The sequence below is a fragment of the Aegilops tauschii genome, chromosome 5 (genome assembly GCF_002575655.3).
Source record: "Aegilops tauschii subsp. strangulata cultivar AL8/78 chromosome 5, Aet v6.0, whole genome shotgun sequence".
Taxonomy (NCBI): Eukaryota; Viridiplantae; Streptophyta; class Magnoliopsida; order Poales; family Poaceae; genus Aegilops; species Aegilops tauschii.
Window position 1 is genome coordinate 133,073,597 of NC_053039.3, and position 71,628 is coordinate 133,145,224.

Genomic DNA, 71,628 nt, shown 5'->3' on the forward strand with positions numbered 1-71,628 from the left:
AACGCCTAGCGGTCGCGTAGTGATGATTACTCCCTGGTTCAGTGCGGCATGCTTTACAGCTTAGAACCGGGGCTCCAAAAGCGTTTTGAGCAGCACGGAGCATATGATATGTTCCAAGAGCTGAAAATGGTTTTCCAAGCTCATGCCTGGGTCGAGAGATATGAAGTCTCCGACAAATTCTACAGTTGTAAGATGGAGGAAAACAGTTCTGTCAGTGAGCATATACTCACTATGTCTGGGTTACACAACCATTTGTCTCAGTTGGGAGTTTATCTCCCAGATGACTCGGTCATTGACAGGATCCTCCAGTCACTCCCACCTAGCTACAAGAGCTTTGTGATGAACTACAATATGCAGGGGATGGAGAAGTCCATTCCTGAGTTATATTCAATGCTGAAATCAACGGAGGTGGAGATCAAAAAGGAACATCAAGTGTTGATGGTGAATACGACCACTAGTTTTAAGAAGGGCAAGGGTAAAAAGAACTTCAAGAAGAACGGCAAGGGAGTTGCCGCGCTTGGTAAATCAGTTGTCGGGAAGAAGCCAAAGAATGGACCCAAGCCCGAGACTCAGTGCTTTTATTGCAAGGGAAATGGTCACTGGAAGCGGAACTGCCCCAAGTACTTAGCGGATAAGAAGGCCGGCAATACCAAAGGTATATATGATATACATGTTATTGATGTGTACCTTACCAGCACTCGTAGTAGCTCCTGGGTATTTGATACTGGTGCAGTTGCTCATATTTGTAACTCAAAACAGGAGTTGCGGAATAAGCGGAGACTGGCGAAGGACGAGGTGACGATGCGCGTCCGGAATGGTTCCAAGGTCGATGTGATCACCGTCGGCACGCTACCTCTACATTTACCTATGGGATTAGTTTTAAACCTCAATAATTGTTATTTAGTGCCAGCTTTGAGCATGAACATTGTATCTGGATCTCGTTTAATGCGAGATGGCTACTCATTTAAATCCGAGAATAATGGTTGTTCTATTTATATGAGAGATATGTTTGGGAACCACTAGGGATCAGACTACTGATCCCTAGCTTCCTATCAGACCAGTCCTGGGTCGTTGGATTACTTTTCTCTCGAGCGTCTGATGGCGAAGTAAATGTGCACTGGGTTAGCGATTGTTATACTATTCCTTAAATCACGGTAGGCTACCAAATTGATGCACCTACCAGATGCATGCACCGACGTGATGGAAGCATCTCTTAACTGCTTCCGTGAGTCCTGGAGTATCCTGAAAATAATTCTGGTTAATTAAGATTACTTTCAACAACTAAAATCTACTAGAAGTATATTTTTCTAAGGTGCATTTTTAAGCTGATGCAACATGGTTGTTCCATGGAAGCATTCCTTTCACCGATGGATGCATACCCATCAAATAACATCTAGTACACTTTTTTCTGATTGATTTAATGCGCTGGCGAAAATAGTTGTTGTGCCATGGAAACAGTCCTTTTGATCGATGGAAGCATTGTACTTTGTAGTGAGGCGAAAACATATTGTTCAACAGAATCATTTGACCTATGAATATTTTTAGGAGCTTCGGAGTTCGGACCCAAATGTTTGGTGTAAAGGAAGATGATCTTTTCTGTCTAATGGAAACTTTGCTTCGCAAAGAAATCACGCGGATGCACAGCAAGAATCATCAAACAGTGAAAGAAATTAATCCAATATGAACAAAAATTTACAGCTCTGTTTTGCAACAAGACTAAAGACTATTACAACACTATTTTCCAGTTCATTGTAGACTGCGTAGCGGCGGGCGCTTGACAATTGATCATAATCCATGCATGACATGAGCTCTACATCGTTCACTGTACCGCCTGCAACTTAGGGCAGTGCCTGGTTGATCTCGGCTTGTACGCACTCAGCATATTAGACAAAGAAGCACACCTGGAACCTGGTACAGCAAAAATTATGTACGATTGAAGCATTAAGTGAAAGAACGAAGCACACACTAGTATATGATAATGAGTGAAGCAAAATGTTTGTACAATAGAAGTGGCAGAGACTTACAATTGTTAGATGAACAGATCCTGGGACAACATATAAGACACCTCGGAAGCATAAAAAGTTGTCTGCTAACATGATTAGATGCATAAGGGTGTGCTTCGTGAATAAATTAAGATATACTCAATGTTAGACAATATATAATATGGACATAGGCTGTTGTTAATATAATCATAAACATGGATAAAAATGAGCTATTTTCAGTTAGAACACTAAATTTGCAAGCCTAATGTGGAGTATTGACACAAGCTATCTAGACTGACGAAGCACACATCTACAATGTTTAGGAAGCATGGATATTTGAACGCATCAAATTCATGCTATCGCAACATAAAACAAGAATACGAAAAAGTAGAAGCAGGGAAGAAGCATATGTATGATGCATATATGTGAAGCATGGATATTTGGAACCATCATATTCATAATCTCAACATAGCTTGTAAATAACGGAAGCACAAAATTTTATAATTGAGAATTACCAATGCTACCACCTATATGTGAGAGCACAATTTTCAGATCTAGACAAGAAATTTTATCAAAAGTAGTTGTTGTCTGGGACTTTTGGTAAGGCCAAACACAAATCAGTGGGCAAATACAAGATATCAAGATAGATCAGATTGAGTAGAATATGGTACATTCTTAGCCGGTGTCAGCAATGCAATTCAAAATAAAAGCAACAATTGGCTGCATTCTGCAGATTTGCAGTTCATAGTTGAAAATAAACAGGAGGAAAAGAAATCTAGCGTAGTTGAGGACGCGAGGAAGGCGTGCACCGTGCACCATGAAGTTATTGATGCCGATAAGGAAAGGTTAGACGAGCTGCAACAGCAGCCTCTCCTTCGGCTGGTTCTCCTCCAGGATTGTCTACTTCTCCTCTCTGCCACGGAGTTCTCCTCAGCGGCAGGGCGGATGAGGCACCAAGGCTGAGATGCAGAGTAAAGGTGGAGCATAGCATGCTGGTGGTGTAGATCGACGGGACGGCTCGATGGAGGGACGGCGGCGCACAAGCACCGGTGGGTCGCTGTGTTCGATAGACCAGCGAAGAAAGGATGGTTACGGAAGTAGGGGAATTTGGGATACATGGGCACTAAACAAATCTGGTGCGTGATTAAAGGGTTGTTTGAACGGGCCGTAGAGGAGGCCCTCAGCCCTGCGATGCATCAAGAATCGACGGCATGGGAGACGTCCGACGAAGTGAAGCGGTCAGCCGTATGGTAGGAAGCGTTTCCCGATATGTTTTATGGTCATGCCCCGCTGGTCAATGGTTTATTCTTATTGAATCTCGAACGTGATGTTACACATACTCATAGTGTGAATACCAAAAGATGTAAGGTTAATAATGATAGTCCCACATACTTGTGGCACTGCCGCCTTGGTCACATTGGTGTCAAACGCATGAAGAAGCTCCATGCAGATGGACTTTTGGAGTCTCTTGATTATGAATCATTTGACACATGCGAACCATGCCTCATGGGCAAGATAACCAAGACTCTGTTCTCCGGAACAATGGAGCGAGCAACCAACTTATTGGAAATCATACATACTGATGTGTGCGGTCCAATGAGTGTTGAGGCTCGCGGTGGCTATCGTGATGTTCTCACTCTCACTGATGACTTAAGTAGATATGGGTATGTCTACTTGATCAAACACAAGTCTGAGACCTTTGAAAAGTTCAAGGAATTTCAGAGTGAGGTGGAGAATCAACGTGACAGGAAAATAAAGTTCTTACGATCAGATCATGGAGGAGAATATTTGAGTCACGAGTTTGGTACGCACTTAAGGAAATGTGGAATCGTTTCACAACTCACGCCGCCTAGAACACCTCAGCGTAACGGTGTGTCCGAACGTCGTAATCGCACTCTATTGGATATGGTGCGATCTATGATGTCTCTTACCGATTTACCGCTATCATTTTGGGGTTATGCTTTAGAGACAGCTACATTCACTTTAAATAGGGCACCGTCTAAATCCATTGAGACGACACCGTATGAATTATGGTCTGGGAAGAAACCTAAGCTGTCGTTTCTAAAAGTTTGTGGATGCGACGCTTATGTCAAGAAACTTCAACCTGAAAAGCTCGAACCCAAGTCAGAAAAATGCGTCTTCATAGGATACCCTAAGGAAACCATTGGGTATACCTTCTACCTCAGATCTGAAGGCAAGATCTTTGTTGCTAAGAACGGATCCTTTCTGGAGAAAGAGTTTCTCTCAAAAGAAGTAAGTGCAAGAAAAGTAGAACTTGATGAAGTACTGCCTCTTGAACCAGAAAGTAGCGCAGCTCAGGAAAATGTTTCTGTGGTGCCTGCACCGACTAGAGAGGAAGTTAATGATGATGATCAAGGAACTTCAGATCAAGTTGCTACTGAACTTCGTAGGTCCACAAGGACACGTTCCACACCAGAATGGTATGGCAACCCTGTCCTGGAAATAATGTTGTTGGACAACGGTGAACCTTCGAACTATGAAGAAGCGATGGCGGGCCTAGATTCCAACAAATGGCTTGAAGCCATGAAATTCGAGATAGGATCCATGTATGAAAACAAAGTATGGACTTTGACAGACTTGCCCGATAATCGGCGAGCCATAGAAAATAAGTGGATCTTTAAAAAGAAGACATACGCGGATGGTAATGTGACCATCTATAAGGCTCGACTTGTCGCTAAGGGTTATCGACAAGTTCAAGGGGTTGACTACAATGACATCTTCTCACCCGTAGCGAAGCTGAAGTCCGTCTGAATCATGTTAGCGATTGCCACATTCTATGATTATGAAATATGGCAAATGGACATCAAAACGGCATTCCTTAATGGTTTCCTTAAGGAAGAATTGTATATGATGCAGCCGGAAGGTTTTGTTGATCCTAAGAATGCTGACAAGGTATGCAAGCTCCAGCGCTCAATCTATGGGCTGGTGCAAGCATCTCGGAGTTGGAACATTTGCTTTGATGAGATGATCAAGGCGTTTGGGTTTACACGGACTTATGGAGAAGCATGCGTTTTCAAGAATGTGAGTGGGAGCTCTGTAGCATTTCTCATATTATATGTGGATGACATACTATTGATGGGAAATGATATATAACTTTTGGAAAGCATAAAGGCCTACTTGAATAAGTGTTTTTCAATGAAGGACCTTGGAGAAGCTGCTTACATATTAGGCATCAAGATCTATAGAGATAGATCGAGACGCCTCATTGGTCTTTCACAAAGCACATACCTTGACAAGATATTGAAGAAGTTCAATATGGATCAGTCCAAGAAGGGGTTCTTGCCTGTATTGCAAGGTGTGAGATTGAGCATGGCTCAATGCCTGACCACGTCAGAAGATAGATAAAAGATGAGTGTCATCCCCTATGCCTCGGCCATAGGGTCTATTATGTATGCCATGCTGTGTACCAGACCTGATGTGAACCTTGCCGTAAGTTTGGTAGGAAGGTACCAAAGTAATCCCGGCATGGAACACTGGACAACGGTCAAGAATATCCTGAAGTACCCGAAAAGGACTAAGGATATGTTTCTCGTTTATGGAGGTGATGAAGAGCTCGTCGTAAAGGGTTACGTCGATGCTAGCTTGGACACAGATCTGGATGACTCCAAGTCACAAACCGGATACATGTATATTTTGAATGGTGGGGCAGTCAGCTGGTGCAGTTGCAAGCAAAGCATCGTGGCGGGATCTACATCTGAAGCGGAGTACATGGCAGCCTCGGAGGCAGCACATGAAGCAATCTGGATGAAGGAGTTCATTACCGACCTAGGAGTTATTCCCAATGTGTCGGGCCTGATGACTCTCTTCTGTGACAACACTGGAGCTATTGCCCTTGCCAGGGAGCCCAGGTTTCACAAGAAGACCAGGCATATCAAGCATCGCTTCAACTCCATTTGTGAAAATGTTCAAGATGGAGACATAGATATTTGTAAAGTGCATACAGACCTGAATGTCGCAGATCCGTTGACTAAACCTCTTCCACGAGCAAAACATGATCAACACCAGAACTCTATGGGTGTTCGATTCATCACAATGTAACTAGATTATTGACTCTAGTGCAAGTGGGAGACTGTTGGAAATATGCCCTAGAGGCAATAATAAAATGGTTATTATTATATTTCCTTGTTCATGATAATTGTCTATTGTTCATGCTATAATTGTGTTATCAGGAAATCGTAATACATGTGTGAATACATAGACCACAACATGTCCCTAGTGAGCCTCTAGTTGCCTAGCTTGTTGATCAATAGATGGTTACGGTTTCCTGACCATGGACATTGGATGTCGTTGATAACGGGATCACATCATTAGGAGAATGATGTGATGGACAAGATCCAATCCTAAGCATAGCACAAGATCGTATAGTTCTTCTGCTAAAGCTTTTGTAATGTCAAGTATCATTTCCTTAGACCATCAGATCGTGCAACTCCCGGATACCGTAGGAATGCTTTTGGTGTACCAAACGTCACAACGTAACTGGGTGGCTATAAAGGTACACTACAGGTATCTCCAAAAGTGTCTATTGGGTTGGCACGAATCGAGACTAGGATTTGTCACTCCGTACGACGGAGAGGTATCTCTGGGCCCACTCAGTAATGCATCATCATAATGAGCTCAATGTGACTAAGCAGTTAGTCATGGGATCATGCATTACGGAACGAGTAAAGTGACTTGCCGGTAACGAGATTGAATGAGGTATTGGGATACCGACGATCGAATCTTGGGCAAGTAACATACCGATTGACAAAGGGAATTGTATACAGGATTGTTTGAATCCCCGACATCGTTGTTCATCCGAGGAGATCATCGTGGAACATGTGGGAACCAACATGAGTATCGAGATCCCGCTGTTGGTTATTGGCCGGAGAGATGTCTCAGTCATGTCTGCATGATTCCCGAACCCGTAGGGTCTACACACTTAAGGTTTGGTGACGCTAGAGTTGTTATGGGAATTAGTATGTGGTTACCGAATGTTGTTTGGAGTCCCGGATGAGATCCCGGACATCACGAGGAGTTCCGGAACGGTCCGGAGATAAAGATTGTTGGAAATATGCCCTAGAGGCAATAATAAAATGGTTATTATTATATTTCCTTGTTCATGATAATTGTCTATTGTTCATGCTATAATTGTGTTATTCCGAAATCGTAATACATGTGTGAACACATAGACCACAACATGTCCCTAGTGAGCCTCTAGTTGACTAGCTCGTTGATCAACAGATAGTCATGGTTTCCTGACTATGGACATTGGATGTCATTGATAACGGGATCACATCGTCAGGAGAATGATGTGATGTACAAGACCCAATCCTAAGCATAGCACAAAAGATCGTGTAGTTCGTTTGCTAGAGCTTTTCCAATGTCAAGTATCATTTCCTTAGACCATGAGATTGTGCAACTCCCGGATACCGTAGGAGTGCTTTGGGTGTACCAAACATCACAACGTAACTGGGTGACTATAAAGGTGCACTACGAGTATCTCCGAAAGTGTCTGTTGGGTTGGCACGGATCGAGACTGGGATTTGTCACTCCGTATGACGGAGAGGTATCTCTGGGCCCACTCGGTAATGCATTATCATAATGAGCTCAATGTGACTAAGGAGTTAGCCACGGGATCATGCATTACGGTACGAGTAAAGTGACTTGCCTGTAACGAGATTGAACAAGGTATTGGGATACCGACGATCGAATCTCGGGCAAGTAACGTACCGATTGACAAAGGGAATTGTATACGGGATTGATTGAATCCTCGACATCGTGGTTCATCCGATGAGATCATCGTGGAACATGTGGGAGCCAACATGGGTATCCAGATCCCGCTGTTGGTTATTGACCGGAGAGTCGTCTCGGTCATGTCTGCATGTCTCCCGAACCCGTAGGGTCTACACACTTAAGGTTCGGTGACGCTAGGGTTGTAGAGATATTAGTATGCGGAAACCCGAAAGTTGTTCGGAGTCCCGGATGAGATCCCGGACGTCACGAGGAGTTCCGGAATGGTCCGGAGGTGAAGAATTATATATAGGAAGTCCAGTTTCGGCCACCGGGAAAGTTTCGGGGGTTATCGGTATTGTACCGGGACCACCGGAAGGGTCTCGGGGGTCCACCGGGTGGGGCCACCTATCCCGGAGGGCCCCATGGGCTGAAGTGGGGAGGGGAACCAGCCACTGGTGGGCTGGTGCGCCTAGGGTTGGAAACCCTGGGGGTGGGGGGCGCCCCACTTGGCTAGGGGGGCAAGCCACCCCCCTTGGCCGCCGCCCCCCCCCCTCAGATGGGATCTCCAGGGGGCCGGCGCCCCCCCAGGACCCCTATAAATAGTGGGAGGGAGGGAGGGCAACAGTACCCTAGCCCCTGGCGCCTCCCTCTCCCTCCCGTGACACCTCTCTCCCGCTTGCGCTTGGCGAAGCCCTGCCGGGATCCCTGCTACTTCCACCACCACGCCGTCGTGCTGCTGGATCTCCATCAACCTCTCCTTCCCCCTTGCTGGATCAAGAAGGTGGAGATGTCGCTGCTCCGTACGTGTGTTGAACGCGGAGGTGCCGTCCGTTCGGCGCTCGGTCATCGGTGATTTGGATCACGACGAGTACGACTCCATCAACCCCGTTCACTCGAACGCTTCCGCTCGCGATCTACAAGGGTATGTAGATGCACTCCTTCCTTCTCGTTGCTAGTAAACTCCATAGATGGATCTTGGTGATGCGTAGAAAATTTTAAAATTCTGCTACGATCCCCAACAGTGGCATCATGAGCCAGGCGCGTAGTTACTATGCACGAGTAGAACACAAAGCAGTTGTGGGCATAGATGTTGTCAATTTTTCTTGCCACTACTAGTCTTATCTTGTTTCGGCGGTATTGTGGGATGAAGCGGCCCGGACCGACCTTACACGTACGCTTACGTGAAACAGGTTCCACCGACTGACATGCACTAGTTGCAAGGTGGCTAGCGGGTGTCTGTCTCTCCCACTTTAGTCGGAACAGATTCGATGAAAAGGGTCCTTATGAAGGGTAAATAGAAATTGGCATATCACATTGTGGTTTTACGTAGTTAAGAAACGTTCTTGCTAGAAACCTATAGAAGCCACGTAAAAACTTGCAACAACAATTAGAGGACGTCTAACTTGTTTTTGCAGCATATGCCTTGTGATGTGATATGGCCAAAAGGATGTGATGAATGAGATATATGTGATGTATGAGATTGATCATGTTCTTGTAATAGGAATCACGACTTGCATGTCGATGAGTATGACAACCGGCAGGAGCCATAGGAGTTGTCTTTATTTTTTGTATGACCTGCGTGTCATTGAATAACGCCATGTAAATTACTCTACTTTATTGCTAAACACGTTAGCCATAGAGGTAGAAGTAATCGTTGGCGTGACAACTTCATGAAGACACAATGATGGAGATCATGGTGTCATGCCGGTGACGAAGATGATCATGGCGCCCCGAAGATGGAGATCAAAGGAGCAAAATGATATTGGCCATATCATGTCACTATTTGATTGCATGTGATGTTTATCATGTTTTACATCTTATTTGCTTAGAACGACAGTAGTAAGTAAGATGATCCCTTATAATAATTTCAAGAAAGTGTTCCCCCTAACTGTGCACCGTTGCGAAGGTTCGTTGTTTCGAAGCACCACGTGATGATCGGGTGTGATAGATTCTAACGTTCGCATACAACGGGTGTTAACGAGCCTAGCATGTACAGACATGGCCTCGGAACACACGCAATACACTTAGGTTGACTTGACGAGCCTAGCATGTACAGACATGGCCTCGGAACACGGAAGACCGAAAGGTCGAGCATGAGTCGTATAGAAGATACGATCAACATGGAGATGTTCACTGATCTTGACTAGTCCATCTCACGTGATGATCGGACATGGCCTAGTTAACTCGGATCATGTTTCACTTAGATGACTGGAGGGATGTCTATCTGAGTGGGAGTTCATTGAATAATTTGACTAGATGAAGTTAATTATCATGAACTTAGTCTAAAATCTTTACAATATGTCTTGTAGATCAAATGGCCCATGTTGCCCTCAACTTCAACGCGTTCCTAGAGAAAACCAAGCTGAAAGATGATGGCAGCAACTATACGGACTGGGTCCGGAACCTGAGGATCATCCTCATAGCAGCCAAGGATTATGTCCTAGAAGCACCGCTAGGTGAAGCACCCATCCCAGAGAACCAAGACGTTATGAACGCTTGGCAATCACGTGCTGATGATTACTCCCTCGTTCAGTGCGGCATGATTTACAGCTTAGAACCGGGGCTCCAAAAGCGTTTTGAGAAACATGGAGCATATGAGATGTTCGAAGAGCTGAAAATGGTTTTCCAAGCTCATGCCCGGGTCGAGAGATATGAAGTCTCCGACAAGTTCTTCAGTTGTAAAATGGAGGAAAATAGTTCTGTCAGTGAGCACATACTCAAAATGTCTGGGTTACACAACCGCTTGTCTCAGCTGGGAGTTAATCTCTCGGATGACGCGGTCATTGACAGAATCCTTCAGTCGCTTCCACCAAGCTACAAGAGCTTTGTGATGAACTTCAATATGCAGGGGATGGAAAAGACCATTCCTGAGGTATATTCAATGCTGAAATCAGCAGAGGTGGAGATCAAAAAGGAACATCAAGTGTTGATGGTGAATAAAACCACTAAGTTCAAGAAAGGCAAGGGTAAGAAGAACTTCAAGAAGGACGGCAAGGGAGTTGCCGCGCCCGGTAAGCCAGTTACCGGGAAGAAGTCAAAGAATGGACCCAAGCCTGAGACTGAGTGCTTTTATTGCAAGGGAAGTGGTCACTGGAAGCGGAACTGCCCCAAATACTTAGCGGACAAGAGGGCCGACAACACCAAAGGTATATGTGATATACATGTAATTGATGTGTACCTTACCAGTACTCGTAGTAGCTCCTGGGTATTTGATACCGGTGCGGTTGCTCATATTTTTAACTCAAAACAGGAGCTGCGGAATAAGCGGAGACTGGCGAAGGACGAGGTGACGATGCGCGTCGGGAATGGTTCCAAGGTCGATGTGATCGCCGTCGGCACGCTACCTCTACATTTACCTACGGGATTAGTTTTAAACCTCAATAATTGTTATTTAGTGCCAGCTTTGAGCATGAACATTGTATCAGGATCTCGTTTAATTCGAGATGGCTACTCATTTAAATTCGAGAATAATGGTTGTTCTATTTATATGAGAGATATGTTTTATGGTCATGCCCCGCTGGTCAATGGTTTATTCTTAATGAATCTCGAACGTGATGTTACACATATTCATAGTGTGAATACCAAAAGATGTAAAGTTGATAACGATAGTCCCACATACTTGTGGCACTGCCGCCTTGGTCACATTGGTGTCAAACACATGAAGAAGCTCCATGCAGATGGACTTTTGGAGTCTCTTGATTACGAATCATTTGACACGTGCGAACCATGCCTCATGGGTAAGATGACCAAGACTCCGTTCTCCGGAACAATGGAGCGAGCAACCAACTTATTGGAAATCATACATACTGATGTGTGCGGTCCAATGAGCGTTGAGGCTCGCGGTGGCTATCGTTATGTTCTCACTCTCACTGATGACTTAAGTAGATATGGGTATGTCTACCTAATGAAACACAAGTCTGAGACCTTTGAAAAGTTCAAGGAATTTTAGAGTGAGGTTGAGAATCAACGTGACAGGAAAATAAAGTTCCTACGATCAGATCGTGGAGGGGAATATTTAAGTCATGAATTTGGCACACACTTAAGGAAATGTGGAATAGTTTCACAACTCACGCCGCCTGGAACACCTCAGCGAAATGGTGTGTCCGAACGTCGTAATCGCACTCTATTGGATATGGTGCGATCTATGATGTCTCTTACCGATCTACCGCTCTCATTTTGGGGCTATGCTTTAGAGACTGCCGCATTCACTTTAAATAGGGCTCCGTCGAAATCCGTTGAGACGACACCGTATGAATTATGGTTTGGAAAGAAACCTAAGCCATCATTTCTAAAAGTTTGGGGATGCGATGCTTATGTCAAGAAACTTCTACCTGAAAAGCTCGAACCCAACTCGGAGAAATGCGTCTTCATAGGATACCCCAAGGAAACCATTGGGTATACCTTCTACCTCAGATCCGAAGGCAAGATCTTTGTCGCCAAGAACGGGTCCTTTCTGGAGAAAGAGTTTCTCTCGAAAGAAGTGAGTGGGAGGAAAGTGGAACTTGATGAGGTGATAGTCACCCCTTCCAAACCGGAAAGTAGCGCAGCGCGAGAAGATGTTCCTGTGGTGACTACACCGACTGGGGAGGAAGTTAATGATGATGATCATGAAGCTTCGTATCAAGTTACTGCTGAACTTCGTAGGTCCACAAGGACACGTTCCGCACCAGAGTGGTACGGCAACCCTGTCCTGGAAATCATGTTGTTAGACAACGGTGAACCTTCGAACTATGAAGAAGCGATGGCGGGCCTGGATTCCGACAAATGGCTAGAAGCCATGAAATCCGAGATAGGATCCATGTATGAAAACGAAGTGTGGACTTTGACAGACTTGCCCGATGATCGGCGAGCGATAGAAAACAAATGGATCTTTAAGAAGAAGACGGACGCGGAAGGTAATGTTACCATCTATAAAGCTCGACTTGTCGCTAAGGGTTATCGACAAGTTCAAGGGATTGACTACGGTGAGACTTTCTCACCCGTAGCGAAGCTGAAGTCCGTGCGAATCATGTTAGCAATTGCCGCATACTATGATTATGAGATATGGCAGATGGACGTCAAAACGGCATTCCTTAATGGCTTTCTTAAGGAAGAATTGTATATGATGCAGCCGGAAGGTTTTGTCGATCCTAAGAATGCTAACAAGGTATGCAAGCTCCAGCGCTCCATCTGTGGGCTGGTGCAAGCATCTCGGAGTTGGAACATTCGATTTGATGAGATGATCAAAGCGTTTGGGTTTACACAGACTTATGGAGAAGCCTGTGTTTACAAGAAAGTGAGTGGGAGCTCTGTAGCATTTCTCTTATTATATGTGGATGACATACTATTGATGGGAAATGATATAGAATTCTTGGAAAGTATAAAGGCCTATTTGAATAAGTGTTTTTCAAATGAAGGACCTTGGAGAAGCTGCATATATATTAGGCATCAAGATCTATAGACATAGATCAAGACGCCTCATTGGTCTTTCACAGAGTACGTACCTTGACAAGATATTGAAGAAGTTCAATATGGATCAGTCCAAGAAGGGGTTCTTGCCTGTATTGCAAGGTTTGCAATTGAGCACGGCTCAATGCCCGACCACGGCAGAAGATAGAGAAAAGATGAGTGTCATCCCCTATGCCTCGGCCATAGGGTCTATTATGTATGCCATGCTGTGTACCAGACCTCATGTAAACCTTGTCGTAAGTTTGGTAGGAAGGTACCAAAGTAATCCCAGCATGGAACACTGGACAGCGGTCAAGAATATCCTGAAGTACCTAAAAAGGACTAAGGATATGTTTCTCGTTTATGGAGGTCACGAAGAGCTCGTCGTAAAGGGTTACGTCGACGCTAGCTTCGACACAGATCTGGATGACTCGAAGTCACAAACCGGATACGTGTATATTTTGAATGGAAGGGCAGTAAGCTGGTGCAGTTGCAAGCAAAGCGTCGTGGTGGGATCTACATGTGAAGCGGAGTACATGGCGGCCTCAGAGGCAGCGCAAGAAGCAATCTAGATGAAGGAGTTCATTACTGACCTAGGGGTGATTCCCAATGCGTCGAGCCCGATGACTCTCTTCTGTGACAACACTGGAGCTATTGCCCTTGCCAAGGAGCCCAGGTTTCATAGGAAGACCAGGCATATCAAGCGTCGCTTCAACTCCATTCGTGAAAGTGTTCAGAATGGATACATAGATATTTGTAAAGTACATACGAACCTGAATGTAGCAGATCCGTTGACTAAACCTCTCCCTAGAGCAAAACATGATCAACACCAGAACTCTATGGGTGTTCGATTCATCACAATGTAACTAGATTATTGACTCTAGTGCAAGTGGGAGACTGTTGGAAATATGCCCTAGAGGCAATAATAAAATGGTTATTATTATATTTCCTTGTTCATGATAATTGTCTATTGTTCATGCTATAATTGTGTTATTCGGAAATCGTAATACATGTGTGAACACATAGACCACAACATGTCCCTAGTGAGCCTCTAGTTGACTAGCTCGTTGATCAACAGATAGTCATGGTTTCCTGACTATGGACATTGGATGTCATTGATAACGGGATCACATCATTAGGAGAATGATGTGATGGACAAGACCCAATCCTAAGCATAGCACAAAAGATCGTGTAGTTCGTTTGCTAGAGCTTTTCCAATGTCAAGTATCATTTCCTTAGACCATGAGATCGTGCAACTCCCGGATACCGTAGGAGTGCTTTGGGTGTACCAAACGTCACAACGTAACTGGGTGACTATAAAGGTGCACTACGGGTATCTCTGAAAGTGTCTGTTGGGTTGGCACGGATCGAGACTGGGATTTGTCACTCCGTATGACGGAGAGGTATCTCTGGGCCCACTCGGTAATGCATCATCATAATGAGCTCAATGTGACTAAGGAGTTAGCCACGGGATCATGCATTACGGTACGAGTAAAGTGACTTGCCGGTAACGAGATTGAACAAGGTATTGGGATACCGACGATCGAATCTCGGGCAAGTAACGTACCGATTGACAAAGGGAATTGTATACGGGATTGATTGAATCCTCGACATCGTGGTTCATCTGATGAGATCATCGTGGAACATGTGAGAGCCAACATGGGTATCGAGATCCCGCTGTTGGTTATTGACCGGAGAGTCGTCTCGGTCATGTCTGCATGTCTCCCGAACCCGTAGGGTCTACACACTTAAGGTTCGGTGACGCTAGGGTTGTAGAGATATTAGTATGCGGAAACCCGAAAGTTGTTCGGAGTCCCGGATGAGATCCCGGACGTCATGAGGAGTTCCGGAATGGTCTGGAGGTGAAGAATTATATATTGGAAGTCCAGTTTCGGCCACCGGGAAAGTTTCGGGGGTTATCGGTATTGTACCGGGACCACCGGAAGGGTCCCGGGGGTCCACCGGGTGGGGCCACCTATCCCGGAGGGCCCCATGGGCTGAGGTGGGGAGGGGAACCAGCCACTGGTGGGCTGGTGCGCTCCCCATGGGCCTCCCCTGCGCCTTGGGTTGGAAACCCTGGGGGTGGGGGGGGGGCGCCCCACTTGGCTTGGGGGGCAAGCCACCCCCCTTGGCCGCCGCCCCCCCCTCAGATGGGATCTCAAGGGGCCGGCGCCCCCCCAGGACCCCTATAAATAGTGGGGGGGAGGGCAGCAGTACCCTAGCCCCTGGCGCCTCCCTCTCCCTCCCGTGACACCTCTCTCTCCCGCTTGCGCTTGGCGAAGCCCTGCCGGGATCCCCGCTACTTCCACCACCACGCCGTCGTGCTGCTGGATATCCATCAACCTCTGCTTCCCCCTTGCTGGATCAAGAAGGAGGAGACGTCGCTGCTCGGTACGTGTGTTGAACGCGGAGGTGCCGTCCGTTCGGCGCTCGGTCATCGGTGATTTGGATCACGACGAGTACGACTCCATCAACCCCGTTCACTTGAACGCTTCCGCTCGCGATCTACAAGGGTATGTAGATGCACTCCTTCCTTCTCGTTGCTAGTAAACTCCATAGATGGATCTTGGTGATGCGTAGAAAATTTTAAAATTCTGCTACGATCCCCAACAAAGATTTATATATGGGAAGTCCTTATTCGGTCGCCGGAAGTGTTCGGGGGTTTATCGGTATTGTACCGGGACCACCGAAAGGGTTCCGGGGGTCCACCGGGAGGGTCCACCTGCCCCGGAGGGCCCAATGGGCTGAATATGGAGGGGAACCAGCCCCTAGGTGGGCTGGCGCCAAACCCCCCTAGGGCCCATGCGCTTAGGGTTGGGGGAAACCCTAAAGGGGGCGCCCCCCTTGGCTTGGGGGGCAAGCCTCCCCCCTTGGTCGCCGCCCCCCTCTAGATCCATCTGGAGGGGGCCGACCCCCCTCTCCCTTGCCCCTATAAATAGAGGGGAGGTGGGAGGGGTGCCGCACCCTTCCCCTGGCGCAGCCCTCTCCCTCCCCAACACCTCCTCCTCCTCCGTAGTGCTTGGCGAAGCCCTGCCGGAGAACTGCAAGTTCCACCACCACGCCGTCGTGCTGCCGGAGCTCTCCCTCAACTTCTCCTCTCCCCTTGCTAGATCAAGAAGGAGGAGACGTCCCCGGGCTGTACGTGTGTTGAACGCGGAGGCGCCATCCTTTCGGCGTTAGATCGGATCTTCCGCGATTTGAATCGCCGCGAGTACGACTCCCTCATCCGCGTTCTAGTAACGCTTCCGCATCGCGATCTTCAAGGGTACGGAGATACACTCCCCTCTCTCTCGTTGCTAGTTTCTCCATAGATTGATCTTGGTGATGCGTAAATTTTTTTAATTTCTGCAACGATCCCCAACAATATGCATGACGTAGATGTTCGTTTAATTCTTATAGTTCATCTGACTCAAAATCATCTAGTTTTTATAAGCAAGCTAATTTATTTTAAGATTCATGGAATTGTGCGTTGTAAAGCATAAAGTAAAAACAAATAATGGCAAATCATGTAGAAAAACATTTGGGCAATTATGATACGGAAGATTCTATAAGAAAGAAGAAGTGCTTGTGTTTTGAGGTTTGTGCATTATGCTTAAGTTCAACCATGGAGTCTTCTAGATTGTACATGTGGCAAAATCTGGTGGAATGTAGATGATATCCAATGACCAGTAGTGCTCGAATTTGCCATCTCTGCATCGTCGGGTTGGTTTCATCCAACGAGCATCTTTCAAAGTTAAAAGTATTTGCACACTATATAAAAAATATATAATATAATATATAGGGGTATAGATATAGATATGTGATGCGAAAGCCACCCATCATCTCCAATTAGAATAGTGTGTCCATGCACGAATGCAATGTGGCCAAACAATGTCTGCCATTGGTATCTCAAATTGAAATCAGTCTGACCTTGTTCAATGTGTATATAGTATAGCATGCTCGTTTCCAAACCACACCACACATATCTCAGTTATATTCATGCATGCATGGGTTTCAAACATCATGATCTCTTATTCAAATATTTGAATTCAACTTTACATTGATTATGACCTCACCTAGTCTTTTACATCCACACAGTCGTCTTCTCTTTATAATTGTACCACTAACTTTCTCTCGTGCATGCATGCACACACACCACCACTCAGCATTATCCATCGCACACATGCAATCTTTTTCTTCAGGTCGGTCTCCCATGCATGCACACACACACACCTCCCCCTCTTCATCATATCGGGCATTCTTTATCTCTCACGTGCATGTGCAACGATCGATGTTCCTCTATGTGTGTGTATATATAGCTAGGTCTCTCCCAGTTTTCCACACAAACCGATCAATCTATATATCTAGTGAGGTCTCACCCTCTTTCCCACGTACACATCGATCAACCTATACCTCTGTACATAGGATTACATAGCTGATACACCCACATTACTTATATATCCAACGCCCCCATCTCATCGTCCATGCCTTCCGCTTCATCTCTCAGACGCGCACACAGTGGCGAAGACAGGGGGCAGCAAGGGCCCTGCCCCCTAACATCACTGTATACCGAGGCTAATATGAATGTGATCAGTAGATCAATTGCTGGTAAAATGGTTTAAGTTGATGAATTGGCCCTCCTCGTAAAAGATTAGCAATGCTTGGCCCCCTAGCTCGTTTATTTTTCATGGCTCCACCACTGCGTGCAACAGCGCACGTTCTCACCCCCTCTCTTTAAATATCGATCTCGCACTTGTGCACCGACTTCTATTTGTGTTGAGTTTATGTCTCATCAACTAGTGCCACTACTATTATATTCTAATCACACTTCTTCAATATCTTTGCCAATATCTTTGCACGAGAATTGAGGACTGCAAGCTGAGCTAATACTTTGCATGCGCGTAACTACCCAGCATTTCCTCCATAGCAAATTCGGGGGCAAAATAGTCTAGTAATTTTTACCTCTTCGAGTTAGAGACATACATATACGATCTCGATGTAGATCATCATGTACTTTGTACCCCATATGAATACAATCAAGCAGGACATGGGGTTTTACCTCTTCGAGGGGGCGCGAACCTAGGTAAACATCGTGTCCCTCTTTTGTCCTAACACCATCAAGCTACGTCCACAGCTTGGGATCCCCTACCCAAGATCCGTCATTCGCACCAAGGCACAGAGCTTTCGCTTGCCAGCTCACCCGTGCCACTACGAGGTCACCAGGACAAGCTCAGCGAGGATTGACCCCCCCGATCCGGATCAGAGCGTAACCACTGCGAAGACAAAGAAGACACCTGACCCACCCGCCTCCACCCGTCCCATCGCCCACACGGCCAAGACAGACAATCACCACCGCTGTAGTGTTCCCCACTAGAGAGCCAAAACATGCAAACCGCCACCCCGGCATCCATGTCCAAGCCATAACCACCCGCCCACATCACGGTGCACCCACCCCGGTAGGAGGAGTAAAAGGCATCTCCTTTTACTCCTAGCTCAACATCAACCATGAAGTCTGGATTGACACCTCCATGGTAGGAGGCATGGACACCTATGCCTCCAGCCAGTCCCGGTGGACCGAGGGAGACACAACTCCGTGACTACCAATGGTCGCCGCTGAGCACGCTCACACGACGCCATGTCCATGGTCTTCGACGCCAATCTGCCTGATGGACTCGCGATGTCCTGACCACCACCATCAACCACTGTACCCACGAGAAGAGGGACCTCGTCACCCGCGGGCACCACCCAAACTAGGCCCACCATCATCTACTCGGAGCGGAGATCTGGCCCATCCCGGGCCCAAGTCCTGGCCATCTTCGCCGAATGAGCACCCCGCACCCCCGGCCCGGACCTGGAAGAAGAGAGGCACCACCAGCACCCTGCTGCCAACCGCCGCCGCCCAAGCCGTAGCGACTGACCCGCCGATCGACGTAGCCACCCCCGCGACGGCCAAACCAGACCGGGGCAAGGGGAGATCCCTGCCACGACATAGCCATCCGCCCACCGGAGTCGCGAGGAGCATCCAAGGCCAGCCAGATTCATTGACGACTTCGAGCAGCTCCCTTGCACCGCGCCTGCAGCACCTGGCCAGGTCCCTCGATAGATCAGGGCCACCACTACGCGCCTGCAGCATACCCCCTCCGCCAATAGCCATGATCGCCTGGAGGCAGGGCCACGACCATCGGCCCATGCCTACCCGACCTGCGCCGCTCAACACACCAGACCAACAGGGCCGCCGTTATCTAGACCAACGCTTGCCCGCCGAGCACGCACCTTTGGAATCCGCGCAGCCCTACCATCTGCCCACGCTGCCGGTACGCCCGTCTGACTTGCTGCCGCCGCACCCTCGACACGGTGCCGCCCCGCGCTGCGCACACTATCGGGAGGGGAGAAATGCCCCCCCCCCCCCCCCCCCCCCCCGTCGCCGCCTACACTGACTGGGCTTTGCCCGACGACGTTGAAGGGGACGGAAGGCGAGGAGGGGGAGGGAAGCGACAAAAGCTAGGGTTCACACCCTGCGCACACTATCGGGCGAGACGAGTTTTCGATCAACTCAGATTCGTGTCCTAGCTATTCTAGCCGGGCAATTTTTTTACGACACTTAAGTTGGTGCCAATGAAACGAGAAGTACATTGTGAATGTTTTCGTTCCATGTAGCATCTATGAACGTGGCGTTTTTATTCTTTTTCTTTTTTGGCAGTAGCGTTTTTCTAACCCGAACACATTTTTCTCAGCAGTAAAAAAACACACATTTGTTTTCGCCACTCAAAAAAAAGATAAAAGACACGTCATCACCTGGACCGTTGCAATTCCCGTCCCGAGTACCCTAGTTGGAAATTTCCCTGTCCGTCCCCAATTCGAGACGGAAATCTCCCGTTCCGCTCCCGATTCGAGACGGACGCGCCGCCGCCGACCTCCTCCTGCCCACCCCGCTCCCGCTCCGGATCCAGCCCCAAGCCCCCAGCCCACCAGCTCCACTTTCCTTCTATATCCGCCGCCACGCCACGCCACGCACGCCACCTCGGCTCCGGCTGCCGCAACCAGCCCACCAGCTCCACTTTCCTTCTATATCCGCCGGCAAGGACAAGCCTCCGGCTGCCGCAACCGCCTCTGCCCCGGCTATAAAGGCGCGCCCTTTGGCCGGCCCGCTCCTCCTCTCTTCGCCCAGGCCATGCCCCTCGCCTCGATTCGTCCTCGACTCCTGCCTCTCCTCCTCCCGCGTCTGGTTTCATCTTGCTCCTCCTCGCTCGACTCGTCCGTTTAGACTAGAATTGCTCGTCCTCGATTCGTCTGTGTTGAAGCGCGTCTGATTTGATTGATTTTGCTCGTCCTCGGTTCATCCGTTTAGATAGAAAATCGCGTCTGGTTTCATTTTGCTCGTCCTCGCCGTCACCCGTTTAGCATCGCTTCCGAGTTGATTTTGCTCGTCCTCGCCGTCGCCAGTTTAGAGTCGCGTGTGATTTGATTTTGCTCGTCCTCGCCGCCGCCCGTTTAGCATCGCTTCCGAGCTGATTTTGCTCGTCGTCGCCGTCGTCAGTTTAGAGTTGCGTGTGATTTGATTCTGCTCGTCCTCGCCGCCGCCCGTTTAGAATCGCTTCCGAGTTGATTTTGCAGGTCCTCGCCGTCGTCAGTTTAGAGTTGCGTGTGATTTGATTCTGCTCGTCCTCCTCCTCGTCCGTTTAGATCAGAAATCGCGTCTGTTTTGAGTTTTCTTTGTCCTCGCCGTCGTCAATATAGATAGAATCGCGTCTTGATTTGATTTTGCTCGTTCTCGTCCAGTCCGTTTGGAATCGCGTCTGATTTGATTCTCCTCGATCCCCTGTGTTGCTGCTGGGTTCTTTACACTGATGCTCTCGCGTGTTCTTCGTGCCGTCTCATCGGGGGTATCCGTGGAGGAAGCGAGCGGTCGGTCCGTCGGTCGGTTTGGGTTGTCTGGTTTGCGAACTAACAAGTCTGTTTGAGAAACTTCTGCGTGCGCTTCTGTTATCTGAGAGACGCTCACGTTCCTGCGTTTCATGTTCGCGTCGGGCCCTTGTTCGCGTCTGCTTTTGAAATTGGAATTGCTGTTTATCATGCTCGTTCAGATCGGTTCCTCTGTTCCGTTACCTGCGCTGTTCGTCGGTTACTTTCATATCTCAAACGCATGCGCCCTTTGATACTGCTTGATGGATGTTCAGATCTCAAATGTTGCGTTGTTCAGATCGGTTATTTTGATTGAAATTGGGTTGTTGGCCCTCTGTCGTTTCTTATTCTACTTGATGGATGTTCAGGGTGTTACTATGTTGTTTTCAATTGCTTACTCTTGTCATGCTTTGCTCATGTTCCCATATATGGTGATGTGTATTCAGGGGTGCAAACCATTTAGGCAGAAAGTTTTACAAGAGTGCAAACCATGTGGCCTTCTTTTCTTCCTCATGTTGCTATTTCCATTTAACTGCTCATCATACGAGTACTAGATGTCGAGGTGCTGCTAGTTAGTCCCCCTTAGACTTTGTTCTAGATAAAAGAGCATAACTCCAGAATTTATTTATCTGTAAAAGCTTGTTCATCACATGTTTTTTTGTCAATGCTGCTAACTTTATAGCTTTCTGAGATTACTTCGGTCTTGCATGTATTAGCTTTCTGTTTGTGCCCCTATCTAAGTCTGTTTCTTGTGTGCAAGCGCTCCATTCTGTGTGTGTCACTGTTGTGTGGCTTGATGGTGAATATGTGTGGTTTGACTCTGTGTGTGTGTGGCTTGATGGTGAATATGTGTGGCTTGACTCTGTGTGTGTGTGTGGCTTGATTGTGTGTGTGGCTTGACTGTGTGTGGCTTGATGGTGAATTTGTGTGTGGCTTGACTGTGTGTGTGACCCTGTGAATATTACATTTGCTTGATGGTGTGGCTTGACTGTGTGTGTGTGACCCTGTGAATATTACATTTGCTTGATGGTGTGGCTTGACTGTGTGTGGCTTGATGGTGAATTTGTGTGTCGCTTGACTGTGTGTGTGTGACCCTGTGAATATTGCATTTGCTTGATGGTGTGGCTTGTATGCTTTGTTGAATGATTGGTTGTATAACTTGTGTTTTATATTGTTGTGGCATGATTGATTGCTGTTTGTTGAATGCGAACTCGTATCTTGACGAATAATCATGTATGCTAACTTGGTATTGGTAGTTCCTGATCACCTATTACTTGTTTAGTGTAGACTGACTATTCTTTTTTCTGAACTTTTTTGTGATTATGTCTTCACATTGCACTGCTCGATCCATATCGACATGCCCACGCTGTCTGGTGAGGATAAAGATGTAAGGAACTCCTCCCAAGAATCTCTCTTGCTCTTTGTATTAACTTGACGACTAGGCTTTACATATTAAAAAAATATTTTTTCGTGAAACTGGAGCTCCTTGCTGTAACCCATTATATGACTTTATGAGCATGCACCACTTTCAGGTTATGAGAAAGATAGGGTGCCCCAACCAAGATTGACTTCCTCTCTCTTTCTTATACAAGGCATGCAGAAGATGTGTGGCAAGTAACTCATTATGTCAGATATTTAGAGTGTACTACTTCACAGTGCCATCTTTCCCAACAGATTGATTTTTTTTATATTGATATTGGGTTGAATAGTATCACATGTTTGTTTGCATTTCATACTTTGGAAAAATGTTCCTAATGTTGATAGAGTATTTTTTCCTGCAATAGGCATGGGAGTTCCTCTCAAAGTTAGGTGATCTTAGCCAAACTCTGATTTTTGCCAAAATTGAGAATGTGGAGGTAATTTCAAGATATTCCTTCAACATTCCTGAGCAACTTGGATTTGTTTACCACCTATTGACTCCTTATTCCTTGCAGGGCTTGAACCATTTTGATGAGATCCTGGAAGAAGCAGATGGTATAATTCTGTCAAGAGGAAACTTTGGAATTGATCTTCAACCTGAAAAGGTTGGTTATCTCAACCTTTGCAATGCATTATCTCTTAACGTGTCGTCCTAGTTGTATCTAAATGATGTTGCATTGTGGAGAAAATTGAAGAGTAGGAAAACAGGGAGTGCAAGAAAACGAGCTAAGAGCCGTATCTATATAAACATACAGCTCCACTCTCGTTCTTTCTTAATTATTACAGTGCCACATCAGCATTTTGACTATGCCATCTTTCTAAGAGAAGCATTGTGAGTGCCCTTGGCAGTTGTGAAGGCATTTTGCTTGATTAACATGTATTTTCCCCATTTGCATGAAGCTTAGTGATGATTTTATGTGCTTTACTTAGATTTGCTCTTTTTTTAAACAAAAATCAAGGATCTGTATTGAGCACTACTTTGTTCGTTCTTTAGGTGTTCTTATTTCAGAAGTCTGCTCTGCACAAGTGCAACATGGCTGGAAAGCCCTGCTGTTGTTACTCATGTTGTGGACTGTATGACGGACAACCTAAGGCCTGCTCGCGCGGAGGCAACTGATGTGGCAAAAATGCGGTGCTGGACGGTTAGTTTTTGCCTCTTGCTGACATCTTATACTTTGGTGATCCTGTAAGTTTTTGCCTCTTGCAGAATCCGATGAAAGTTCTGATTCCAAAAGCTCTGACTCTGAGGTATTCATTTACCTACCAATTTCAAAGTGGAAGCTTCATCATTTAATAGCATTTTTAATTATCTTTTTGCCTGATTTCACCATGTTTCACTTCGTTTTCAGAAGCCAGCTACCGAAGTGAAGAATCCTGCGGGTTGCTACTGCACAAAAGAAAAACCAGGAATTGGACGGCTCTAGCAGTGATTCTGATCGGCTATCAGGAGGCCGACTGCAGGCCGACTGAGCCCAGTCGGCCCACAGCAGGCCGATCGGCTATCAGGAGGCCGACTGTAGGCCGGGTAGCCACGCGGCGGCCGTTGGTTGGTCGTGCCACGTCGCGAGGGGGGAGGCAGCGGCCTGTCGGCGTGGTGCGCCCCTGTCGGCGTCCCGCCCACCGATCGGCCACCTGGTGGCCGACAGGGTGCGGCCGACCTGACGCGCGTTGGCCAGCCCGCCCTTATCCTCTCCTTCTCTCTTTCCTGCATTATTTCTTCTCCCTGCCCGCCCATATCCTCTCCTTCCTCCATTATTCTTCTCCCGTGGCTCATTCTGCTGTGTTCTTCCTCCTCTCTCTACAGAAAAATGGCACACATTTGTACACCTAAATGAGCTACATTTTCGCGATTTTGGCACCGTGAATGGGTTCAACTCATTTAGGGCAGCGAAAAGAGGTGTCGATCTACTGACGGGGTAGCTCGTGGTGGTCGTGGTGAGCATTTTGGTGGAGGTGGTGGTGGTGAAGTTGGGGCAGTGTTCGTCGTTGGGGCAGTTGGGGTGGTGAGGTGGTGGTGGTGGTGGAGGTGGTGGAGGTGGTGGTGGTGGAGGTCGTTCGTCGTTCTTCGTCGTTCTTCGTTCGTAGTTCTTCGTTCTTCGTTCGCACGCACGCTTCAAGGGTATATTTCAACCCTCATTTTATTTTTCGTAGGTGCTCCGGGATTATATGTAAATATTGTTATTTGCCGCGGTAGTATACGTAAATATTTGTGTGCGATTATTGTTTTTTGGCCCGGTAGTATACGGAAATATTGTTATTTGCCCCGGTAGTATACGTAAATATTATTCGTTCGCACGCATGCTTCGTTCGATGTGAAAATAAATTTGTGTGCGATTATTCGTAATATAGTTGTAGGTGTGTGAATTGTATTAGTTGTTAGTGTGATAATAAGTTGTTGCTTAATACTTGACACGTACACAGGTGCGGGATAAGAAGTTGGAAACATGAATAAAAAGTTGGAAAGAAGAGACAAGTTTTTTTTGAAGAGTTGGGGTCGGCATGTGCATAGCAAAACGAATAATATTACATGTTAAAAAAGATGTTAAAAAATAGAGTTGGAAACATAATAAAAATTTAAAAAACGATGTTAAAAAATAGAGTTTGAAGAGTTGGGGTCGGCATGTGCATAGCAAAACGAATAATATTACATGTTAAAAAACGATGTTAAAAAACGAATAAGAAGTTTTTTTTTGAAGAGTTGGAAACATAATAAAAATTTAATAAGCAAGCAAAAAATAGGAAAAGTAGAACTACATGTTAAAAAACGTTTCAGTCCGTACCCGATGCGAATATGAAGCGGATTACCCGCTAACCTTTATTATGCGTATTTTCTAAAGTTTAACCCATAACAAGCAATGCCACACTTTTTTTTAAACGCCCACACTTTTTTTGAAGCGGATTGCGGCAAGTTTAGGTCTTGATACTGAAACACACACCGTCGGTGTTCATGCATTGTGGACACGGTCAAGTTCAAAAATTTACTTTTATTTGAGGCCAATAGAGGGAGACTCCGATTGGGTGCGGTGGTTACAAGGTTGTGAATGAAGGGGATGCAATCCTGTTGCTTTAGTGCTTCCCGTCGTGAAGGAGGTCACTGCACATGAAGGGGAGGGTGGCTACGAAGGACAGAGCAGTCATGTAGAAGGAGGAAATGCTTATGGTTACGACCAAGGACAGAGCAGTCAGGTAGAAGGAGGAAATGCTTATGGTTATGAACCAGGGCAGAGTAGTCAGGTAGAAGGAGCAAATGCCGATGGTGATTACAATGGCGAGGTGGACGCTGACGAGGTAGATGGGCACATGCAGAACCAGATGGAAGAAGAAGACACCGATGTTGAAAGGGGTCATGCCGATGATTCTGACGAGTCAGATGAAGAAGAAAATGCAGAGGAGGTCCCGAATCCTGCATGGTGGAATCATGACTTATCATCTGCAATGACCGTGAATGATGGACATGATTCAGCCTGGCAATATCACCAGAACAATATTGCGACGGGTGCTATGTATCCGAACAAGCAAGCCTTGAAGGATGCAATAATTAATTGGGCAATGTCCACGCAAAGGGTTTTCAAAGCTGAGGTGTCCAGTCAGAAATTCCTCACAATGGTATGCAAGAATGCAGATTGTCCCGCAAGGGTGCACGGCTTTCTCCCTAAGTATGGCACAAGTTGGGTGATAAGTGACTTAGTTAATCACACTTGTCTTATTCCCTGCATCCCTCAAGATCATGCCAACCTTTCATCCACGCTTATTGCTCGACTGTTTTACGATGAGATAGTGCAAGGCAAAGCTATGGAATGTCGGGATTGTGGTTGCTGAATGGGGACATTGATAAGGGTCATCGTGGTGCGATATGGTATGAGCGCAAGCTTGAGCCTCTCGTCACTCGCACTCCTAAGGAAAACTGGAAGATACACTCAGGATGGTTTCAGCGGTACGTGCTTTATTAATTTGCACACTGCCATGCATATTAATGGTTGAAATGGGAGACAGTAACTGAAAAGTTCTCTGATGAAGGTTGAAATGGGCCGGCCTTTTACCTTTCGCGCGTCTGGTTGAGTCTATCCCGGGTGAGAAATGCGTCGCCATCGATGGGTCTTTGCTGAGCTGCTTAGTGGACCGTTGGAGGCCAGAGACCCACACGTTTCACTTCAGATGGGGAGAGATGGCTCCTACTCTGGAGGATGTGTCACTTTTGCTCGGACTACCGTTGGCAGGTCATGCCGTAGGACCGTTGGACGCACCGGCTGGTTGGGAGCGAGCTCTTACAGAACGTTTTCACGGTGTTTTTCCGGATGCTCCCGATCCGGTATGGGAGCATCACGGACCTAAGTATGAGTGGTTGCTAAATTTCCGGGTAATTTCCCCTATCTATTCTCTTCAAGTTATCGCGCATAAAGTTGTACAGAAAATAATTGCAGCTTACTAAAACTTTCTCTTCGCTTAATGCAGATCCAGAACTTCCGGGCGCCCTTGACTGCGGAACAGATCACTCGGAGCCTCGAGGCCTACTTACTGTGGCTTTTCGGCAAGGTGATGTTCACGGAGAACCATGTCACCACTATTAGCGCCCTCTACATCCCTATGGCACTCGAGATAGCGAGCGCTCAGACGGCGGATCAGATCAGACAGAGGAGTTGGGGTTCGGCGGTGTTAGCGGCTACATACCGAGGTATGTGCAACGGTTGCCAGCTTACATCGAGAAAGCCAGCCCTTCTTGGATGCCCTCTATTCCTACAGCTGTGGTCGTGGGAGAGGTTCTCTATAGGGCGACCAGATGTACGGGTTCATGAGCTTATAGACGCCATGTTTGATGTTGAGGGCATCGACATGCCTACTTTCGGTCTGTGTTGGACTCGTCGCAAGGTATGCACCGTGTTATAGTTTAATGCAACTTTTTCTGCACAAGAGATCGATCGATGCGAGCGGCTACTAACTTTTATTCTCTGCAGAGACGCTTTGCTAGTGATCAGACCAGGAAGGCGTACACAGCATTGAACGAGCAGTTCGATGCGTACACCGGGGTCATCTGGCAGCCCTACACGGAAGCAGCCATACAAGCGAGATACCCTGCTGGTATGTCTGTGCTATGCACAAGGGATCGAGATTACTGGATGACAAAATCGAAGATCATCTTCGATGTCTTCGTCGAGGAGATGGCACAACAGAGGGTTATGAGGCAATTTGGTCTTCTGCAGTTGGAGCTACCTCCCCCTATAGAGAACCCGGTGCCAGCACACATCCACAGGTATTAACCAGTTTTTCAACGTTGCATTTTCTTTCATAGTACTTCATTCGAAGCTTTAGGTAATTGTTGAACACACCACAATTTTAGGACGACAAGGAAGGGCATGAACAGGACAACTGCTGACTGGCTAGTTAGACTAGAGCCGTATGTTATAGAATGGGAGACAGCAAACACAAATCTATGGCACGAGAATCACAATTTCGATCTTGATGAATTCAATCTCTATTTGCGGCGCTACATGACCGGTACACGACAGACATTATTAATCGTCATGGAAATTTGCAGGCTACCTTGACACGCGAACTGTACGACGACGTGACCACCTTTGGACGATCACTATCGTCTGGACCTCTTCTTCAACATCGTCCAGTGGTACAGCCCTTCTTGGAAAGAATTCAGAATAAGATACGGACTGTGTACGAGGCTATCACGTGCACCCGGAGAACCGATGTTGTTCAGCACGAGCAGGAGCAGCCGCGTCACTCCATGCAACGACATCAACCACGTCCACGCCTAGCACAGCAGCCGACAACCAGGCCATCCCGTCCTGACCAACCTGGCAGTTCTACGTGGCACCCGCAGCACTATGGTCCCACGTCGAGCTTCATGTTTTCTCCACAGCCACAGCAACACGGTCCCTCGTCGAGCTTCGTGTTTTCTCCACAGCCACAGCAGCACGGTCCCTCGTCCAGTTTCGTGTTTCAGCCAGAGCAGACGTCACACCCAGCAGGTATGTGTCTTCATATTTATTGTTTTCAATATTAATTGACGCGACCTCATTCTTCATGATGAACCGTTCCATCGCGTAGGGGCCTATGGATATCAGGCGTCTATGTCGGCATCACATGATACGTGGGGGAGTGATCAACATCTCGAGGACAACATACAGGCTCAGATGTCGCAGCACACCCAGTGGATGAACATGTTTTCGACTCCTCCATCAGGCCCCACACAGGATACACAGCATGACCAGGGAGAATCTGAGATTCCTCCTCGTCACGTTAGGGCACCCGACAGGTTGGGATGGTCCCCGATTCTAGATCCGCCTCCCCGCCAGGCCAGACGTCGTCACTGACGCTTCTATGTATCTGTATCAGTAGAGACATTACCATCTATTTTTGTGTAAGACTTATGTCTATTCTATGTATGAGACAAATGACTATGTACTTATGTACGAGACATATGCCTACTCTATTTTAGTACTCTGTTATCGGAACTACAAGATCATATGTAGATAGAACATAATATTCATACAACGAGACATTGCAAGCAAATAGATAGAACTACATCTAAATTAAATGGTACGTAACTGAACTCACAACATACAGCATAAAAACTACATGAAGTCATCATCGTCATATGTTCGCGCCAACTTTTTCCCGCCATATGTTCGCGCCAACTTTTTCCCGCCACCCGTTTCCCGCCATATCGCAGCCGTTCTTTCCCGCCATTTTCTCCTCTCTACCTATAAAACCCCCTTTAGACGGAGCTGCATAAGCATTGCAGTGTGCTGGTGGTAAATTGGAGCACTGTGGTGGAGGTGAAGCTGTTGTTCGTCGTTCTTCGTTCGAGCCGGAGCACCGGCAGTTTGATGGCCGCCGTTCGTCCTTCATCCTTCGCACGCACGCTTCAAGGGTATATTTAAGCCCACATTTTATTTTTCGTACGTGCTCCGGTAGTTTTTGTTAATATATTTAGATGTCAACTAATTAATCTGTCAATATTTGTAGTTGCTACGGCAAATATTCGTAATATAATTGTAGGAGGGTGAATTGTATTAGTTGCTCCGTTAATATTCTGTAATATATAGCTTCGTAATATATAGTCATGTCTAATATTTGTTAGTGGGGATATTAAGGGGTAGGGTACGTACTCAATGCGATTTGTGTGTTGCAGATGGCTGAGAGTACTCAGTGGGTGCTTAGCCCTATTGTTCATGTCCAAGGCTTGTCTCCAAGTGTTGTGCAAGTTAGTGAAGTGGACTTCACTTTTGATTGGTTGAAGACTAAATTCATGTTGAAGCAAGGGTTGAAGGAAGACGATTTTGTGTACTACGTCAGCAGGAAGCATTCAGATGGCCCTGGGGAAAGAAAATTGATTGACATAACTGATGATGGCAAGATTCAAGAAATGCTGAGCGAATGGGAATGGAAAAGGGTTGTTCAGTTGCATTGCTACAGGAAACCGAGTTATATGTGATGCATTTGTCATTCGAGATCCGCCTCCCCGGCAGGCCAGACGTCGTCATTGCCGCTCCTATGTATCAGTAGAGACATTACCATCTATTTCTGTGTGAGAACTTATGTCTATTCTATGTATGAGACAAATGACTATGTACTTATGTACGAGACATATGCCTACTCTACAAGATCATATTTAGATAGAACATAATATTCATACAACGAGACATTACAAACAACTAGATAGAACTACATCCAAATTAAATGGCACGTAACTGAACTCACAACATACAGCATAAAAACTACATGAAGTCATCATCGTCATCCTCGATCGATGCAGAACTCTTGCCCTTCGACGATGAAGAACGCTTGCCCTTCGACGATGCAGAAACCTTGCCCTTCGATGATGAAGAACTCTTGCCCTTCGACGATGCAGAAACCTTGCCCTACGATGATGAAGAACTCTTGCCCTTCGACGATGCAGAACCCGAAAGCGGCGGCATGAAGATATCATCTTCGTCCTCGCTCTCCTCAGTCCATAAACATGGATTATTTGCTGCAATCCTTCTGAAAGTTTCACTCTTCGGCACCACTACCTTCTTCCACCTGTCATGCAACCTAAGAAGTTCTTTACGTACCTCCTCATAGGTCCTTTCAGGCCATCCAGAACTACGTAATTGGTGAGCCAACTCATTCATTATGGTGTCACTACCGGTGAGTTCGTCCCATGGAACTATCCTATTATCCATCCTGAAATCGGTAGCTAGCCTCAAAAGAGTCCTGCTCATCCCAGGGTGAAAACTACGATCGAAAGGATAATGGGACATCTCAACTACACTACACTGCAATGCTTATCCAGCTCCGTCTGAAGGGGGTTTTATAGATAGAGACGAGAAAATGGCGGGAAAGAACGACTGCGGTATGGCGGGAAATGGGAGGAGGGAAACGGGTGGCGGGAAACGGGTGGCGGGAAATTGTTTGGCGGGAAATGGGAGGCGGCAAATGGATGGCGGGAAATGGGTGGCGGGAAATGGGTGGCGGGAAAAGCGCAGTTTGGAAATGTCGATAACTTTCAAAACAAATGTTCATCACAATGGAAAAAGGTTCCCGCCTTTCAAAAAATGCATGCAATTTTTTTGGAAAATATGATAAGAAATGGTTCGTGCCACTAAATGAATGTACGTCACCTTTGCTGGAAATATTCTCGTGTTTCCAAAAAATATCCATGACATTCTACAAAATGGTACTCCCTTCATCCCATAATATAAGATGATATTACAATCAATATACTCACATATCACGTGGGTTAACAAATGTTTAGATGGATCATGACATTTTAAGAAAATATTCGCGTGTTTCTAAAAAAAGTTTGTGAAAATTTCAGAAAAGCATTTAAAAAAATGTTGTGTGGTTTCAAAAAATGGTATTTCCATTAAAAATGTATTTGAAGAAATGTTACCATGTATTCATAACGTGTTAAAATATATACTTAAAAAATATTCGCGTGTATTATTAAAAATAGGCATGCACCAGTCGGCCCACAGCAGGCCAACTGAGCATAGTCGGCCCACTACAGGCCTATCGGTGTACTGCAGGCCGACTGGGCCCTGTCGGCCAATGCAGGCCGACAGCCCAATCGGCCAGCAGCAAACTGATGGGCCTCCAGTCGGCCTGCTGTGGGCCGATTGGGCTCTGTCGGCCTGCAGTAGGCCGATGGTGTATTATTTTTGAAAAATCTTTTTTTTGCGTATTATTTCTATAATTTAAAAAAAATGTATTATTTAAAAAAAATTGGCAGATTCTGACTCAGATTCAGATTCTGAAGAAGTAAGTTCTCTGTTGTACTTGTTTACTCTTGGTAACTTCTTGTGTGATATTTGTATTTCTTAAACATTGTTTTGTTTCTAGCAAATCTTTTGTCTATGCCATCTTTCTAATGCGGTTCCTTTCTATGTCCAGGATACCACTGCTAAAACAGTTTCTGTAAAGAAAGAAGAATCTAGTGGTAGCTCAGATAATGACTCGGATTCCGATTCTGATAAAGTAAGAGTTCTGTTACTTGCTTACTCCTGGTCACTTTTTTGTTGTGCAATATTTAAAATTCCTTCCAATGTTTTGCAGCTAGCAACATCTACTATTCCTGCTAAGAGGCTTCTGACAACAGAGAAAAAGAGTGAACATGTACGCATTATTTTTAAAATTTTATTTTCTTGAAAGCATCGTCTTCTGTGATATTTGTTGTACATTAATTGATCTTTTTGTAATTCAATATTTGCAGTCCAAGGATGATTCTGATGAGAGTGATGAAGAGCCTGCACTAAAGAAGCCTAAGGAATTTTTGGTGTTTGCTTTTTCATCTGAAAATTTTGGTCTCAAGGTTGCCAAGAAAGAAAGCAGTGGTGATGATGACAATTCTGAAGAGAGCTCCAGCAGTGATGATGAAAACGATCAATCGGTGTCAATGTGAAAGTCCGAGCAGAACGAAGTATGGTTTGAGTATATTTGTGCTGTTGTAATTTTTCCACTTATGTTTGATGGTAATCAGCCTCTAACTAGCTTCCTAATTTCAGGAACGAAGATCTGAATCACCCTCACCCCTCTAGAGAAATCAGTTTACTCATTCAAGTTCTGGAAATTCTTTATAGCTTTCTGAGTTTACTCCGGTCTTGCATGTGTTAGCTTTCTATTTGTGCCCCTTTCTTTGTCTGTTTCTTGTGTGCAAGCGCTCCATTATGTGTGTGTGACTGTGTGTGGCTTGACTCTGTGTGTCTGGCTTGACTCTCTCTGTGTGTGTGGCTTGACTGTATGTGTGTGTGGCTTGACTGTATGTTTGTGTGCTTGACTCTCTCTGTGTGTGTTTGTGTGACTCTGTGTGAATATTGCATTTGCTTGATGGTGTGGTTTGTATGCTTTGTTGAATGATTGATTGTGTATAACTAGTGTTTTATATTGTTAGGGCCTAACACTGCCTTTGCCGGTCCCTAGCCTGGATGTGAAAATGTGGAGGGAGCTGCAGTTACCTCTTTTGTATTGTTTGCATTACGAGTGTCGATAGAAATTACACAGTCTAGGTTACTGTCCTAATCGAATAGTGAATCTTCACATAATTTGTTTGCATGTGATTCCTTTCTGAAGTTGTACGAGGTCAGTGTTTTTCTTATACGGTACCAAAGGGAAGCGACTGTGTGTGGCTTGACTCTGTGTGTGTGTGTGTGGCTTGACTGTGTGTGTGTGACTGTGTGTGGCTTGATTGTTTGTGTGCTTGACTCTGTGTGTGTGTTTGTGTGACTGTGTGTGAATGTTGCATTTGCTTGATGGTGTGGTTTGTATGCTTTGTTGAATGATTGGTTGTGTATAACTTGTTTTATATTGTTGGGGCCTAACACTGCCTTTGCCGGTCCCAAGCCCGGATGTGAAAATGTGGAGGGAGCTGCAGTTACCTCCTTTGTATTGTTTGCATTACGCGTGTCGATAGAAATTATACAGTCTAGGTTACTGTCCTAATCGATAGTGAATCTTCACATAATTTGTTTGCATGTGATTTCCTTTCTGAAGTTGTACGAGGTCAGTGTTTTTTTTATACGATACCACATGGAAGCGAGTAACTAAGAATCTAGGCCTATAAGGGTTTGATTTTTCTCCCTTTCCGATTTTTTTTACGGTGCCTTGTCAGCATGACGTGTATGGTGCTTTGGTTTTACTTCTGTGCGTGATTTTTTTAGGTGGAGAGGTCTGCACGTACGACATGTTTTGGATTTGTTTTGGAGTCCACCGCTTTGACCGTCTTCTGATGCTTTGACTGTTTCCATCGTAGGTGACGTGTGCTTTCTGGTTTTGACTGTTTCTCCTTGTTTGCCATGTATCATGTTTGTATATCAGTTTGTTTGGGCCGATTTTTCTGGGCTCTTCTTGTGGTACGGGTGTGTTCCTTTCTTTTTTCTTCTGCTGCCTATAAAGTCCTTCTGGCATTAGATCTTCTGGTCGATCTGTTCCAACTCACTCTGAATATATTCCTGATGCTACTTCTGGCGGTGGATCTTCTGGTCGATCTGTTCTAAGTGCCGCTCAATATGTTCCTGGTATGTCTTTTGACCGCCCTGATTCAGTTTTAACCAATAATAAATAATCCAATAGCACGTTACACAATTGATACCATTCGACTTGTATACAGAAGTACTTCTTTGTTACTGTAGTTATGATTGTTAACTTGTAACCATCAGCAAAATATTGCACAAGAAATATAGATTCGACGTTTAAACTTGGACAGCCAATCTTTGTCCTACTTTTGATACCTTAAGCTCACAGCATCTCTGGAATCGCCAAAATTTCCTCATGTGGACATTTTTTTGTCTATATGTTGAGCAACCACATTGTCTGTTGTGCCCCATGATAAGCTACTTTGTTGGACCCTACTAGAGAAATAAGTGCCCATTGTACTTGTATGCATGAGTGCATTTTCCTGGCATGGGTTCTTGATGTGCACCCTTCTCCAAATTGCCTTGGTTATATGCAATGCTGGTAATCCATAATATGACTCTTTCTATTTCAGGACCTAGGGAGCTCACTGGTGCTGTTGATTTAATAAGTCAGTACAAATTGCAGCCGCACCATGATTTCTTTTGCAAGAGGCCTTTGCCACTTGCAATCTCAGATACACATTACCTTCACAATGTTGTGGGGGACACTGAAATTCGGAAAGGAGAAGGAATGAAGCTAGGTCAACTCGTTCAGAATGCATACTTAAGGGATAAGCCTGCTTATATTCAGCCCTTTGATATGGAAACACTGGGGCAAGCATTTCAGCTTCGAGAAACTGCTCCAGTAGATTTACCCTCTGTAAGATCATTTTTGCCATCCCACTTGCTTTATGCTGTTATTGCATTTTCCTATCACACACTTAACAATTAAACCAATCGACAGGCGGAAAAAGGCATACCTACTATTTCGGGCAAACCGAAAAGTGAGTCCAAGGACAAAGAGAAAAAACATAAAAAGCACAAAGACAAAGATAAAGACAGGGAGCATAAGAAGCACAAACATCGACATAAGGATCGGTCTAAAGACAAAGACAAGGACAAGGATAAGAAAAAGGATAAGCATCATGAGAAGGTTGCTGTATTTTCTTTATGTTTAAAACTAAAGTATCTCCAAGTCTTACTCATCACTTAGCCATACTTTATATGTCCGCAAATTTTTCAGAAGAGGAAGCATGAGGGGACAGAGGACTCGGCAGACGTGCATAAGCACAAAAAAAGCAAGGTGATATACAATTATTATTTGCTTCCTGGTACAACAAATTTCCTTGCAGCACATTTTGTTGGTCTGTTAACATGACTTATCTATGACAGCATAAGAGTTCCAAAACCGATGAGATGGGTAATGGAATTAGTTAGCTACAGTTTTCTTCTTACTTCTATTGTCAATCAGTGTCATATTCTGTTAGAAGGAGGCTCAAAAGGTTTCCGTCACCAGACCCTCTGCAGATCAATTGGTACGTGCTTCTGAACTTCTATTTGCTGTTGGGTAGATGCATAAATGCTTTTCTTAATTCTGTCTTTCGGTGAAACATGAATTGAAATGTTTCAGATTTAAGCTGCATAGTGAGCTTGTGTTTTTAGGTCAACCTAAGAGTTTTATTTTATTGTTTGGAGCCTAATGATGAATATTTTAACATTTGGCGAATTATTTATTAGCCATTCAAGTAAGATCTGCCTTTTGCCTGACTTTGCCAATATTAGTCTGATTTGATTTCGTCTGCATCTGTACAATATGTGATGTTAGGCACGGTTGCCCGGACATTACTTTATGTCCACCATCAGTTTTGGACCTGGGCCAGTTTCATTTCGTCAGTCTCACTTGACTTGAGAAGTTGAGAAGTACAGTTAGATATTTCCTTTGATTGGCATCTCTAGTGGTATTAATATATCAGTCATGATGGGCCTGCTGACTTTCTTTACTTTATATGTCATGATCTGGTTAGGTCTGACTTACATCCTATACATTCATAATGTAGTCACTAGTCGTTTACTGTTTTCAGTTTACGTTGCACTTTGACCATAAGATACGGCGATTAATTGGAGCACAATGACTTAAAAAAAACCACTCGCAGTTTACTCAGTGATGTTTCTTTCGAAATCATCGTATGCCATTTGCAACTCTTTAATGATCTGCACCCTGTATAACCTTCGCAATTATTGCTTGATTTATTTTTTCTGTTGTGTGTGCTTTTGCGCTGTGTTCATATTATTGTATGGTTTTCTGTTGTTAGTTTTGGATCCTACTGAAGCGCGCCGGCGTCGGCATGAGATTCGACATGGGAAGCGTTCTATTTATTAACCACGGTCCATTGGCTGGAGTCAAGGAAATTCTCAAGCATAAAACGGCATCTTCTTACTCGGCGTGCTTTTAAAGGAGAAGTTGGTATTGAATTTATGGATCTGTATAGCTACCTGATCACGGTATATGAAATTGAGCCTCTTGAATGCTGCAGACAAAATTGTCCAATACTTGTGGCGTGAAGGGGACAAACGTTACCTCTTCCCAGATTGTATAAGGCCTGCTGATTCAGAACCACCTCCACATTACTTGTTTACAAGTGGTGCCAAGGTATAAATGATTTGCAGGACATATGGGACACTAGCGATGGGCTTCTTCTTATGGTCTAATTATTAGTGTAGTGCATATTACACTATTAATCTGCCCTATTGTGATTCACTTGCATGCAAAAATCTGCCCCTGAATTATTTCAGTACGAATAGTACCATGTCCAAGTTAACGGGTTTAAAGCTAAGTACTAGTATTGTGGCGGACTTTAAATGCATAATAATTTTTGGACAACTTTTGTAAATCAAAGTGAACTAATTTAATCATGATAGAAAGGTTGGGCTGTTAGATTGAGTGGAGGTTAGTGCCTGGTGGCTTTGAGAAACTAAATAATTTACCAACTTCCGTCTATTTTTTAATGTTTATATAGTAATTTCTGAAGAACAGTGATTTCATAATGGTGAGAGAAATGGCATGGCTATGTGTCAATTTTTTCCAGATTTGTCAATGAAGCAACCTGGATATCATTTACTTGAGACTTGAGTGCTTGTCATACTGTATTATTGTACTGGCAAATCTCCTAGTTCCTGTAATCATTTTTCCCGAGCAGTGTCTTTTTTCATCTGTACACATGTTCACTTCTTTCGGATCTGATGGAAACATAGGATGCTAGTTACTGAAAAGTTAATCCTTTTTGTTCCTGTTCATGTTCGACTTGGATATTAACATGGCCCTCATTTCAAATCGATTTACTAGACTTGAATCATTTGCAGGATGAAGTCGAAGCGGCATGGATGGCAGCAATCAACAAGGAAATTAAACGTGTGTTGACAGAAGTTCTTTATGTGGTTAACACCCATAGTTCACATCGATATGTGACCAACACCCAAAGGGTTTACTAGAGTCAGTAATCTAGTTCACATCGCTATGTGATTAACACCCAAAGAGTACTAAGGTGGGATCATGTTTTGTTTGTGAGATAATTTTAGTCAACGGGTCTGTCACATTCAGATCCGTAAGTATTTTGCAAATTTCTATGTCTACAATGCTCCGCACGGAGCTACTCTAACTAATAGCTCCCACTTTCAACATGTATCCAAATTGAGACTTAGAGTCATCTGGATCAGTGTCAAAACTTGCATCGACGTAACCCTTTACGATGAACCTTTTGTCACCTCCATAATCGAGAAACATATCCTTATTCCACTAAGGATAATTTTGACCGTTGTCCAGTGATCTACTCCTAGATCACTATTGTACTCCCTTGCCAAACTCAGTGGTAGGGTATACAATAGATCTGGTACGCAGCATGGCATACTTTATAGAACCTATGGCTGAGGCATAGGAAATGACTTTCATTCTCTTTCTATCTTCTGCCGTGGTCGGGCTTTGAGTCTTACTCAATTTCACACCTTGTAACATAGGCAAGAACTCTTTCTTTGACTATTCCATTTTGAACTATTTCAAAATCTTGTCAAGGTATGTACTCATTGAAAAAATTTATCAAGCGTCTTGATCTATCTCTATAGATTTTGATGCTCAATATGTAAGCAGCTTCATCGAGGTCTTTCTTTGAAAAACTCCTTTCAAATACTCCTTTATGCTTTCCAGAAAATTCTACATTATTTTCGATCAAAAGTATGTCATTCACATATACTTATCAGAAATGCTATAGTGCTCCCACTCACTTTCTTGTAAATACAGGCTTCACCGCAAGTCTGTATAAAACTATATGCTTTGATCAACTCATCAAAGCGTATATTTCAACTACGAGATGCTTGCACGAGTCCATAGATGGATCGCTGGAGCTTGCACACTTTGTTAGCATCCTTTGGATCGATAAAACCTTCAGGTTGCATCATATACAACTCTTCTTCCAGAAATCCATTCAGGAATACAGTCTTTACATCCATTTGCCAAATTTCATAACCATAAAATGCAGCAATTGCTAACATGATTCGGACGGACTTAAGCATCGCTACGGGTGAGAAAGTCTCATCGTAGTTAACTCCTTGAACTTTGTCAAAAACCTTTTTCGACAAGTCTAACTTTGTAGATAGTAACACTACTATCAGCGTCCGTCTTCCTCTTGAAGATCCATTTATTTTCTATGGCTTGCCGATCATCGAGCAAGTCAACCAAAGTCCACACTTTGTTCTCATATATGGATCCCATCTCAGATTTCATGGCCTCAAGCCATTTCGCGGAATCTGGGCTTATCATCGCTTCCTCATAGTTCGTAGGTTTGTCATGGCCATGTAACATGACCTCCAGAACAAGATTACCGTACCACTCTGGTGCGGATCTTACTCTGGTTGACCTACGAGGTTCAGTAGTAACTTGATCTGAAGTTACATGATCATCATCTTTAGCTTCCTCACTAATTGGTGTAGGAGTCACAGGAACATATTTCTGTGATGAACTACTTTCCAATAAGGGAGCAGGTACAGTTACCTCATCAAGTTCTACTTTCCTCCCACTCACTTCTTTCGAGAGAAACTCCTTCTCTAGAAAGGATCCATTCTTAGCAACGAATGTCTTGCCTTCGGATCTGTGATAGAAGGTGTACCCAACAGTCTCCTTTGGGTATCCTATGAAGATACATTTCTCCGATTTGGGTTTGAGCTTATCAGGTTGAAGCTTTTTCACATAAGCATCGCAGCCCCAAACTTTAAGAAACAACAACTTTGGTTTCTTGCCAAACCACAGTTCATAATGTGTCGTCTCAACGGATTTAGATGGTGCCCTATTTAACGTGAATGCAGCTGTCTCTAATGCATAGCCCCAAAATGATAGTGGTAGACCGGTAAGTAACATCATAGATTGCACTATATCCAATAAAGTACGGTTATGACGTTCGGACACACCATTATGCTGTGGTGTTCCAGGTGGCATGAGTTTGTGAAACTATTCTACATTGTTTTAATTGAAGGCCAAACTCGTAACTCAAATATTTGTCTCTACGATCAGATCGTAGAAACTTTATTTTCTTGTTACGATGATTCTCTACTTCACTCTGAAATTCTTTGAACTTTTCAAATGTTTCAGACTTATGTTTCATCAAGTAGATATACCCATATCTGCTCAAATCATCTGTGAAGGTCAGAAAATAACGATACCCGCCGCGAGCCTCAACACTCATCGGATCGCATACATCAGTATGTATTATTTCCAATAAGTCAGTTGCTCGCTCCATTGTTCCGGAGAACGGGGTCTTTAGTCATCTTGCCCATAAGGCATGGTTCGCAAGCATCAACTGATTCATAATCAAGTGATTTCAAAATTCCATCAGCATGGAGTTTCTTCATGCGCTTTACACCAATATGACCTAAACGGCAGTGCCACAAATAAGTTGCACTATCATTATTAACTTTGCATCTTTTGGCTTCAATATTATGAATATGTGTATCACTACGATTGAGATCCAACAAACCATTTTTATTGGGTGTATGACCATAGAAGGTTTTATTCATGTAATCAGAACAACAATTATTCTCTAATTTAAATGAATAACCATATTACAATAAATATGATCAAATCATATTCATGCTCAACGCAAACACCAAATAACATTTATTTAGGTTCAACACTAATCCCGAAAGTATAGGAAGTGTGCGATGATGATCATATCAATCTTGGAACAGCTTCCAACACACATCGTCACTTCACCCTTAACTAGTTTCTGTACATTCTGCAACTCCCGCTCCGAGTTACTACTCTTAGCAACTGAACTAGTATCAAATACCGCGGGGTTGCTATAAACACTAGTAAAGTACACATCAATAACATGTATATCAAATATACCTTTGTTCACTTTGCCATCCTTCTTATCCGCCAAATACTTGGGGCAGTTCCGCTTCCAGTGACTAGTCCCTTTGCGGTAGAAGCACTTAGTCTCAGGCTTAGGTCCAGACTTGGGCTTCTTCACTTGAGCAGCAACTTGCTTGCCGTTTTTCTTGAAGTTCCCCTTCTTCCCTTTGCCCTTTTCTTGAAACTAGTGGTCTTGTTAACCATCAACACTTGATGCTTTTCTTGATTTCTACCTTCGTCGATTTTAGCATCACGAAGAGCTTGGGAATCGTTTCCGTTATCCCTTGCATATTATAGTTCATCACGAAGTTCTAGCAACTTGGTGATAGTGACTAGAGAACTCTGTCAATCACTATCTTATCTGGAAGATTAACTCCCACTTGATTTAAGTGATTGTAGTACTCTGACAATCTGAGCACATGCTTACTGGTTGAGCTATTCTCGTCCATCTTGTAGGCAAAGTATTGTCAGAGGTCTCATACCTCTCGACACGGGTATGAGTATGAAATACCAATTTCAACTCTTGGAACATCTTATATGCTCTGTGGCGTTCAAAACATTTTTGAAGTCCCGGTTCTAAGCCGTAAAGCATGGTGCACTAAACTATCAAGTAGTTATCATACCGAGCTTTTGTGAAAACGTTCAACACGTCTGCATCTGCTCCTGCAATAGTTCTGTCACCTAGCGGTGCATCAAGGACATAATTCTTCTGTGCAGCAATGAGGATAATCCTCAGATTACGGATCCAATCTGCATCATTGCTACTAATATCTTTCAACTTAGTTTTCTCTAGGAACATATCAAAAATAAAACAGGGGAGCTAAACACGAGCTATTGATCTACAACATAGATATGCTAATACTACCAGGACTAAGTTCATGATAAATTAAAGTTCAATTAATCATATTACTTAAGAACTCCCACTTAGATAGACATCCCTCTAATCATCTAAGTGATCACGTGATCCAAATCAACTAAACCATGTCCGATCATCACGTGAGATGGAGTAGTTTTCAATGGTGAACACCACTATGTTGATCATATCTACTATATGATTCACGCTCGACCTTTTGGTCTCAGTGTTCCGAGGCCATATCTGCATATGCTAGGCTCGTCAAGTTTAACCCGAGTATTTCGCGTGTGCAAAACTGGCTTGCACCCGTTGTAGATGAACATAGAGCTTATCGCACCCGATCATCACGTGGTGTCTCGGCACGACGAACTTTGGCAACGGTGCATACTCAGGGAGAACACTTTTATCTTGAAATTTAGTGAGAGATCATCTTATAATGCTACCGTCAATCAAAGCAAAATAAGATGCATAAAAGATAAACATCACATGCAATCAATATAAGTGATATGATATGGCCATCATCATCTTGTGCTTGTGATCTCCATCTCCGAAGCACCGTCATGATCACCATCGTCACCGGCGCGATGCCTTGATCTCCATGGTAGCATCGTTGTCGTCTCGCCAACTATTGCTTCTACAACTATCGCTACCGCTTAGTGATAAAGTAAAGCATTACAGGGCGATTGCATTGCATACAATAAAGCGACAACCATATGGCTCCTGCCAGTTGCCGATAACTCGGTTACAAAACATGATCATCTCATACAATAAAATATAGCATCATGTCTTGACCATATCACATCACAACATGCCCTGCAAAAACAAGTTAGACGTCCTCTACTTTGTTGTTGCAAGTTTTACGTGGCTGCTACGGGCTGAGCAAGAACCGTTCTTACCTATGCATCGAAACCACAACGATAGTTCGTCAAGTTAGTGATGTTTTAATCTTCTCAAGGACCGGGCGTAGCCACACTCGGTTCAACTAAAGTTGGAGAAACTGACACCCGCCAGCCACCTGTGTGCAAAGCACGTCGGTAGAACCAGTCTCGCGTAAGTGTACGCGTAATGTCGGTCCGGGCCGCTTCATCCAACAATACCGCCGAACCAAAGTGTGACATGCTGGTAAGCAGTATGACTTGTATCGCCCACAACTCACTTGTGTTCTACTCGTGCATATAACATCTACGCATAAAACCTGGCTCTGATACCACTGTTGGGGAACGTAGTAATTTCAAAAAATTTCCTACGCGCACACACAGGATCAAGGTGATGCATAGCAACGAGAGGGGAGAGTGTTGTCCACGTACCCTCGTAGACCGAAAGCGAAAGCGTTAGCACAACGCGGTTGATGTAGTCGTACGTCTTCACGATCCGTCCGATCAAGTACCGAACGTACGACACCTCCGAGTTCTGCACATGTTCAACTCGATGACGTCCCTCGAACTCCGATCTAGCTGAGCTTTGAGGGAGAGTTCCGTCAGCACGACGGCGTGGTGACGATGATGATGTTCTACCGACGCAGGGCTTTGCCTAAGCACCGCTACGATATTATCGAGGTGGATTATGGTGGAGGGGGGCACCGCACATGGCTAAGAGATCCAAGAGATCAATTGTTGTGTCTATGGGGTGCCCCCTCCTCCGTACATAAAGGGGGGGGGAGGAGAGGGCCGGCCAAGGGGAGGAGGCGCGCCCAAGGGGGGAGTCCTACTCCCACTGGGAGTAGGACTCCTCCTTTTCCTATTTGGAGAGGGAGAGGGAAGGAGGAGGAAGGAGGGAGGAAGGAAAGGGGGGACCGGCCCCCCTCCCAATTCGGATTGGGCTTGGGGGGGGGCGCCCCCTCCCTTGCTCCTTTCCCCTCCTTTCCACTAAAGCCCATTAAGGCCCATATACCTCCCGAGGGGTTCTGATAACCTCCCGGTGCTTCGGTATTATCCCGATGTCACCCAGAACCATTCCGGTGTCCAAATATAGCCGTCCAATATATCGATCTTCATGTCTCGACCATTTCGACACTCCTCGTCATGTCCGTGATCACATCCGGGACTCCGAACTACCTTCAGTACATCAAAACACATAAACTCATAATATAGCCGTCATCGAACTTTAAGCGTGCGGACCCTATGGGTTCGAGAACTATGTAGACATGACCGAGACACGTCTCCGGTCAATAACCAATAGCGGAACCTGGATGCTCATATTGGCTCCCACATATTCTACGAAGATCTTTATCGGTCAAACCGCATAACAACATACGTTGTTCCCTTTGTCATCGGTATGTTACTTGCCCGAGATTCGATCATTGGTATCTCAATACCTAGTTCAATCTCGTTACCGGCAAGTCTCTTTACTCGTTCCGTAATACATCATCCTGCAACTAACTCATTAGTTGCAATGCTTGCAAGGCTTTATAGTGATGTGCATTACTGAGTGGGCCCAGAGATACCTCTCCGACAATCGGAGTGACAAATCCTAATCTCGAAATACGCCAACCCAACAAGTACCTTCGGAGACACCTGTAGAGCACCTTTATAATCACCACTGTTCAAGAAATCTTCCGATTCACCGATTAATCTTTCGATTTATCGCTAATCGGGGGTTGACCGATAAGATTATGCCTTATCTTTGCCGTTTATCTTTTGGACCGATTTATCGCTCTGACAAGCGATTTATCGGGAATCTACCGATAAATCAGACCTATTCATAGCACTATGTTTGCAAAAACTATGTTTATTTATGTTTTGTGGACCTTGTTACGGAATATGTACTATTGTCCTATTTTTTTGCCATTATACGAGGATTCAAAGGCTAGAAATCAAGGTGTTGAATATAGCGTATTTTAGTGTTGGGAACCTGAGATTTGCAAAAAAATATCTTATTAATAGTAGACCGATAAAATCGATTAATCGGCCGATTTCCGATTAATCTCCAATCCCTAGCTGACCGAGACGATAACGGTAAGCGATATCCTCAACATTGATAATCACCCAGTTACGTTGTGACGTTTGGTAGCACACAAAGTGTTCCTCCGATATACAGGAGTTGCATAATCTCATAGTCATAGGAACATGTATAAATCATGAAGAAAGCAATAGCAACATACTAAACGATCAAGTGCTAAGCTAACGGAATGGGTTAAGTCAATCACATCATTCTCCTAATGATGTGATCCTGTTAATCAAATGACAACTCATGTCTATGGTTAGGAAACTTAACCATCTTTGATTAACGAGCTAGTCAATTAGAGGCATACTAGTGACACTATGTTTGTCTATGTATTCACACATGTATTATGTTTCCGGTTAATACAATTCTAGCATGAATAATAAACATTTATCATGAAATAAGGAAATAAATAATAACTTTATTATTGCCTCTAGGGCATATTTCCTTCAGGTGAGTAATTATGCTTTAGTAAGAATATTGGTGTTAAGGTTTATGATTCCCTATGCAATCACGAAAGTCAATAGTCATGCAATGAAATTACATCCTACTTGCGGTGCATTATTCGGTGTTAGTTATTCTTAATGCTCGCTTATGTGAATTTTCGTTTCTTGGTTGGTTTCTTCTTAATCTTTTTGCTAGCCTCCACTTGTACTAAGTAGAAATACTACTTGTGCATCCAAAATCTTTAAAACCAGTTTTGCCATATGAGTCCACCATACCTACCTATATGTGGTATTTCCGTGCCGTTCTAACAAATTTGTATGTGCCAACTCTAATTTTCAAAATTAATTTCCTTTTTGTGTGCCCATACCGCTCATGAAGTGGCAGGGGTGGCCAATATTTGCCATGCTAGATGTGTTATTCTCATGATAAGTGTTTATTCAATTGTCATTGCATGAGAGTACGACGGTAATATGGATGCACAAGTCCCGAAATGAAAAAATGAACTTACTTTATGCTGTCAAATAATAAATTCCTTGGAAAGTGTTGGTATGGATGGTACCCGTGGATACGGCTAGCCGTGGAGTGTGAAAGAATGGTGGAAAAAGGAATAAACTTTATTTTATGTTTGGGGATCGCCTATGATATATCTAGCATGGAAAGTGTTGGGAATTACTCGGTCGTTTTCGTTGATGGTAAAAGCATGCCTCTCAAAATATTTTTATCTCTCAATTTAAGCTTTGAGCTCTGGCACCTCTACAAATCCCTACTTCCCTCTGTGAAGGGCCTATCTATTTACTTTATGCAAATTTTATCTTTAAAGCACCAACTTAGGGGCACTATGATCGTACTTGAGCATTGGATGTAGCTAATATTCGAGTGTGTTTCATGAATGGATCAATGATTGAGCATGATGGGCTAGGGATAACTTTCTTTAGTGTTGATATTTTGAAAGACATGGTTGCTTGTTGATATGCTTGAGTATTGAAATCTTCATGTCAAAACTATACTATTGCTTTGAACCATCTAAAAGTCCAAATGTCCATGCCATAAAAGAAAATAATATGTGATGAACATGTTAGGCAGCATTCCACATCAAAAGTTCTATTTTTATTATTTACCTACTCGAGGACGAGCAAGAATTAAGCTTGGGGATGCTGATACGTCTCCAACGTATCTATAATTTTTTATTGTTCCATGCTGTTATATTATCATTCTTGGATGTTTTACAATCATTTTATATCATTTTTGGGACTAACCTATTGACATAGTGCCCAGCACCAGTTGCTGTTTTTTTGCTTGTTTTTTACTTCGAAGAATATTAGTGCCAAACGGAGTCCAAATGCAGCGAATTTTTTAGAGATTTTTTTGGACTAGAAGACACCTTGGAGGCCAAGAAAGCACCTGGGGGAGGCCCGTGGGGACCACAACCCACCAGGGCGCGCCCAGGAGCCCAGGCGCGCCCTGATGGGTTGTGAGGCCCACGGAGGTCTCCTGCACCGCCTCTTCACTCTATAAATCCTCAGAAATTCCAGAAACCCTAGGGTAGTAGACGAAACACAATTCTAGACGCCGCAAGTTTCAGAACCACGAGATCCAATCTACACCATCACGGAGGGGTTCATCATCCTCATTGGTGCCTCTTCGATGATGCGTGAGTAGTCCACCATAGACCTACGGGTCCGTAGGCAGTAGCTAGATGGCTTCCTCTCTCTTTTTTGATTCTGAATACAATGGTTTCTTGGAGATCTATTCGATGTAATGACTTTTTGCGGTGTGTTTGTTGGGATCCGATGAAGATCGAGTTTATGATCAGTTTCTATCCATTAATATTATTAGAGTTTTCTTTTGATCTCTTATATGCATGATTACTTATAGCCTCGTATTTCTTCTTCGAATCTTCGGTTTAGTTAGGCCAACTAGATCTTTTTTCTTGCCATGGGAAGAGGTGCTTTGTGATGGGTTTGATCTTGCGGTGTTCTTTCCCAGTGATAGAAGGGGCAGCAAGACATGCATGTATCGTTGCTATTAAGGATAACAAGATGGGGGCTATTCCTACATGAATAGATCTTGTCTACATCATGTCACCATTCTTATTGCATTACTCCGTTTCTCCATGAACTTGATACACTAGATGCATGTTGGATAGCGGTCGATGTGTGGAGTAATAGTAGTAGATCCAGAATCGTTTCGGTCTACTAATCTTGGACGTGATGCCTATATAATGATTATTGCCTTGGATATCGTCACGATTATTTGATCTGCTATCAATTGCCCAACAGTAATTTGTTTACCCACCGTGTGCTATTTTCTTGAGAGAAGCCACTAGTGAAATCTACGCCGTCGGGTCTATTTTCCCATCATATACTTTCAGATCTATTTCGCTATTTGCATTTTTATTTATTTGCATCTTTTATTTTTAGATCTATATTATCAAAAACCCAAAAATACCTTGCTGAATTTTATTTGCCGTTATTCTATTTGCATCTACCAATCTTTTACCCGAGAGGGATTGACAACCCCTCTTACGCGTCGGATTGCAAGTATTTGTTTTTTGTGTGCAGGTACCGTTTACATAGCCTGGCTTGGTCCTCCTATTGGATTGATACCTTGGTTTCATAACTGAGGGAAATACCTACCGTAGCTGTGCTGCATCATCCCTTCATCATTGGGGAAACACCGACATAGTTTCTAGCGACATCAGGCACTGGGTTAATAGGTTAGTCCCAAAAATGATATAAAATAGCGTATAAATGCATATAAAGCTTCCAAGATTGATAATATAATAGCATGGAACAATAAAAAATTATAGATACGTCGGAGACGTATCAACATGCACTGTAGCACATGATTTTTGGAAGCAGGCGGTTCAACAATTTTCGAACAAATCTCTACCTTATATCCCTATATATATTATTTTTAATATTAAAGGGAGGTTTGTTTCTTAGTTCTCCAATACAGGCTACAAATCTTGATGGTCGACTTTCTTTTCTTCAATTCATGATGCCATACCGCTAGTTTTCTCATCTTTTATTAAGCCTCTGTCCTCGATGATAGCCTCAAATCCAAGGGAAGGGGAAGGACGTGGTGCTTGGTTTTAGGGACATGCAGATCGTCATCATCGGCACAAGCAACATCATTGTGGTCGTTTGTGGGATAGCACCTCGCGGACCTTGACGCCCGCCTTCTCCCAAGGACAACCTCTTGGTCGACAACAGGCCGAGAGCACACCCACGATGGTCGATCAGGGCTAGCATAGCAGCAATGATGGACTGCGCCAGGAGATCACCAAGGTCGACCTCCATCCATTGGAGCCTGGGGGGCTAGGTTGGGGGTAGCCTGTGAATCGGCGTTCACGTTCATGGTGGGACATAGCTTCGTCATTCCCATCGCCGAGCGCAGGGACACCTTCTGCCATGGATCAAGCAACCCGGACATGTTGTCGAGTTAGATGCCCCTATCGCGACTATGTTGTTGGGCTAAGTCTCTCCACATGAAGGTGTGTTGGTAGCACAACATCAACCCATAAGTTCAACATGCGTGAAGTTGATCTTTGTTGTATATAATAGTCGTGAGTGCTTCATAGTGAAGTGAAGGAAGAAAAAAACTAGCCACTCCACCAGCTGGTGGTGTCTACCATTGTGAGAGTGAGAGAGAGAGAGAGCACAACAAGAATATAACCTCTGAGAGAGAGGAAGACGGAGGGAGGTTCTGTCCGGATTTGCTGCACCTCACTAGACAATGTTGAATCTGGTAATGGGAGGCTCAAACGTGTTTGGATTGACACCAAACTTGATGAGCTCGTTCCTTAATTTGAATACTTCCATCTGGTTAGCTGGTTTGAGTATTCGGTTAGTGGAGCATCTGATTTGAGAGTGATTCTTTTAGTTCGGGTCTTGAGTTCCTGGTGTGTTAATTTTTATTTCCAATTTCATCTCTATGCTCTTTGGTGTCACAGTTCAATGACATCATAAGCACAGGTTTTGGCTCCAGCCCAACGGTGACGCTCATGGTCACGTCGCTTCTGGACAACACGCTGGAGCCCCTGGCCAACAAGTACGACAGAGGGCTCCTAAGGTTCACTCCATTTTTGCGCCGCCGTAAAGGGTACTCGAGCCATAGGAACAAGGAGTTCTACAACTACCCGATCTGGGTCCATGACTTGGTTCCAAACCGATTTCTCTGATTCTTGAGGGGGTACTGTTAATTATCTGTGTTGTTGTGCAATGTAAATATCCTTTGTTTCTTGTTAGCAATTTACCCCCCTGTGGCCCATAACGATTGGTGTGGTCACATATTTCAGCTTAGTTGGATATGGTACAATGAGTCAAGGATGTTAGGACTTCCGCCGTTGCCATAGTCGGCCGTTTGGGCCAACATGTTGGTTACATGGTTGACATAGAGTTTTATTGTCCGAGTGTATGTTGTCTGTCTCTGGGAAAAATGAATGCAGAAGGATAGTACCTCAATTATGAATTACCGAGGCAGTGATGCGTCGATGAAATTTTCAGTGCATGCGTTGGACATGAAATCTTTGCAAGTAAACTGACCTGATTTTCTTCTGCATTTTGTCGAAAGATGCTCAAAAGCAAAGCCAGGGATGGTAGTTGGTAGGTGTACGTACTTGCAGCCCTAGTAATTGCATGGATTCACATGGTCTTCTTGCGATATCTTTTCGTCCATAAAGGAGCAGCCCAAGGAGCAGAAGCACTTGAAGAGACTACTGATGACAGGAAAAAGATGCATTTGTTTTCATTCGTAGAGGTGAGACAAGAGCTCAATATACCCAATGCCTCACACTCTCGCAATAGAAAAGGGCCAAGGTCTGCATCTATTGCGAGAGTGTGAGGCATTGGGAATATGGAGCTCTTGTGTCGCCATGCCCACATCACTTCTATGTGGCAAGAACCTCTTTGTTGAAATGGTCGAGGCTACTGAAACTGCACAACTTGCTCTTGCATGCACCAGGGAAGTTGAATCCTGTCAGCTGGAGTTCTTGAGCAGTGAGCTGGAACTTTTTTGCAACCTATAGTGCCTGCGTTATGGGGAATGTCTTGTGACACCCTTATGCCACGCTCCTAGACCTAGTCTCAGTGTTGTGCATACTCTAATACACATTTGCAACATTGTGATGGAAGTATATCATCATGTTTGAGCACGGGTTTCTATAATTAATGCATTGCATGAGACCACATAGCGCATCACTGGTGTAGTGCTATGATATTTCCTGGTCTATAAAAGAGTGGCCGCCCCTTTGGGTTACACTGTCATTTCCATCATATAGCTAGAGAGATGAACATTCTATTAGATTTCTAGCTTTCTTAGTCTCTTAGGGGGAGAGAAATCAAGCTTACAGTGCTTTGGATGTCAAAAATGAACCAAATTTGTTGTGGAGACTTGGTTTTGTGGGCTTTGGAGACCATGGGATTTTGGAGCTCTCGTGTTCTTTCCTTGCCAACTCGGGGTGGTCAGTTGTAATTGCTTGTTGCCCCTTATAAACTAGAGTGCTTGCGACGGTTGTGGAACTACCGGATCGTTTATGTGACTATCCCCAACTTGGGAGGTTGGGGCAATTAGACATGACTCTAAATATAGTGTCATCAATCAACTACTTGTGGAGGAGGCACGGTTCAAACTTTTTCCGTTCTTCTCGTAACTTTTGGCAGTGGATTCAATTGGGCATAATTTATTTAGTACTTGTATATTGCTTCACGATTTACATATGTGCTAGCAGATAATCCTGATGATAGCAACCACTTACCATCGTAATAGATATTTGAATCGTGTGCAATTGTCTGGAGAGTCGATGAGCTGCTGGTCATCTTGGCACGAGCGGAGGCTCAAGCTTTGGCTTCGCCAATGGGGAGGAGTATGGAACATATTTGCCATTCCACTGCACGTAGACGCAGACGACCATATGCTGTCGGGATTGAGCCCCTCTTCCGCCACGACGAGATTGCTGGTGTTGGCAAGAGCTCCTATTCCCCGATCCGTGCGGTGGAAAGCGAGCCAACACATACCCCTCGCTCCAGCGCTCTTTTGAGTCGGCCCATGTGCGGGGCGGGGCTTCATCGTTTTTTGTCTTTTCTTTTTCGTTTCTTTTTGTTTTTTACCTTTAGTATTTTCCTTTTTATTTTTTTGTCTTTAGTTCTTTTGCTTCTTTAAAGAATGTTTGAGATTTCAAAACAGTTCTGAATTTTAAAAATATTCACTAATTTTATAAGAATATCCACAGTTTTTTGAAAATGTTCCTGGATTCCAAAAAGTCTTCTGAATTTTAAAAACATTCATGAATTTGGAAAATATACCCATATTTTATAATGTAGATGAATTTTTAAAAATATATTTTGAAATGTTTTAAATTTCAAAAAATGTTACAGTAACAAACTTGAGAGATGTTCTTGAATTCAAAAAAATGTTCCAAATTTCTAAAAATGTTTGCACAAATTCAAGAAATGCTTACAAATTTAAGAAAATGCTGCCCTTGCAAAATGTACTCTAAAAAATGTTTACAAATTTCAAAAACATGTTCACGAAATCGAAAAGTGTACGTAAATTTTAAAAATTGTTGCCAATTTTGTTTAAATGTCCTACAAATTAAAATGGAAATAATAATAAAAACGAAACCTAAAGAAAAATATATTAAAAAATAAAACCCGATTTAGGGAAGGTTCAAGAACCTACCCCAAATCGGTGCAAGAAAGGCACGTGAAATTCCTGAATATGGGCCAACCCATATCTGTTCGAGGAATGATGGTGTGGGAGGGGGGGGGGTTGGTGCCTATTGCCTACCATCTGGGGAGGTCCGTTTAGTATCCCAAAACTACTTAGCAATAGTTGGACAAGTGGGTAATGTTGGGGTGAACCAAAAGAGTTTGGGTAGAGCCGGATCTAAGTGTTGGCTAGGTAAACGCCCCGTAGTAAGAGAGGTAGTTATGAACCCTGTGAGCCACCCCCATGGGGTCGGTGAAGGGAAAGATCCCATTGGTAGAAAAAAAACCAAAACCCTTGGGGTTATCTACGCTTGGAAGAAGAACTAGGAAAAGGAAAAAATATAGCGATAGTTTTATTCTTCGTTGCCGTAAGTAAATACGTCATATGCACTTATGATTGGAACTCTAGCAAGCATCCGCAACTACCAGCGATCATTAAGGTAAAACCCAACCATAGCATTAAGTATCAAGTCCTCTTTATTCCATACGCAACAACCCCCTTACTCGGGCGTAAACTTCTGTCACTCTAGCCACCCACCATAAGCGAATCATGAACGTATTGCAACACCCTACAACGGGGATCCCTCACGTTTGCGTGACACGGAGGGCACCAAAGGACAACACCAAAATAAAATATACAACTCAAACCAATCATGATCATCAATCAACCCATAGGACAAAACTTATATATACTCAAACATCATAGGATAACCACATATCATTGGATAATAATATATAGTGTTGAGCACCATGTTTAAGTAGAGATTACAGTGGGGAGAAGAGGTGTTACACTGCTTCATAGAGGGGGAGAAAGTTGGTGTTGATGGTAGCAAGGTTGTTGGTGAAGATCGTCGTCACGATCCTAGCCCCGACGGCACTCCGGCGCCACTGGGAGAGAGGGGGAGAGAGCCCCCTCCTTCTTCTTCTTCCTTGGCCTCCCCCTAGATGGGAGGGTTTCCCCACTGGTCCATGGCCTCCATGGCGGCGGAGGGGCGAGAGCCCCTCCGGGATTGGATCTCTCTCTCTATTATCTTCTGTTTCGCGTTCTTGTTTACTGGTCGAAAACCATTTCTTATATTCCCGGAGATCTGTAACTCCGATTGCGCTGAAATTTTAACACGATTTTTTCTGGGATAGAAGATTCCTTGCACCGGAAGTAGAGCCCCAACCGACTTATGGGGTGCCCATAGTGCACCACTGCACGCCGGGGGGTGCTGGCGCGCCCAGGTGTCTTGTGGAGGCCGTGGGCCTCCGTTTGCGTTGATTCCACCTCCCAAAAATCATGTATATTCCAAAATAATTCTTCGTAATTTTTTGTCGCGTTTGGACTTCGTTTGATATGGATATTCTGCGAAACAAAAAACATGCAACAAACAGGAACTGGCACTGGGCACTGGATCAATATGTTAGTGCCAAAAAATAATAAAAAATGTGGCCAAAAGTATGTAAAAGTTGTATAATATTGGCATGGAACAATCAAAAATTATAGATACGACGGAGACGTATCAGGAGGCCGGGTCCGACTCACCCGAGGCAGCTGCCCCCGAAGGTGTTACGGGGGAGTCACGACCGGCATCGCAGGAGGGGGTAGCCTCCCTGGTGGGCCGCGACCGGGGCCGGCACCATGCCGGGTGTGCATCAAGAGGCTATGTCGAAGTTACTGCCGATGGCGGTACCTGGTGAAAAGGAAATACCCTCTCGTCAAAGTACACGTGCTGGGAAGTGTACACACGGTGGGAGAGAGGGTCATAACACCGGTAGCCTTTGGTGTTGGAAGGGTAACCAAGGAAGATGCAAGGAAGGGATCGTGGTGCGAGTTTGTGTGGGGTGGTAGACGCGATGCTAGGATAACAAGAGACACCCAAATGTGCGATGACCATGATACAATGGTCAAGCACCGAAGAGAAGTTGGTGAGGGGCGTAGTTCCAATGAGGACGGCAAGGTCTAATGTTAAGAAGAAGAGTGGAGGTGCCGAGAGCATCGGGCCAGAACTGGGGAGGTACATTAGAATGAAAGAGCAATGTACAGACGCGGTCATTAAGAGTGTGTAAGATGCGCTCAGCACGGCCATTATGCTGTGAAGTGTAGGGGCAGGCTAGGCGAAAGATGGTACCCTGAGAGGCAAGAAGCTCTCGAACGGCGACATTATCAAATTATTTCTCCTTATCAGTTTGAAGTGCAAGTATGGGGCGACCGTACTGGGTGGTGACATAGGAGTAAAATGCCGTGAGTGTGGATAAGGCATCAGATTTGCAACGAAGAGGAAATGCCCACACATAATGAGAAAAATCATCTAAAAGCACCAAATAATAAAGGTAGCCCGTGTTACTTGCAACTGGAGATGTCCATACATCACTATGAAGTAAATGCAACAGAAAAGTGGAAATAGTTGTGGACGCACTAAAGGGAAGACGAACGTGCTTGCCAAGAAGGCAAGCCTGACAAGTATGGTCATCTATCTTATTACATGAGAATGGAAAACTCGAATTTGACGCAAAACGGTGTAGTTGAGGTGTCCCCAACGAGCATGCCAAAGGTCTACACCAGCGGAGAGGGCAACTGGAGTGGCGGAGGTGGTGGTGGAGGAGTGCACCGAGTAGATTTCTTCGGGGCTATCACATCGGTGGAGAACCATCCGGGTACGGGCGTCCTTCACAGAAAAACTGATAGCATCAAATTCAACTGTAATAGGATTCTCACGAGCATGACGATGAACAAAAACAAGATTCGTGACTAGATTAGGTGAAACAAGAACATTAGACATGGTTAGTGGCATGGGTGTAGAAGGAAAGGAACAACGACCAACATGTGTGATAGGTAAAGATGAACCGTCACCGACGGTGATATGAGTTGAAGTATGAACCGGAGAGGAGGAAATTAGGTTACCGAGATGATATGTCATGTGGGCGGTGGCGCCCAAATCCATGTACAAATCTCCACCACCACCATAGTTATGGGGTGACGGAGCCGAGTGCAGCGCAGCCAAAAGGGAGGGATCCCACGGCGTCGTAGCCTGCGACATGGTGGAGCCCCTGTAGGGTTTGATTGGTGCAGGCAGAGCATAGCCGCCGGCCATCGGCTGGGCGGGTAGGGCCGCTTAGCTGCCACCAGCCGACTGTTGTGGCGCGGCGAAGTAGGCTTCGTGGCCCGCCAGACGTGGTCCGAGCAGACATGGCGTCGGGGCCCTCCGGATGGGCATGTGGTACGCATGTACCACACCCATCCAAGGGTTCTGGCCGACCATCCTGGGCAGGGAGGAACGCTTTTGGCGTGGCGCCCCCTCGGGACCCTGATGTTGCTGCTACCGAGGGCGGCCACCCCCGCCGCGCTGGTTGCGTCGACCCCCGTCATTCTGCTGCTATGGTGAGGGGGTGCAGGAGGCGCGGGGGGCAGAGGGAAGAAGCTCGGCGGTGCCGGGGCACGCGACAGAGGTGGTAGGGGAGCCGGTGACGCGGGTCTACCACAAGAAGTATCCGCGGCAAGGACGGTGTGCTGCACTGCTTCTTCACTTTTTGCATCCGTTGTTCCTCCAACTTCAAGTATGCGATGATGATCTGAAAAGTGGGCTGTGGCAACACGGTAAGATTAGAAGCGGCGTTGCCAAAATCCTCATTGAGGCCGGCAGTGAGAGTGCTAAGCATGAACTCGCCAGAGACTTTCACGCCAATGTCATGGAGTTCATCGACGGGCATCTTGAGGCGCATGCAATAATCGTCAATCGTGGAGTCATCTTGATGGCACTCGAAGAACTCTTGCTGCAAGAAAACAAGGCGCTGAAGTTTTTTGTCGGTGAAGAGCGCGTTGATCTTGTTCCACACGGTGCAAGCATCGTCATCCTCGGCGATGATCGTGTGGAAGATGTCCTTCGAGATGGTGAGGTAGAACCACCGGATGAGCGTGGCCTCAATGGCGGACCACTCCGGGTCACCCTTCATGACCGCGTTGTCGACGGAGTTATCGATGTGCTCGGCGAGGTAGTACTCGCGGAAGACAAGGTTGAAGTAGGTCTTCCACACGTAGTAGGAGGATCTCGATTGATCAAGATAGATGGGAAGACGTTCGTTGATGTTGAGGTCGTAGACATCGACGGCGGTTGAAGGCTCGGGCCCGACGAACAGGTTGGAACCATCGGAAAGGGAGGACACGGGGGAGTCCATGGCAGCGGCGATCAACTAGGTGGCGGTGGCGGGTAGGTTTCATACAAACCAGACGAAAACATGATGGATTTCATACAAACCAGACGAAAACAATTACATTTAAACATATTTTTACCTAAAAAATATACCATACTAACATAAAACTAGTCTATGGCCAGCCGCGGCGGATCTCCATTGTCGTCCCCATGTTCAGTAGCCCCAGAGGTATATGCTTCAGCACAAAGGGCGTCTCACTTTCCTACTGCTCATCGGAGTGGAACCGCCATTTGATGCTTCAGCTGGAGGGGAAGGGTCCCTACGCTGCACGAACCAAAATTGGTTTTTGCGTAAGGGGACGACGGTGGCCGGCAAGAGGGCAAGACATTGGTTGTGTATGTCGTCGTGGTCTCGGCGGTGGCCTTCATGGGACCCAAGTGGCGGTGGCTCCCGTGTTCTACTTCTACTTGATGATGGCGGTGGGTGCGGACATGTTGGCCTTTCCGTACCCCTACAGGCACTTCAAAGAAAGACAGTAGAAAGATTGGCATGCTTGTCAACACCGAGTCGATCAGAACAAGCCTTCCACCATAAGACATCACTGGTACGTGTCGGTGCTACACAAACGGTTTTTAACCCCTTTCCGCGACGACATTTGGAACCGTCGCCTAGTGAGTGACTGCAATAGGGGGTTCCTTCCCACACGACCCAGAAACCATTGGGGATATGCCCTCCTGGCACACATGCTCGGCAAAATGAGGTCGTGTGCGACCGGCGAGCGATCAAATACGGGTATACGTACAGTAGTGCTAAAAAAATTCAATTATACAGGCGAAGTCGTTTCCGGTCGTAAGTTCATCCCACACAGTCAGTCCCAGGTAAACGTTTCTGTTCGTATATACATCCCACACAGTCATTCCAAGGAAAACATTTCTGTTCAGAGGTACATCACACACAATTTTCCCCGTTAAAACGTTTGTGATAGCGTTTCCATTGCACACGGTATTAACAATTTTATCATTTGCATTATTGAATGCATCACACACGGTGCATAGAAGAAACTGTGTGGCAAAGGCTGTCCATCACACACATTTTTATGTGGTAAACGCTTGCGCCAGGTGGCGTAACACAAACAATTTTCAAGAGGATGTCGTGTGTGATTGTTCATTAATCCAACATGGTTTATTTCTAGAAACTGTGTGCGTTGCCTGAGGTCATCGCCCACGGTGTTTTCTCAATAACCGTTTGCAATAAAAAAACAAATAGCAGGCTAATTATCCTAGTAATAATCCATTTATTGATCTAGTTGACATTTCATATTAAGCACACAATATATTTCATTTTCATAATTGAAATACATCAGAGTACATCATCATATAGCTTCAGCACTCAGCTACCCCATTAAACAACTGCACCAGCACCAAGTTTCACATGCAACATCTATAACCTTTCAAAATTAGCATCATAGACAGTACATAGACAGATGTATCTCATCTGGAAAACTGCTGAAGCAGAAGGCGAATATTGAGCCTTCATTGATGTTGAAGGTCTTTGCAACTTTAGGCCAGTCCCTGTGGATGATTGACCGTCCATCCTTCGTCCTCTTCAGGAACACTTCAATATTGAACCATGGGTGTTGTATGAATACCTTCCTCGTCTCCTGACCATACAGGTGGTTTGAGAGGTAATCATCAGTGAACTGCTTTGGAAAGGCCTGAAAACAAGGGTGTGCATAAATATCTTCTCTATATTGGAAATGGGGCAAAGGAATAAAAAAGGCAAGGTATAATAGTTAGTACCATCCTGTGGTGAACTGATGTCTTCTTCATTGTGCAGACAAAGATCTTGTTGTTTTTTGTCGCTAATTTCTTTATCCTAACAATCTTTCCGAGTTTCTTGACTTGACTGATATTCATGGACAACTCATTTCTCCATATGCAAGAAGGGTCAAACAGTGGGTCAAAACCTCTGACACAGGACCTACATGTGCAAGACCAAATTGTTTAAAACCTAAGTATTAGAATGGTTCCTGCAATTGCACAATAATGTGCTATTAGAAAAAGGACCATGCATGTGCAAACCTCGATTGTAAACCTCAGTGCTTCCCATTGTTTCCCTGCAACACATATAAGGTACTTAGTGGTCAGGTTAAGTGAGGGTTCGCATGCTATTAGTAAAATATGTTGATGAAAAATAAGCACATTGCAGATTCATCAGATTAATTCAAGCAACATGGAAAACCCATTTATCCAAACCGAGCATGATTAAGAACTAGGAAATATAGCAATTGTATATGTTTCCCATGTATTAAGTGCAACCAAATTCAATTATTCCTCACATGCACAACAATCCAAAATTCTACCCACGACAGTTGGACATTGCATTGCAGAATTGAACCAAGCAGTTAACTAAACACCACAACAGATGAAGCAAACATTAACTGAGTACCACATTGCACAATGTAACATACTCCTAATAGAAGATCAGACAGTTAACCAAACCAAGCATGCTTAACAACTTGGAAATATATCAATTGTATTTGTTTCTCATGTATTTAGTACAACCAAATTCGATTTATTTCTCACATGGTATACAATAACAGAATGCACCCACAAGAATTGAACATCACATTGGAGAATGGAACCAAACAGTTAACTAAACACCACACCAAATGAACCGAATGTTAACTGAGCACCACATTGCACAATGTATAACATACTAGAAGATCAAACAGTTAACCAAACCAATCATGCTTGACAACTTAACCAAACCAAACCAAGCATTGCACAATGTATAACATACTAGAAGATCAAACAGTTAACCAATGTATAGCAATTGTATTTGTTTCTCATGTATTTTGTAAAGAAAAATTCGATTTATTTCTCACATGGAAGACAATACAAAATTGCACCCTGAAGAATTGAACATCACATTTGCAGAATTGAACCAAACAGTTAACTGAACACGACAACTAATTAACCAAACAGTTAATAAGTGAGCACCACATTGCACGACATATAGAACATATACACTAGCAATAGATTGCATGGTAAAAGTAGATAGTGCAATTCACTAGAATTTGTTAAGGAAAGGCAGTAGCTAGCAAACTGAACATGGGTCCTTATAGTGAGCTAATAAGACAAGCTACTCCTCATTATTAGAGATATCAATGACGATTGGCTCCTTGGACATGGAAGAGGGCGAGGCCTCCGCATCGTGGGTGCCCTCGTCATAGTGGTGAGTTGCATGAGCCACTCCGGGCACCATCCTGCTAGCTCTCGAGTTGAGGTAAGCACGTGCACGCTGAGAAAACACCTCGTAGTCTTCATCGAAGGCACCGAGGGTGGCCTCGAGAAAATGCCACGAACTGTCGTTTAAAGTAGCCAACCGCGTCGCGGCGTCAGCGCGCGAGGCATCAACGGTGGCCTCGACGGTGAGGTGCTCCTCCAAGATCTGGGGGTCGGCACGAATGGAAGCCATCGCGACCTCATCCGCGCGTGCGACCACAATTTGCTTCTCCGCTGCCAAATGCTCCTTGAGCTCCTGGCTATACTGCGTGCACCATGCCTTAGGGCGGCGCTTATTTGGTGGAGGGTTGGTGATTTGGGTGGAAGGTGTCGCGCTGGGGGTCGGGGCATGTGGGATGTGGAAGGAGGAGGAGGATGGGGGTCTGGTGTGGATTACCTGCCTGGATAGACGAGGCCGAGCAGCGTGAAGGAGGGTCGCCGGCGAGGGGGCGGCGCTGCAAGCAAGCAGTGAAGGTTTCAACTTGAAAAGGAAGGAGAAAATAGGGGAAATGTGGCTTTTGGTAAGGGGGAGGGGGCGGGGAGGTAGATATTTCTGCGGAAGCCGAAAAGTTTGAATCGGTTCAGCGAAAAAACTGGCGCGCAAAGTATCATCAGACACGTCCCTTATTCCAAACTGTGTACGATATGTGAACATCACAAACGATTCAGATAGCTTAACCCGTGTGTGATGACTTTGAATGTCAAAATTTTTGGTTCCAATTTCCCTGGTTACAGTGCTCATCCACTTCATTGCATAATTTGGGTACACAAAGGAGACTACAACACACCCACACTGTAGCCGACGCACCTTCTCACGTAAGCCGTATGTGTACTATACACCGACGGTGCTCCAGGATATTTTGTACTGCATCTCACACGGTTGGTGATAATAAACTGTGTGCGATCTACTTGATTTTTTTGTCTGAATTACATAATGGGGTCACAGCTGCAAAGGATGGTGTTTGAATTGCTAGAACTTCTATCTGCAGTGACCATGCAACTATAGGTGTGTCGTCAAAAAATTGGAATTATTCAGGGTTTGTTTGGACATTTTTATACAGTAACTTGGTTTTCTAGGCATTTCAGGTGCACAATTCAAAATTAAACTACATGCACATGCTCTGGTTCACCAAAATGGGTTGTAAAATGATATATGTGCCCATGGGTTGATGCTTACGTCCCATTCAAGAAATGGGGATGAATTTCAAACACCACGACACCATGGCTCTCCGGCAAACGATGAGGTGCTTGTTTTTGTAATTCTAGTAAATACAAAACTCATCTGAAATTCATGAACCTTGGCATGCTATCATGGAACGGCATCAACATGTTGGGGTAAAAAAATATTGTCCCATTTGGGGCAGGTTATGGTATAAGCTTCTCGCAAACCAGAGCTTCTCTCACAACAAGCATGATGGTTTTGGTAGGGAACGTGCCACCTTGGGGGACGAAATGATATCTGTTGCCTCTTCTTACTTTCAAAATTTTTCTCGTGTCAACATAGAACAACAGGAGTGTTGTGCAATTTTTTGGAATTTTTGGGGGTTCGCGTGGACATTTTTATACATTAACTGAGTTTTCTATGTATTCATGTGCATAATTCAAATTTGAACTACATGCACATGCTCCAGTGCATATAAACGGGTTAAAAAATCAAATCTGCGTCCTTGGTTGCAACCTTAGGTCCCATGCAAGAAATGGGAATGAATGTCAAACACCTTTGCCACCGTCGCTCGGCTGCTAACATTGAGATACATGGTTTTAAAATTCTAGTAAATCGAAAGCTCGTCTGAAATTCATGAAACTTGACATGCTATCATGGAATGACATCAACATGCAATGGTAAAAATATTGTCCCATTTGGGGCAGGTTGGGGTATAAGCTTCTCACAAACCAGAGCTTCTCGCAACAAACCTCATGGTTACGGTAGGGAACGTTTCACCTTTCTGGACGAAACGATATCCATTGCCTATTCTTGATTTCTTTTTTTCTCTAGTGTCAACATAGAACAACAGGAGTGTTGTGTTAAATTTTGGACTTTTTCGGGGTTCTTTTGGACATTTTTATGCATTAATTGAGTTTTCAATGCATTTATGTGCATAATTCAAATTTGAACTACATGCACATGCTCTAATGCATATAAATTGGTTGAAAATTCAAATCTGTGTCCTTGGTTGCATGCTTAGGTCCCATGCAAGAAATGGGAATGAATGTCAAACACCCTGCCACCGTCACTCGACCGCAAACATTGAGATACCTAGTTTTTAAATTCTAGTAAATCCAAAACTCGTCTGAAATTCATGAAACTTGGCATGCTATCATGGAGCAGCATCAACATGCCGTGGTAATTTTTTTGTCCCATTTGGGGCAAGTTTGGGTATACGCTTCTCACAAACCAGAGCTTCTCAAAACAAGCCTGATGGTTTCGGTGGGGAACGTGCCACCTTTGGGGACGAAATGATACCCGTTGCCTGTTATTGCTTTCAAAATTTTTCTAGTGTCAACATAGAACAACAGGATTGTTGTGTTAAAATTTGGAATTTTTTGGGGTTCGTTAGGACATTTTTATACATTAACTGGGTTTTCTAGGCATTTATGTGCATATTTCAAATTTGAACTACATGCACCTGCTGCAGTGCATATAAATTGGTTGAAAAAAAATCAAATCTGTGTCCTTGGTTGCATGCTTAGGTCCCATGCAAGAAATGGGAATGAATGTCAAACACCCCGCCACCGTCACTCGGCCGCAAACATTGAGATTCCTGGTTTTTAAATTCTAGTAAATCCAAAACTCGTCTGAAATTCATGAAACTTGGCTTGCTGTCATGGAATGGCACCTGACATGCCGTGGTAAATTTTTTGTCCCATTTGCGGCAGGTTTGAGTATAAGCTTCTCACAAACCAGAGCTTCTCACAACAAGCCTGATGGTTTCGGTAGGGAACGTGCCACCTTTGGGGACGAAACGATACTCGTTTCCTGTTATTGCTTTCAAAAATTTTCTAGTGTCAACATAGAACAACAAGAGTGTTGTGTTAAATTTTGGAATTTTTCGGGGTTCGTTTGGACATTTTTATACATTAACTAGGTTTTCTAGGCATTTTATGTGCATAATTCAAATTTGAACTACATGCACATGCTCCAGTGCATATAAATTGGTTGAAAGATCAAATCTGTGTCCTTGGGTGCATGCTTAGGTCCCATGCAAGAAATGGGAATGAATTTCAAACACCAGGGCACTATTGATGGCCGGCAAAATGTTGAGATAATTTGTTTTTAAATTCTAGTAAATACAAAACTCGTCTAAAATTCATGAAACTTGGCATGCTATCATGGAATGGCTCCCGACATGCTGTGGTAATTTTCATGTCCATTCTGAGAGAAGGCGCACTCGAAGAACAGTCATTAAATGCATTTGAAACAAATAGCTGCCACTCTAACATCGCAAACATTTTAGATAGAATACGTGTATGTAAACTGACTGCTTCCCTAGTAAGCCAAGGGAAAATGTGCCGAGCAGGATTTGTGCAGCTCTTCATCACAAACGTTTTAGATAGAACACCTATATGCAAAGTGAGAGCTATGGTCTTCCGAAGTAAGCCAAGGGAAAATTCGCTGCGCAGGATTTGTGCATATCTTTAACGCAAACAGTTCAGATTGAATAATGTATGCAAAGCAAGACTTCGGCGCTAAGCCAAGAGAAAATTTGGCAAGCAGGATTCATACCTCCCTTCAACGCAAACGGTTTTTTCGGATGACCCGTGTGCAACCACCACCACCACCACCACCACCACCACGGAGGGGCTTTGTACTACTTCCGGCAGCCTCTCCTCTGCCGAGCGCGCTCAATAAGAGGAAGAGGAGGAGGAGCCTACCGACGAGCTGGACAACTGCAATACGGTGGCTGCCGCTGCTGCACCTTCAGCGACAAACACCTTGAACGCCCTCTGCCACTCCAGACGACCCCTCTCGAAGCAGCCTCTCCTCTGCCGAGCACGCTCAATAAGAGGAAGAGGAGGAGGAGCCTACCGACGAGCTGGACAACTGCAATACGGTGGCTGCCGCTGCTGCACCTTCAACGACAAACACCTTGAACGCCCTCTGCCACTCCAGACGACCCCTCTCGAAGCGGCCGGACTGCTCGTAGATCTCCTGATTCCTCACCTCTGCGTCGGCGTGTGCCGCGACCATGGCGGTGGTAAGGCTCTTTGCATGCTCGACGAGGCGCTCCTCCTCCCGCAGGAACTCGATGTAGCGCGCAAGGTCGCTGCCGCACGTGCAGGCCACCACCTCCGCCTCCCTCCTTAGGGCGGCGGTGGCAGAGCGAGTGATGATCCCGGCGGTCGACGGTGGGCTGGCGGCCACGACAGCCGACGATGGGGTGGCGGCCACGACCACCACCTCCTGCCTTCTTGCCGCGGTGGCGGAGCGGGTGATGGCCACGGTGGCCGACAGTGGGGTGTAGGCCACGACAGCCACCTCCCACCTTCGGGCCGCGACGGTAGAGCGGGCGATGGCCCTGGCTTTCGATGGTGCTGTGGTGGCAACGGCGGCCGGCAACAACTGCCGACGGGCACCAGCGGTGGAGCATGTGGTGGGTATTCCGCGCACACCCAACAGGGACGCCACGCGCACTACACTACGCTGGGGACTGCGCTGCCGCCGCGGTGTAGCCTCCCAGCTGGAGCTATGCTCTGATGACGATGGAGTGGCTGAGCGATGACGACGGACCGGTGCCATTGCCGATTGTGGGAGAAGCAGCCGAGATAAGCTACAAGGAGGGAGGGGAAAATGCGACGCAGGACTTGCTGACCGTGAGGGTTTATATAGTAGGCTGGTAAGCATTGGGATTTTGGGGGATTTCACCGAGTCGGGCGGGAAGCTTGCGCGGGAACATGCGCGGTTGCGCGGGAACGGGCTCACCACCGTTTGGCCAAAAGAACGCCCCCGCGCGCTGCGCAAGCTTGCGCTCAAACTGTCTGCCGCAACGGGGTGACAAGATGTTCGAGAGGAGGACGAAAGGACACGTATACATACGTTTAATAAAAAAACATTTGCGATTTAATTACCTACTATACCCCGTCCTGGTTTATAAGTAGGATTTAATTAATAAAATACGAATGCATTTTGCCAAAGATTATATCGTTGGATTCATATTTGAACATAGTTTCCAGTTATATAATTTTTGTAACATGCATTAACATTTTGTTGGTTAAATTTGAGGTTATATACCAGCAAGCGTTTGCCCACAACACACACACGGCTTATCCCATCACAAACAGCTAGGATGGATCAACTATATGCCACGTATTGCACACGCAACTCTAATCTGATTCGTGCTTGATGTCTCCGACATCGCTCGCATAGTTCGTCTTATTTGCCATGTATCACTGTGCCGGCCTATGCTCGCGTCCCTCGGCAAGCTCTGCTCGCTGTTAGGTGCCGCGGTGCGCTCTACTCGCGTCCGTCGGCGCGCTCGGCTTGTGGACATCTTTTCCTTGCGTGTTCAATTGCTATATGCATATATATGGTTGCTCGCCGTTGAGGTGACCGCAGAGCGCTCTGCTCGCGTCCCTCCACGTGTGCTCTGCCAGCGGTTGGGCCTGCGCATGATCACGTCGGGGGCCCCATATGGATGCGGTTGCGCCGTGCACATTGCCACGCGATGCAGTTACGTGCGGCATGATGGAGTTACGCCCTGTGAATTAGAACTGCCATCAGGGCGTGCCAATATTCCAGGCCGTCCGACTTCCCTTTTAATTCCTGCGGCCATTATAACCTTAGTCTCTTCAACCTTTCGATCGCACCCCACAACACAACAAGCACACCCACGACGACACATAGAGGGGGGATGTCTAGCGGCACTCCAATGGAGTTCAGCGAGCATAAAGAGGAGATCCACGCGAGGGAGACATATCTCTCCACTACAAAAAAAGACACATCCGTGACATTTTGGGCCGAACGAATTTTTTTCCTGTCATACTTATGACACTTCTATGACGATAATTGTGACAAAACCCGGTATCATCATAGATGTGGTGGGGTCCTACTTCTATGACAAAAAATCATGACAGAAAATGGACTTTTCGTCTTGGGCGGGCCGGAGACACAACTGCATGACATTCTTTGGGCCGTCCATGGCAGAAAAGACCATGGTAGAAGCGAGGGCGAGGAAAATATTGGGGAGTTCCCGGTTACGGTGGGTGGTCGGGGGCCGAGCGATGCGCGTTTCTCTCATACACGGCGCGTGGGTGCGAGGCGTTGGGCTCTAACTGAACCCGAGCGATTGCACTGCAGGCTACGCGTTACTGAACCCGAGCGATCGATCGATCCCTTGCTGTTAACTGAACCCGAGTGATTCCTTCGCTACTGCTACTAACTGAAGCCGATCGATGCTGCCTCTGGATGAACAGTGAGCATTGTTGGGGGGTTTGGATGAACAATTCCCGGTGGGGGGTTGGATGAACAGGACCCCATGGTAGTAGAGGCCGTTGCCGCTGGATGAACAATACCCTGATCGATCGAGCCGGTGGATGAACAAGACCCCGTGGAGGGCTGGATGAACAGGACCCCGTGGAGGGCTGGTTGAACAGTAGCCGGTGGAGGGCTGGATGAACAGTAGCCCGTGGAGGGGTGGTTGAATAGGACCTCATGGAGAGGGCTGGTTGAACAGTAGCCGGTGGAGGCTGGATGAACAGGAGCCCGTGGATGAACAGTCGCAGGTGGAGGCTGGAGGTCGACGGTGGATGAATAGTAGCCCGTGGAGGCTGGAGGAGGTCGATGGTGGAGATGAACAATATCCCGTGGAGTCCCGTTTTGCGGTACGCCACACCCCTCCGATGAATAGGACCCCCGTTTCGACCATAGCGCTCCAACACAAGTCCGTTTCCTCCGTTTTGCGGTATGCCACACCCCTCCCGATCAACAGGACCCCGTTTCCACCGTAGGAGGTTCGTTTCCTCTTTTTTGCGGTACGCCAGATCCCTCCCGGTGAACAGGATCCCGTTTTGATCGTGGCCGGTCGAACACAAGGCCGTTTCCTCCATTCTGCGGTACGCCAGGCCTCGTTTCCATCGACTGTTCCGTCCAAGCCGGTTAGCTCCCGATGAACACGACGACGAATTCCGTTTCGACCCATCCGGTTGCCTCCCCATGATCACGACAATGGCGTAGCTTATCCATTCCGACCCAGCCATGTACACGAGCCCTGGCCATACATATGCGTGAGTAGGCGTTCGAGACCCCTCCCGTATGTATGTACGTGGCCGTATTTACTTTCTTGCACCCTGGCCGTTGTATGTACGTGTACATGCTACGTGCGCGCCTCTACTACGACACTTGCCCTTCCTTACACGGCCACGGTTCGTCGCTGCAGCCTGCAGCCAGATCGATCGTATGTACGTACATGTTTGCGACCAGAATGAAAACGCTACGTACGCTTCGACCGGGTGGGTCCCAACTGTCAGGCACTTCCTTGCGTGCGAAGATGTAGCTGGTGGGTCCCAGCAGTCATGGGGCGAATCATTTTTTTTGCCCGTAATATGGACGCACTTCCTTGCGTGCGAAGATGTAGCTGCTGGGTCCCAGCAGTCAGGGGGAAACGTTTTTTTGCAAAATACGGTGGCCCGCCCGGTGGGTCCCTGCTGTTAGGTGGAGGAATAATTATTTTCCACGTAACAAGGAGGCACTTCCTTGCTGCGGCCGTGGACCCAGCTGTCAGCCTCTCCACGTACATACTCTTCCGATGGAAGTCGGCTGTTGACCACATTGACCACGCTGCGCCGAGAGCACCAAGGCGGTGGATGATGGCGAGGCCTAGGAAGGGGATGACGCGGAGCTGGGGAAGACGCGGCAGTGGATGCCCACACGGAGAGGAGTACGAGGGTTCACTGGTTCGGCTGCGGTGTGAGGATGCCGTCGCCGCAGGGCCTGGCCAGCGGTGGGAGTGGTAGGGGCAGTGAGGCCTCCGCGGCAGCATAGCCGGCCACCGGAGGCAAGAGCAGGCGGCACGACCGGCGCTGGTTTGGGCGGCTAGAGCAAGAAGACTAGAGGTTGAAGAAGCACTACGGCCGTTGGGTGGACATCGTACGGTCACTGGAGCTAGAATCGTTCATATTAACTAAGTTGACAAATCCCTCTGTCCCCGTCAACTTAGTAGGACCACAAGTCAGCCTCCCACTATGGTGGGTCCCAGCTAGCAGGGGGGTATTCATTATTTTGTGCATAATAAGGAGGCACTTCCTTGCGTGTGAAGATATAGCTGGTGGGTCCGACATGTCAGCGGGGGGAACGTTTTTTTTCAAGAAATACAGAGGCCTTTCCGGTGGGTCCCAGCTGTCAGGTGGAGGAATCATTATTTTGCGCGTAATAAGGAGGCATTTCCTTGCATGCGGCCGTGGACCCAGCTGTCAGCCTCTCCACGCACAGTCTACTTCTGATGGATGTCGTTCGTTTACCACGTTGACCACTCCGCGCCGAGGGCATCGAAGGTGGTGGACGACAGCGAGGCACCGGACAGCAACGGGCCGGAGATGGGAAGATGCGGGAGTAGAGTCGCAGACAAAGAGGTGTACGAGAGTTAACTAGTTCTGGTGCGGTGTGGTTCGGCAGTCGGTGGAGAAGAACAGGAGGTATGGAGGGGTGGAGGGATGGCCTGGCCAATGTTGGGGTAGCGCTTCACAGCGAAGCGTGCTAAGCAGAGCTGCTAGCAGCAGGAGGCGGGAGCAGGTTGTTGGTGTGGAACGACACCTATGGGATCACAAGAATCCCTACTACGGTTGCCGGGGCGTGGGGTTGCGAGAAGAGTAGGGCTAGTAGACAGCACAAGGATCGTTTACCCAGGTTCGGGCCGTGAGGATGCGTAAAACCCTAGTCATGCTTTGGTGGGTGTATTTCAGAGAGTTCTTGAGCTCTCGAACTAGCTGTGGTCAGTGTGTGGTTCGAAAGAGCCGAATCCTTCTCTAGTATGCCATGGGCCTACTTTTATAGTCGGAAGGGGCTGCCACAGTGGCACACAGGAGGTGGAAAGGCGTACAGTGCCCTGAGCTTATCGCTTGTATTACAAGACAAGATGCATTTAATGCGTAGCTTAGGTGTCCCCCTGCTTTATCAGGGACGGGGGCCAGGCCCGTCCCGTCCGTCGCCGCTCCTCCTTGCTTCGACACACGCCTTGGCCAGCGATGCGTGCAGCGCCATGTAGGCAGGCAGGCAGCTGAGGTGGCGCGGTGGTGGAGCCTTCATGAAGATCTGCATGCCGCCATTCAGGCGCTCGATGAGTTGGCCTGGGGGCTGCATGTTGCCATGCAGGTGCCCGCCCAGCTGGTTGGGCTGGCAGCTGCATGTGAACGGCGGTAGAAACTTGGTTGGCGTGGGCCTGGTGGTGGCCCTGCTGGCGTCGTTGGTGAGGGCCTTGCCGGGCGGCCCGACAAGGGTCTTGCCGTGTGGCCCGGCAAGGGTCTTGCTGTGGCGCGCTGTCGTCCCCGGCAAGGGCCATGCGGGGGGTCTGGTGGCCTTCCTCGGCAAGGATCTTGCCGAGGATCGTCGTCTTCTGATCCTCATCTGATCTTGAATATGTCTTCACAAAGATCTGCATGCCACCACAGAGGTGCCTTCCCAAGCCCTGGCCCCACGTGGATGATGGCGTTGGGGACCGTGGGCTCAAGGGTGGCTCAATTTGTTGGTATGGGGCGAGCTTCCCCAGCAAGGGTCTTGCCGGGGGAGCCTGCTTCGTCCCTCTGCTCCTTGTGGTCTCGGCCTTGGTGTTGCTTTGATTATCTTGGGCTTCGGTCTTACCTTGGCTCACCTCCCCTGTTCTGCTTGGTGTGACCATGGGCGCGGCTCCGACTCCCCGTGCATAGGTAAAGGGGTACAAAAGCGTGCCCCTCTTTTTGTACACCGACAGGAGCCCCCGGGCCTGGGCCACACATAAGCGCGACACGTTGTTGGGCCAGGCCCAAAACGGTGCGTGTGCAGGCGGGGTGGTTTTTACCGTGGTAAGACTTTTTGCGCGCTGCGCTTCCCACCACCCGCGCGCGCGGCGCGGCGTGGAGGGGTGTGCGTGACGTGGGCGGCATGCGTGGGGCGGTTTCCACACGCATGCGTCATATTGCAGTAAAGAGGCGGCTCGCGCCTTCCCCGTAAAAAGAGGGAGGCGCGGAGGCGCGGCTCATTTACTGAATGGGGCCGGGTCGCGGTCTTCAAGGCGTCCACTCCCCATGATCATGGGGTGGGGAGAGGTCGTTTCACCCGTCCCTCAGTTCTGCACGTCCGCCACACGTCCTTCATGCGCCTGGGGTGGCAAGTGGTGGAGGCGGGAAACCGGGCCGTCGCTGGTTGGGGCAGCGGGTCGGTCCTGATTCCCTGCGCCTTCGGTGGCTGGATTGGCCGAGCGGGGCGGCCGAGCCCCGACCCCGCCCCTTTATAAAGAGGGGGAAGGGGGGATGGCGTCCCGCATTCTTCTGTCATCTATCTCCTCTTGCTTCTGCTTCTTCCTTTCACTCGCCATGGAGAAAGGGAACCCGGGTCCCTCGACGGTGGCGGCGAGGGTCGCCGCTCGACAATGCATCCCTCCTCCTCCTGAGCCCGTGGTGGTGGAACCGGCCGCGAGGGGAAGGGGCAGGGGGCGAGGCCGTGGGCGAGGTCGGGGCAGAGGTTGTAGTGCTCGGGGAAGAGGAGGACGGGGCGGCGCGCCGGCTTCGCCCCCGCCAATGGTGTCTTTCCCGATGGAAGGCCATGTTGGAGACCAGCCCCGCGAGTTCTTCATTAGGCTGCGCCAGCCTCCGCGTCGCCCTCTCCGTCTTCCCGCCCCGTTCGCTTGGGAGATGGAGCGTGACCGGCCCCAATCCCTCAGATTGCACATGAGGGGTTGTGGGAATGGGGGCACGCCGGTCGACGTCGACTTCCCGGCTCCTCGGGTCATGTACCTCCGTCGTGGGTGGAAGACGTTTGCTCGCATCCACAGCCTGATGGCGGGGCTCGTCCTCTACTTTGAATTGATGGAGGACGGCCTACTCTCCGTCAAGGGCTTCAGAGACTTCGGGACTCGCCTGAAGTGCTGCGCGGAGAGCTCCTCCGATGGAGATTCCGACGATGGAAGCTCTTCCTCGAGCGAAAGTGATGGGGAGGACAGTGGGGCAGATGACAGGGATGAGTCCGACTAGGCGTCGGGCACCCCGCGCCTGGGCGGGTGTGGCAGCAGCAGCATCTGCACCTGGCCGCTCCTCCCGCAGGGTTTTGTCGGGGGTGGGGCCAGCTCCTTGAACTTCTCGGGGCCGTCTCCTTGGGCGGCTGGCGTCGGGAGGCTGTGTAAGAGGAAGAGGGCGGGCGGCAAGGCCGTCAACTTAGAGTACGCGGGCACCGACGCCTTCGTCGCGTACTGCCGGTCCTGCCGCCTCGTCTTCCAGCTCCTTTCCCGGCACCGTCATCACCGGCCTACCCGTGGGCGGCCACCGAGGTGTTCTCTTGGTGCTTTCTGCTGCTCGTAGCTCACCTAGGCGCCCTTTTTGTCCTCTCACTTCCTTGACCTACCTCCTGAGGAGAGGGACAAGAAAGGGATCACAGGCACCTTATCTCTTTTTTAATCTACAAGCCTTCGGGCCTTGTTAAATTTAAAGCTTGTAATCCCCTTTGTTCATGTTTTTCATTCCGTACGAACTGTACCTGTATGGGATGTTTTTAATGAAAAAGGGATGCTTGCCGGGTTCTTCGTTCGTGGGTAAATCCCACGACAAGGAGCGAATCCTTGTTATTGTTTAAGATAAACGTTTTTCGCCCGGCAATAGGCCTTGCCGTCCTCCCACTCCACTCGACCGTTCTCGCGCTCTTGGCGGAGGCAGGGATGAAGTGGGCTTTAGGCTCCTCGTTCTACCTCCTTGCCGCCGCGGCTACAACCAAATCCGGACCTAGGAAATAATCCTTAGGTATAGGAAAAAGGGGAGCACGACAGCCTAGAGATAGAACGATGTTTCACATGCCCCAGTCCTGTTCCGAAATGCATGATAGAGGATGAAAGACTTATCTGGATCTGCAGCCCCCGGCAACCTTGTCTTGCCGCGGTTGGATCCTTGTGCTTGCAGCCCCCGGCAACTCTGGTTTGCCGGGGTCGGGACGTCGGTCTGTTTCCTTTCCTCCAAGTAGCTCAGTAGAAGTGCTCATGTGCCCTGCGAACCAAGGGAGGACAGAAAAGAGACAGATAGACGCGCACTCGACCTCTAGGCTAGGGGTTAGTCGCCGCTAAGCACTATCAACCCTAACCAAGGAAGATACTCGACCTAGCATGCATGCTATAACTTAGGGCACCAGCGCTTCATTTATTTATGCTCAGGGTCTGCGCCTGGCTTTGTACAAAGGGTCACATGCCTTGCCGGCAAAGCTTGTACAAAAGGTGGCTTGCCGGAAGGCCCGGCAAGCCGTGCCTTACGGGTAAAACTTGCGAAGATGCTCGATGTTCCAGGAGTTTCTCACTGGGACAGCATCTTCAGTCTCCAGGCCGACTGCGCCGGGCCTGGTGACTCGCATTACCCGATAAGGGCCTTCCCACTTCGGCGTCAACTTGTTGGAATTCTTGGCCGAATGAACACGCCGAAGAACAAGGTCGCCTTCCTCAAAGCTTCGGGCATGAACCTTGCGGCTATGGTAGCGTCGCATGGCTTGCTGGTAGCGTGCTGCTCTCACAGCTGCCCGAAGACGATCTTCCTCAAGGAGCGTCGCGTCATCTTGGCACAACTGCTCTTGCTCAAGCTCATCATAAGCGAGCACTTGAGGTGACCCGTATATGAGTTCCGTGGGGAGAACTGCTTCTGCCCCGTATACCAGGGCAAAAGGTGTCTGGCCGGTGGCTCGATTTGGCGTCGTCCTGATCGACCAAAGAACCACCGGCAGTTTATCAATCCAGCGCCTTCCGCTCTTGCGCAGCTTGTCAAAAGTCTTTGTCCTTAGGCCTCGCAACACTTCAGCATTTGCCCTCTCCACTTGGCCGTTGCTCCATGGGTGTGCCACGGAAGCAAAACAGACCTTGCTGCCGAGGTCTTGAATGTAT

At 46.3% G+C, this 71,628-nt stretch overlaps 3 protein-coding genes across 8 annotated transcripts; 2 read left to right on the plus strand and 1 right to left on the minus strand.

Annotated features, from left to right (window-relative positions):
- The first annotated feature begins 19,926 nt into the window (after nucleotides 1-19,926).
- Nucleotides 19,927-28,906, plus strand: LOC120970781 (serine/threonine-protein phosphatase 7 long form homolog). Of its 5 annotated transcripts, XM_073500028.1 has the most exons (12): nucleotides 19,927-22,410; nucleotides 22,556-22,637; nucleotides 22,808-22,879; nucleotides 22,958-23,047; nucleotides 23,437-23,584; nucleotides 23,650-23,690; nucleotides 23,792-26,376; nucleotides 26,460-26,799; nucleotides 26,895-27,308; nucleotides 27,395-27,690; nucleotides 27,778-28,420; nucleotides 28,500-28,906. In XM_073500028.1, exons 7-11 carry the CDS (start codon nucleotides 26,240-26,242, stop codon nucleotides 27,983-27,985), a joined length of 1,395 nt encoding a protein of 464 aa, XP_073356129.1. In that variant the 5' UTR covers nucleotides 19,927-22,410; nucleotides 22,556-22,637; nucleotides 22,808-22,879; nucleotides 22,958-23,047; nucleotides 23,437-23,584; nucleotides 23,650-23,690; nucleotides 23,792-26,239; the 3' UTR covers nucleotides 27,986-28,420; nucleotides 28,500-28,906. The 5 variants fall into 5 exon arrangements, with proteins under 5 accessions (XP_073356129.1, XP_073356128.1, XP_073356126.1 ...); XM_073500027.1 differs by having other exon boundaries at nucleotides 22,556-22,665; nucleotides 23,437-23,690; XM_073500025.1 differs by having other exon boundaries at nucleotides 23,437-23,690.
- Nucleotides 28,907-31,665: 2,759 nt separating this feature from the next.
- LOC109732130 (probable mediator of RNA polymerase II transcription subunit 19b) lies at nucleotides 31,666-36,286 on the plus strand. 2 transcript variants are annotated; one of them, XM_040389088.1, is made up of 9 exons: nucleotides 31,666-31,697; nucleotides 31,830-31,913; nucleotides 31,992-32,051; nucleotides 32,149-32,355; nucleotides 32,441-34,706; nucleotides 34,791-34,979; nucleotides 35,070-35,129; nucleotides 35,219-35,361; nucleotides 36,139-36,286. In XM_040389088.1, the coding sequence occupies exons 5-8, from the start codon at nucleotides 34,383-34,385 to the stop codon at nucleotides 35,261-35,263; spliced, it is 618 nt and encodes a 205-aa protein (XP_040245022.1). In that variant the 5' UTR covers nucleotides 31,666-31,697; nucleotides 31,830-31,913; nucleotides 31,992-32,051; nucleotides 32,149-32,355; nucleotides 32,441-34,382; the 3' UTR covers nucleotides 35,264-35,361; nucleotides 36,139-36,286. The 2 variants fall into 2 exon arrangements, with proteins under 2 accessions (XP_040245022.1, XP_045084474.1); XM_045228539.1 differs by having other exon boundaries at nucleotides 35,070-35,361.
- An 18,235-nt stretch (nucleotides 36,287-54,521) lies between these two features.
- On the minus strand, nucleotides 54,522-55,331 carry LOC141022625 (uncharacterized). Its single transcript, XM_073498890.1, has one exon. The coding sequence runs from the start codon at nucleotides 55,329-55,331 to the stop codon at nucleotides 54,522-54,524; it is 810 nt and encodes a 269-aa protein (XP_073354991.1).
- Between the last annotated feature and the right edge of the window lie 16,297 nt (nucleotides 55,332-71,628).

Excerpts from the sequence above, each read along its gene's own strand:
- LOC120970781 (XM_073500027.1), top strand. The coding sequence starts at position 26,240 with ATGTCGGGATTGTGGTTGCTGAATGGGGACATTGATAAGGGTCATCGT. Across the intron at positions 26,377-26,459 it reads CACTCAGGATGGTTTCAGCG|GTTGAAATGGGCCGGCCTTT; the intron begins GTACGTGCTTTA and ends TCTCTGATGAAG. Across the intron at positions 26,800-26,894 it reads AGTGGTTGCTAAATTTCCGG|ATCCAGAACTTCCGGGCGCC; the intron begins GTAATTTCCCCT and ends CGCTTAATGCAG.
- LOC109732130 (XM_045228539.1), top strand. The coding sequence starts at position 34,383 with ATGCTGGTAATCCATAATATGACTCTTTCTATTTCAGGACCTAGGGAG. Across the intron at positions 34,707-34,790 it reads CTCCAGTAGATTTACCCTCT|GCGGAAAAAGGCATACCTAC; the intron begins GTAAGATCATTT and ends ACCAATCGACAG. Across the intron at positions 34,980-35,069 it reads AGGATAAGCATCATGAGAAG|AAGAGGAAGCATGAGGGGAC; the intron begins GTTGCTGTATTT and ends CAAATTTTTCAG.
- LOC141022625 (XM_073498890.1), bottom strand. The coding sequence starts at position 55,331 with ATGGACTCCCCCGTGTCCTCCCTTTCCGATGGTTCCAACCTGTTCGTC.